Source organism: Salvelinus fontinalis, chromosome 2 (assembly GCF_029448725.1).
Source record: "Salvelinus fontinalis isolate EN_2023a chromosome 2, ASM2944872v1, whole genome shotgun sequence".
NCBI classification, from domain to species: Eukaryota; Metazoa; Chordata; class Actinopteri; order Salmoniformes; family Salmonidae; genus Salvelinus; species Salvelinus fontinalis.
In genome coordinates this window covers 70,345,416-70,417,504 of record NC_074666.1, presented here as the reverse complement: position 1 = coordinate 70,417,504, position 72,089 = coordinate 70,345,416, and the positions used below count along the sequence as shown (strand labels likewise).

General features: G+C 39.4%; 14 non-coding genes and 7 pseudogenes across 14 annotated transcripts; all 21 read right to left on the bottom strand.

Annotated features, from left to right (window-relative positions):
• Positions 1 to 4,532: 4,532 nt before the first annotated feature.
• On the bottom strand, positions 4,533 to 4,696 carry LOC129833979 (U1 spliceosomal RNA). The gene has a single exon (XR_008756158.1). It is a non-coding gene; the product is annotated as a U1 spliceosomal RNA (small nuclear RNA).
• Positions 4,697 to 11,746: 7,050 nt separating this feature from the next.
• Positions 11,747 to 11,896, bottom strand: LOC129834028 (U1 spliceosomal RNA; annotated as a pseudogene).
• A 12,170-nt stretch (positions 11,897 to 24,066) lies between these two features.
• On the bottom strand, positions 24,067 to 24,185 carry LOC129834122 (5S ribosomal RNA). Its single transcript, XR_008756212.1, has one exon. It is a non-coding gene; the product is annotated as a 5S ribosomal RNA (ribosomal RNA).
• A 672-nt stretch (positions 24,186 to 24,857) lies between these two features.
• Positions 24,858 to 25,007, bottom strand: LOC129834016 (U1 spliceosomal RNA; annotated as a pseudogene).
• A 693-nt stretch (positions 25,008 to 25,700) lies between these two features.
• LOC129834023 (5S ribosomal RNA) lies at positions 25,701 to 25,819 on the bottom strand. Its single transcript, XR_008756162.1, has one exon. It is a non-coding gene; the product is annotated as a 5S ribosomal RNA (ribosomal RNA).
• Positions 25,820 to 26,491: 672 nt separating this feature from the next.
• Positions 26,492 to 26,641, bottom strand: LOC129834010 (U1 spliceosomal RNA; annotated as a pseudogene).
• Positions 26,642 to 27,335: 694 nt separating this feature from the next.
• LOC129833965 (5S ribosomal RNA) lies at positions 27,336 to 27,454 on the bottom strand. The gene has a single exon (XR_008756148.1). It is a non-coding gene; the product is annotated as a 5S ribosomal RNA (ribosomal RNA).
• Positions 27,455 to 28,127: 673 nt separating this feature from the next.
• On the bottom strand, positions 28,128 to 28,277 carry LOC129834006 (U1 spliceosomal RNA; annotated as a pseudogene).
• Positions 28,278 to 28,972: 695 nt separating this feature from the next.
• Positions 28,973 to 29,091, bottom strand: LOC129833963 (5S ribosomal RNA). Its single transcript, XR_008756147.1, has one exon. It is a non-coding gene; the product is annotated as a 5S ribosomal RNA (ribosomal RNA).
• Positions 29,092 to 29,763: 672 nt separating this feature from the next.
• On the bottom strand, positions 29,764 to 29,913 carry LOC129833999 (U1 spliceosomal RNA; annotated as a pseudogene).
• Positions 29,914 to 30,608: 695 nt separating this feature from the next.
• Positions 30,609 to 30,727, bottom strand: LOC129833765 (5S ribosomal RNA). Its single transcript, XR_008756102.1, has one exon. It is a non-coding gene; the product is annotated as a 5S ribosomal RNA (ribosomal RNA).
• A 673-nt stretch (positions 30,728 to 31,400) lies between these two features.
• Positions 31,401 to 31,550, bottom strand: LOC129833992 (U1 spliceosomal RNA; annotated as a pseudogene).
• Positions 31,551 to 41,223: 9,673 nt separating this feature from the next.
• Positions 41,224 to 41,342, bottom strand: LOC129833923 (5S ribosomal RNA). Its single transcript, XR_008756142.1, has one exon. It is a non-coding gene; the product is annotated as a 5S ribosomal RNA (ribosomal RNA).
• Positions 41,343 to 42,853: 1,511 nt separating this feature from the next.
• LOC129833950 (5S ribosomal RNA) lies at positions 42,854 to 42,972 on the bottom strand. The gene has a single exon (XR_008756146.1). It is a non-coding gene; the product is annotated as a 5S ribosomal RNA (ribosomal RNA).
• A 1,511-nt stretch (positions 42,973 to 44,483) lies between these two features.
• LOC129833931 (5S ribosomal RNA) lies at positions 44,484 to 44,602 on the bottom strand. The gene has a single exon (XR_008756143.1). It is a non-coding gene; the product is annotated as a 5S ribosomal RNA (ribosomal RNA).
• A 1,511-nt stretch (positions 44,603 to 46,113) lies between these two features.
• LOC129833858 (5S ribosomal RNA) lies at positions 46,114 to 46,232 on the bottom strand. Its single transcript, XR_008756126.1, has one exon. It is a non-coding gene; the product is annotated as a 5S ribosomal RNA (ribosomal RNA).
• Positions 46,233 to 47,743: 1,511 nt separating this feature from the next.
• LOC129833802 (5S ribosomal RNA) lies at positions 47,744 to 47,862 on the bottom strand. The gene has a single exon (XR_008756109.1). It is a non-coding gene; the product is annotated as a 5S ribosomal RNA (ribosomal RNA).
• A 1,511-nt stretch (positions 47,863 to 49,373) lies between these two features.
• Positions 49,374 to 49,492, bottom strand: LOC129833944 (5S ribosomal RNA). The gene has a single exon (XR_008756145.1). It is a non-coding gene; the product is annotated as a 5S ribosomal RNA (ribosomal RNA).
• A 1,512-nt stretch (positions 49,493 to 51,004) lies between these two features.
• Positions 51,005 to 51,123, bottom strand: LOC129833938 (5S ribosomal RNA). Its single transcript, XR_008756144.1, has one exon. It is a non-coding gene; the product is annotated as a 5S ribosomal RNA (ribosomal RNA).
• A 7,819-nt stretch (positions 51,124 to 58,942) lies between these two features.
• On the bottom strand, positions 58,943 to 59,092 carry LOC129833985 (U1 spliceosomal RNA; annotated as a pseudogene).
• A 10,329-nt stretch (positions 59,093 to 69,421) lies between these two features.
• LOC129833973 (U1 spliceosomal RNA) lies at positions 69,422 to 69,585 on the bottom strand. The gene has a single exon (XR_008756156.1). It is a non-coding gene; the product is annotated as a U1 spliceosomal RNA (small nuclear RNA).
• Between the last annotated feature and the right edge of the window lie 2,504 nt (positions 69,586 to 72,089).

Below are 72,089 nucleotides of genomic sequence, written 5' to 3'. Positions count from 1 at the left end.
AGCTATCACCAATTCGGCTAAACTAAGATATTTATAGCCCCTAACCAACAAAAAAACTCATCAGATGACAGTCTGATAACATATTTATGGTATGGGATAGGTTTTGTTAGAAAAAAGTGCATATTTCAGGTAGATGGCATAGGTTACAATTGCACCCACCGTCTCAAATGGACTAGAATAATTACAATGAGCAACGTGTTTACCTAACTACTAATCATCAAACATTTCGTAAAAATACACAGCATACACTAATCGAAAGACACAGATCCTGTGAATACAGACAATATTTCAGATTTTCTAAGTGTCTTACAGCGAAAACACAATAAATCGTTATATTAGCATAGCACATAGCACATAGCAGCCCAGCATTGATTCTAGCCAAAGTGGGCGATAACGTCAACATCGCCAAAAATATATTAATTTTTTCACTAACCTTCTCAGAATTCTTCAGATGACACTCCTGTAACATCATATTACACAATCCATATAGAGTTTGATCGAAAATGTTTATATTTAGCCACCACTATCATGGTTAGACAATGTGAAATGTAGCTCAGCTGGTCAGAAAATGTCCTTGCGCCACTTAGACAGTGATCTACTCTTATACATAAATACTCATAAACGTGACTAAAAAATATAGGGTGGACAGGGATTGATAGACAATTTAATTCTTAATACAATTGCGGAATTACATTTTTTAATTTATCCTTACTTTTCAATACAGTTTGCGCCAAGCGAAGCTACGTCAAAAAACATGGCGTCCTAAGCCACTAACATTTTTCGACAGAAACACGATTTATCATAATAAAAATGTCCTACTTTGAGCTGTTCTTCCATCAGTATCTTGGGCAAAGGATCCTTTCTTGGGAGTAATTGTCTTTTGGTGGAAAGCTGTCCTCTTGCCATGTGGAAATGCCAACTGCGTTCGGGATGAACTGAAAAGCGTGCCCAGCTATTCACAGCGTTTCAAAAATAAATGTCCCAAAATCGCACTAAACGGATATAAATTGCTATAAAACGCTTTAAATTAACTACCTTATGATGTTTTTAACTCCTATAACGAGTAAAAAGATGACCGGAGAAATATAACAGGCTAAACTAACGCTTGGAACAGGAGCGGGTCGGTGTCCTCCACGCGCGTTACGCACCAAGAAAAGACTTGCTAGCTACAGGGTTTTTTAATTTATAGTGCCTGTGAACGCGCAATCGACCCCATTGAAATCGTCATCACGTAAAGGCATCCAGGGGAAGACGTAAGCAGTGTCCGTATAGTCATAGCAATAACAGTGCCCTTTTAACTGACTCCAGAAAAGTGGCCAAAATTTCTGAAATCTGACTCCATGTCAGGGAAATTGCTGTAGAATGGGCTCTGTTCCACTTAGAGACAAAATTTCAACTCCTATAGAAACTATAGACTGTTTTCTATCCAATAATAATAATAATATGCATATTGTACGATCAAGGATTTTGTGGGAAGCCGTTTCAAAAATTACACGATTAGCATAAATAGTCACAACAGCGCCCCCATCCTCAACAGGTTTTCCCCTTTATCATTAATTAACTCCGTAATATAAATCTTCTCTTGCCTTCTTTTTTCTAAATTCAAGAAAAATGAAGTACACCTTTCCCCCTCTATCGCATATTGCACTCTACTCCTTACAATCGCCGCATAACATTTCTTCTTCTCATATTCATCAAGTGCATCCTTAGCCAGTAAATAATCCTCCACCCCATGATCTTCATCCTTTTCTATACACTCAAGTTCATGTTGAACCTTCTTACGTAGCTCCCTCTCCTTCTTTTTCAAAAAAGAATTCCTCTTAACTGCATATTTTATAGTCAATTCCTTACATTTGATTTTCAGCTCCTCCCACCACAACCCCATATTCTCCTCCATTAACTGCTGTCTTTTGGCTTTCCCAATACATTCTGATATCATCTCAATATAATTTTCCTCCTCTAGCAAGCTATTATTTAAACACCACAACCCACCAGATTTAGTAGGTGTCCTTACTCCGCAAGAAAATACCAACGCAGCATGATCACTAAAAGTTGTAAAAACATACTTAATATCTTTTATAAAATCCCTTAACCCTTCATTTACTAAAACCAAATCTATTCGCGTCTGTTTCAATTCCCCTAAAACCACCTGCCTTCTAGAAATACCTCTCTTGTTCGGATTCTCATCCCTCCATATATCAATCAAACTGTTATCAAACATAATCTTCCTTAAGACCCCCCTAGAAACGTCATTTCTAAAGATAGCTCCTCTTTTCATATCTAGTCTATTCATTTTAACATTAAAATCCCCTACTAAAATACAGTTACCCTTGCACCATTTCCCTAATCCTAAAAATAAATTCTTTCGCTCTATCTCATTATTCGGCGCATAAATATTTATAATCCTAAAAACCCTATTCATATATTCAAAATCCAAAATTAAAATCCTCCCATTATTATCATTATATATCTTCTTCACATTTTCTACTACATCCTTCCTTAATAAAATTGCAACCCCACTTGAATTTCCCCTGCCATTGTTTACATAAATAAAATCCCTCCATATTTTTTTTACTTCTGAAACACATACATTATCCCAGTGCGTCTCTTGAATACATAAAATATCTGAATTCTTCATTTGTACTATTCTATTAAATTTTCCCATTGTTCTCAAACCATTTGCATTTATTGACATTATATTTACCATTCTAATAAATAAGAAAATAAGAAAATATAATTTCATTATCCTCTACCTGTTATCCAGTTTCCTTCCTCTTCCACCCTTTCTCTCCCCCTCTTCCCCCCGCTTTCCTCTTTCTGTATCCTTCCCTCGTTCTTTCAATCTTTTCCCCATCATCCGTGTCCGATATCTCCTCCAAGACCATGTTATCCAGCCAACTCAACTTCTTGACACCCACATCCGTTGTGCTCCCCGTGTTCATCTCCGTCTCTGGTATTGTCATCGTTGTGCTCCCCGTGTTCATCTCCGTCTCATGTGTAGCCGTCGTTGTCGTTTCTGTTATTGTCATCAAACTCGAACCCCTCTCCATTTCTTCACCCCCCGAGGTACTTGTTAGTGCTGTGCTTTCCCCCAAAACCTGTGAGTCCCCCGTGCTTCCCCCCAATCCACTCCCCCCCTCCTCCTGAAAACTCCCTCTTCTTATTTCCGAATCCATACTGCTCCCAATTTCATTCATCTTCTGGTCCTTCTTCTCCCTTCTTTCCTCCGTCTCTCCACTCTCCACCACATCCTCTCCTCCATCTTCTTCTCCTTCTTGCGACAATACAACTGCTTCCTCGAACAGTGCTTGACTCCCCTCTTCAGCCATAACCTCTCCACAGTTGCACTCCGCCAATCTCTTTCTGCATCCACCACAGAAATTCCTTTCCTTCTCTCCGACACATTCTCTCGCATAGTGGCCTTGATTGCCACACTTGAAACACTTAAATTCAGGGCAATCTTTAACTATGTGCCCGGGTTGAATACACAAACGACACACTCTGACCTGTTTGTCATGAATTACCCTGAAGTATTCTGCTCCCTCCAGCGTCTCAATTCTTGTGGAATATGGCAATGATGTTACTTTTTCTGTGAACTTGACCTTGCAAAATCGTGTCCCGTCAACCACCTCCGTTCCTGGCCAAACTCTCCTCCTTATCTCCGAGACGGCCGTTACGCCCCAGCTACTCAGCTTGCCCATTATCACACCATCTTCTACGTATACTGGGAGATTCATGAAAGACACCACCAATTCTTTCACATTCACATCTCTCGCCAGAATCCTGGTGTCCCTTATCCGTAGTCCATCCATTAGACGTTCTTTTCCTCTTTCGTTTCTCATCGTAATTTCATACTTCTTCTCACCTTTCATTCGGCATCCCACCACCTCTCCACACACCTCCTTAATTGCTCGTAGTAGTTCCATTGTCGTCACCTTGTCTTCTCCTTCCAACTCAATTGCCACCGTGTATTCTTTGCCATATTTCATTCCTTCTTTATCTTCATTTTTCTTCCGTTGCGCATTTTCGTTGTCCTTGTCCATTCCGTTTGTCGTTTCCATGTTGTCCGTCATAGCAATTCAAAAAATGAATCCGAAAAAAACTCTCCCCCAAGCAGCAAAACTGCAAGGGGGGAAGACTAACCAAACTTAAAAGTATTCAAATGCAAGAACAAAAAAATTATTTTTCGAAATCCAAATAATTAACAAAAATAGCTCTCGAGCAAACACTTACTCACAGCTCAAACACTCGCACCTGTCGTCACTTCTCCAATCAGGATGGGCGTATTCAGGCTGGTATGGCCGTAAGCGAAGGGCAAACTCTTGGTACACCACATAAAGTCATGCATTTCGCAACATGATGTTTCCACAAAATGTCAACAATGTTTTGCTACAAACAAATGTTTCTACCTTTCAATTGGTCCACAAAGTGTCTTTCTCAACTGACTTGAAAGATCTCCATAAGCACGGGCAATCGACTCAAGTCATCCTCAAGCCTGGCGCCAAGCAACGGTTTGTCATTAAACAAGCGATCAGGGGAGAGCGCGGACGCAGTCCCCCACTACCATAAATTATGCAATCGAGATTTCCACATTTGGGAAATTCGCAGGGGTCAGCACAGCCGGAGTGCAATGGCTGAGCCTCGCCCTGGGTGAACCGCCTTCTTGATCACAGTATCTCCCTTGCCAGGTAAGTATGAGTTACACACATCGGTGGAGGGCAAGTCTCTCCAGTGACAACATTTTCGGCTGAAGGTAACCACTTTGTGTTCTGATCATACCACATCACATCGACCTGCGTTAAATGCCGTTTAGGAATGCACTTGCAGACAGAGTGGTGAAAAAGTAGTTTATTTTGTTTCCTAGATTATATCAGTGAACCACTAGATTCCCATCATGCAACACTGTAAAAAAATCACCAATAGCTTTTGAATATCTTAACCTGTCTTATATCACAAATGTATGCGATATGACGAAATACAATCACATTCAGACACACACACACACACACACACACACAGACAAATGCATGAAACCAATTGATTTATTATCGATAACATCTCACATTCTCTTGTACTTTTGATTTACACCGTTAAAAGAAGGGTTGTAATTCCACCATGGAAAACACAGGGCCATCAGACACCAGTCCAGTTCCACTCCTCACCAGCAGTATTTCCTTTAATCATTTGAACAGGGTGAGGGAGCACAAAGCACACACAAGCTGCATTCAGTAACAATATTCTTATTTGTCTTATAAATAAAAGGCAGATGCTCCCTGGCAGCACAAGGAACTTTGATTGTATTAAAAGGGCATGGGAGACTAGCCCATAGAAGCTGCATTTAGTCAATTCGGCATCAAATGCTTACTACAAGGCAGCGATGCTGATGAAATAATGCAAGAGGACACGCTAGTGGACAAAATGCTTACAGCACCTGGTATTCCCAGGCGGTCTCCCATCCAAGTACTAACCAGGCCTGACCCTGCTTAGCTTCCGAGATCAGACGAGATAGGGCGTATTTTTTTTATTTTTTATCTTTTATTATGAAAAAACACATAATATTTACAACATTCAATCAATAATAAAAAAGGATGAACAATTCATCCTTTTACAAAATCAAAAAATCTAAAATAAATAAAATAAAACCTATTAAAAACACAATCATCCACTAAATCCACTTAATAATGAAATACAAGTTTCCCATTTGACAGAATTTCAATAAAAGTACTCCCCCACACAAACAATTTTTCAAAATTTCCTCCACCGTATCTATATACTATCTCTATATCTCTCTCTAATATGCTCCTAAAAAAACCTTCCACACTCACAATTTTCCCTTCATAATGACCTAAATTCCTTCTTAATCTTATCGCATATCTAGCATGACTTATTACAAAATTCATCAAATTAATATTTAAAACTTTACTTTTCCCATTTAAACCAAAAAGAAACAACCTCCTCCACTCCACCCCAGTAAAAATCTCTTCTCCCCAATGTTTTACTAAAAGCCCTTTTAAAAACTCGTGAAAATCTTTCAACCTACTACATTCAATAAAAAAGTGCATCAAATTTTCCACCCCCGTACCACAAATATCACATTCTCTTTTAATATCCCTATTTATTTGATGCAAAACCACATTTGTAAAAATCCTATTATGTTTCAATTTAAAATCATTGTCTTCACATTCTATAAAATTATATTTTACATTTACATTCTTCCATATTGATTTTACATCCATGTTTGGAAACACCCTAGACCACACTTTCTCCGCAGCAGGACTTTTTATCTCTTTTAAAATACATTTTCTATAAACCATTCTAACTTTTAGACCTGATAAAACATGTTTCTCCCCATTACTTTCATAATATAAAACTGGTAAAGCCCTAGATCTTTTAACCACCTCTTTGTTTATTAAAATCACCCACTCCCCGGGAATACATCCTAATATTTTCTTATACATATTCTCCACAGTAGTTTTACTTATTTCTTCATCTACTTCAACCACATTGTCATATATAGCCTGAAATGGAAGAAACCCAGGAATTACCTCATATGCTATGTCACCTATCTGCCTCATCCCAGCCCTCATAAAATATTTACAAAACAACATCATATTATTGCACTTTATCTTTGGATTTAAAAATATCGGCTGATTTAAAATATTTTCTAAACTGGTACATTCATAATAAATATTTGGTAAAAACCGCCCCCAAGCCTCAAACACTTCTCTGTAAAACAAAGGTATATTACCTAACATTTCCTTCTTCATACTCATCAATAAACCATTGTCCCCCATCCTCCCAACCTCCTGCAAATACTCTTTAAAAAACCTTTTCCACCCATAATCCAATTCACCAAATAAATATTTCCGTACCATTTTTACTCTAATTGCTGTTTTCCTTACACTTAAATCTACCAACTTCAACCCCCCCTCCTCATAACCTGCAATCAAAGTTTTAAAAGCTATTCTCACCCCCTTCCCTTCCCATAAAAAATCAACTACAATTTTATTCATTTCAGATAAAACCCATTCTGGCATATCCAAAACATTCATTACATAAATAAATATTGACATCAACAATGAATTTATGACAATTACTTTCCCTTTTAATTTCAAAGACCTCCCCCTCCACATATTTACCACCTTTCTAACTTTATTTATTACACCACTCCATGTCAAATCCCTAGCTTCCATTTCTTTCACCCCTAAAAACACTCCTAATACCTTAAAATAATCTTTAACCACTTTAAAAGGAAAATTCCCCTCATTAATCTTCCCAATATACATTACTACTGACTTCTCCATGTTAACCTTTGCACCCGATGCTTGTCCATATACTTTAAAACACTCCATCACCCTTTTTACACTACCCTCATCTCTAACTGTTATAGTGGTATCATCTGCGTATTGATGTATCAAACTAAAACCTCCTTGCGGAGTCTCTACACAATTTATAAAATTATCTCTTTTAAGAAATGCTGCTAAAGGTTCTACCGATAAAACGAATAATAAAGCTGATAAAGGACAGCCCTGTCTCACAGATCTCTCAAGAATAAAAGAATCGGTTAAAACCCCATTACATTTCACCCTACTTTTTGCCTTCTTATATAATAATTTTATCCATCCTATTATTCTATTACCAAAACCATATTTATCCATTACCCTAAACATAAAATCATGTTCCACCCTATCAAAAGCTTTATTTAAATCTATGCTTAAAACAATTCCCCCCATCTTATCATGATTCATTTTATTTATCACATCTCTAATTGTATTAATTGTATCCGCAATATCTCTACCAGGCACACTATAATTCTGTGTAGGTGCTATAATATCATTTAAAACTTGCTTCATTCTATTTGCCAGTACCTTAGCTAAAATCTTATAATCCGAATTTAATAAACTAATTGGCCTATAATTCTCCAGTTTTAATTTACTCCCCTTATTTTTATATAAAATCGTTATCAGCCCTGTCACCATAGATTCAGAAATACTATCATTATCCTCCATATATTGATAAACTTCCAATAAAATAGGTGCTAAAAAACTGGCATATATTTTATAAAACTCTGCAATTATTCCATCTACTCCAGGACTCTTATTTACTTGTAAACCCTTAATCGCATCTATAACTTCATTCAATGTTATCTTCCCATCACACATTTGTTTATCCTCTTCCTTAATTTGCACATCCACACTATCCAATATCTCCTTTACACACCCCTCATCCACCTCCCCTTTCTTAAATAAATCCTTATAAAAATTCTGCACTGTTTCTAAAACCTCTACATAATCATTGACAACTTCACCCTTTATATTTTCGATCTCTCTAATATATGTTCTCCTCTGTTTATTCTTCTCTAAACCAAGAAAAAATGAAGTACATTTCTCCCCCTCCAAAACATACTTTGCCTTACTTCTTATAATTGCACCCTTACACTTATCTATTTCATATTTAGTCAATTGTGCTTTTAATTCCAAAAACTTTCCTATATTATAATTAGGTTCACTGTCACACTTCCTCATTTCTTTATCCAATTTAGCCCTCAACTCATTTTCTTCTCTTTTCATCCTACCTCTCTTTTTCCTTGCATATCCTATACTAAAAACTTTTATTTTTTCCTTAACCTTATCCCACCATGAACACTTATCATTCTCTTTCTGCTTATCCTCCATTTCACATGCTATCAAAGATTTAAGTTGTTTCCCATATTCCTCATCTCCCAAATCCCCTGCATTCATACACCATATTCCACCCCCTGTTCTTTCCTTATCTAATCCCACTGAAAATGTTAAACCTGCATGATCACTAAAAGTTGTAAAAACATACTTAATATCTTTCATAAAATTTCTTAAACCTTCTTTTACTAAAACCAGATCTATCCTCGTTTGTTTTAAATCCCCTAAAACCACCTGCCTTCTAGAAAATTCTCTTTTTTCTGGATTTTCCTCTCTCCATATATCAATTATTCCTTTTTCTAACATCATCTTCTTTAAAACCCCCCTAGATACATCATTTCTAAAAATAGCTCCTCTTGTCATATCCAGTCTATCCATTTTAACATTAAAATCTCCAACTACAATACAGTTCCCCTCACACCATTTCCCTATTTCTAAAAATAAATTTTTGCGCTCTATTTCAGTATTAGGCGCATAAATATTTATAATTCTAAAAACCATACTCATATATTCAAAATCTACAATTAAAATCCTCCCATTATTATCATTATATATCTGTTTCACATTATCCACCACATCCTTCCTCAATAAAATAGCAACCCCACTTGAATTCCCTCTGCCATTATTTACATAAATAAAATCCCTCCATATTTTTTTTACTTCTAAAACACATACATTATCCCAGTGCGTCTCTTGAATACATAAAATATCTGAATTCTTCATTTTTACTATTCTATTAAATTTTTCCATTGTCCTCAAACCATTTGCATTTAATGACAATATATTAACCATTCTAATAAATAAAAATAAAAAATATATATATAATTTCATTATCCTCTACCTGTTATCCAGTTTCATTTCCTCTTCCACCCTTTCTCTCCCCCTCTTCCCGCCGCTTTCCTCTTCCTGTATCCTTCCCTTGTTCTTTCAATCTTTTCTCCATCATCCGTATCCGATATATCCTCCAAGTCCATGTTTTCCAGCCAACTCACCCCCTTGACATCCACATCCGTTGTGCTCCCCGTATTCATCTCCGTTTCTTGTATAGTCTTTGTGCTCCCCGTGCTCATCGCCGTCTCTGGTATTGTCATCAACTCCATAACCCCCTCCATTTCTTCACCCCCCGAGCTACTTGTTAGTGCTGTGCTTTCCCCCAAACCCTGTGAGTCCCCCGTGCTTCCCCCCAGTCCACTCCCCCCCTCCTCCTGAAAACTCCCTCTTCTTATTTCTGAGTCCATACTGCTCCCAATTTCATTTATCTTCTGGTCCTTCTTCCTTCTTCCTTCCTCCGTCTCTCCGCCTTCCACCACGTCCTCTCCTCCATCTTCTTCTCCTTCTTGCATCAATACCACTGCTTCCTCGAATAGTGCTTGACTCCCCTCTTCAGCCATAACCTCTCCACAGTTGCACTCCGCCAATCTCTTTCTGCATCTGCCACAAAAATTCCTTTCCTTCTCTCCATCACATTCTCTCGCATAGTGTCCTTGATTTCCACACTTAAAGCACTTAAATTCCGGGCAGTCTTTAACTATGTGCCCTGGTTGAATACACATACGACACACTCTGACCTGTTTGTCATGAATGACTCTGAAATATTCTGCTCCCTCCAACGTCTCAATTCTTGTAGAATAAGGTAATGATGTCACTTTTCCTGTGAACTTGACCTTGCAGAAACGTGTCCCGTCAACCACCTCCGTTCCTGGCCAAACTCTCCTCCTTATCTCCGAGACAGCCTCCACTCCCCAGCTACTCAGCTTGCCCAGTATCACACCATCTTCTACATATACTGGGAGATTCATGAACGACACCACCACTTCCTTCACATTAATATCTCTCGCCAGTATCTTGGTGTCCTTTATCCGTATTCCATCCATTAGCCGTTCTTTTCCTTTTTCATTCCTCATCGTAACTTCATACTTCTTTTCTCCTTTCATTCGGCATCCCACCACCTCTCCACACACCTCCTTAATTGCTCGCAGTAGTTCCATTGTCGTCACTTTGTCTTCTCCTTCCAACTCAATTGCCACCGTGTATTCTTTTCCATATTTCATTCCTTCTTTACCTTCATTTTTCTTCCGTTGCGCATTTTCGTTGTCCTTGTCCATTCCGTTTATCGTTTCCATGTTGTCCGTCATAGCAATTCAAAAAAAAAAAATAATGAATCCGAAAAACAAAAACTCTCCCCCAAGCAGCAAAACTGCAAGGGGGGAAGATTAACCAAACTTAAAAGTATTCAAATGCAAGAACAAAAAAATTATATTTCAAAAACCAATTAATTAACAAAAATAGCTCTCGAGCAAACACTCTCCAGCAAACACTTACTCACAGCTCAAACACTCGCACCTGTCGTCACTTCTCCAATCAGGAAATGCGCATTCAGGCTGGTATGGCCGTAAGCCAATGCACATCTCTTGGTACACCATATAAAGTCAAAGTGAGTCTGATAAACAGACATTGCATTCTCACCAATTAGATAAGCAGCTTGAACTTTGGCTCACTCAAAAAGTGGAAGAAATTACATATACTGTAGCCATCACTTTTTAGCACAGATAGTTGGATGAAATACAAACAAACCTTGCAAACATTTCTAAGCGAGGGCACATATTTCAGCCTTGTGGGAAAAAACGGACAAATACAATGACTTCTGACAAATACATCATCAGCAACAGTTTCCCATGCAGCTATCCTACTAGCCACGATAAATACACAAAAGCTCTGGATGTTGAAAACCTATTGCATTGTTCTGTGCTAAGGAGGAACGCATGTATGGACAATTTCATATTGGAAGCGCATGACACATCATGACCGGGGGGGGGGGTTAGAGTGGCTTCCCAACTATCTCCTGATTGAAGTACCAGCGTGGCATAAATACAATGCTGCATTTCGCAACATAATGTTTCGACAAAATGCCAACAATATTTTACAAACAAATGTTTCCACCTTTCGATTGGTCCACAAAGTCTCCTTCACAACTGACTTCAAAGATCTCCATAAGCACAGTCAGTTGACTCAAGTCATCTTTAAGCCTGCCGCCATGCAACGGTTTATCATTAACAAAGACATCAGGGTAAAGCGCAAACGAGCACTACCATAAATTTTGCAATCGAGATTCACACATTTGGAAAATTCGCAAGGGGTCAGCACAGCCAGAGTGCAATGGCTGAGCCCCACACCGGCTGAACCACCTTCTTGATTACAGTATCTCTTTTGCTTAGTGGAGGAAAAGTCTCTCCAGTGCCAACATTTTCCGCTAACGGTAACCACTTTGTGTTCTGATAATATCATATCACATCGACCTGCGTTAAATGCCGTTTAGGAATGCACTTGCACACAGAGTAGTGAAAAAGTAGTTTATTTTGTTTACTAGATTATATCAGTGAACCACTAGATTCCCATCATGCAACACTGTCGAAAAAATCACCAATTACTTTTTAATATCTTAACCTATCTGATATCACAAATGTTTGCGATATGACGAAATACAATCACATTCAGACACACACACACACACACACAGACAAATGCATGAAACCAATTGATTTATTATCGATAACATCTCAGATTCCCTTGTGCTTTTGATTTACTCCATAAAAGAAGGGTTGTAATTCCAACATGGAAAACACAGGGCCATCAGACACCAGTCCAGTTCCACTCCTCACCAGCATTATTTCCTTTGATCATTTGAACAGGGCGAGGGAGCACAGAGCACACACAAGCTGCATTCAGTAACAATATTCTTATTTGTCTTATAAATAAAAGGCAGTTGCTCCCTGACAACACAAGGAACTTTGATCGTATTAAAAGGGCAGGGGAGACTAGCCCATAGAGGCTGCATTTAGTCAATTCAGCAACAAATGCTTACTACAAGGCAGTGTTGCTGATGAAATAATGCCACACCCCCTAGTGGACAAAAGGCTTACAGCACCTGGTATTCCCAGGCGGTCTCCCATCCAAGTACTAACCAGGCCCGACCCTGCTTAGCTTCCGAGATCGGACGAGATCGGGCGTATTTTTTTTTTTTTTTATCTTTTATTATGAAAAACAATCATTATTTACAACATTCAGTCAATAATAAATAAGGATGAACAATTCACCCTTTTTTCAAAATCTGAAGAAAAAAAAAATTAAAAACAATTAAAATCACAATCCTTCACTAAAACCAATTAATAATTAAATACAAGTTTTCCATTTGACAGAATTTCAATAAAAGTACTCCCCCACACAAACAATTTTTCAAAATTTCCTCCACCGTATCTATATATTATCTCTATATCTTTCTCTAAAATCCTGCTAAAAAAACCTTCCACACTCACAATTTTCCCTTCATAATGACCTAGATTCCTTCTTAATCTTATCGCATATCTAGCATGACTCAGTATAAAATTCACCAAATTAAAATTTAAAACTTTACTTTTCCCACTTAAACCAAAAAGAAACAACCTCCTCCACTCCACCCCAGTAAAAATCTCTTCTCCCCAATGTTTTACTAAAAGCCCCTTTAAAAACTCGTGAAAATCTTTCAACCTACTACATTCAACAAAAAAGTGCATAAAATTTTCCACCCCCGTACCACAAATATCACATTCTCTTTTAACATCCCTATTTATTTGATGCAAAACCACATTTGTAAAAATCCTATTATGTTTCATTTTAAAATCATTGTCTTCACATTCTATAAAATTACATTTTACATTTACATTCTTCCATATTGATTTCACATCCATATTTGGAAACACCCTAGACCACACTTTTTCCGAAGCAGGAACTTTTATCTCTTTTAAAATACATTTTCGATAAACCATTTTAACTTTTAAACCTGATAAATCATGTTTCTCCCCATTACTTTCATAATATAAAACCGGTAAACCCCTAGATCTTTTGACCACCTCTTTATTTATTAAAATCACCCACTCCCCAGGAATACATCCTAATATTTTCTTATACATATTCTCCACAGTAGTTTTACTTATCTCTTCATCTACTTCAACCACATTATCATATATAGCCGGAAATGGAAGAAACCCAGGAATTACCTCATATGCTATGTCACCTATCTGCCTCATCCCAGCCCTCATAAAATATTTACAAAACAACATCATATTATTGTACTTTATCTTTGGATTTAAAAATATCGGCTGATTTAAAATATTTTCTAAAATGGTACATTCATAATAAACATTTGGTAAAAACTGCCCCCAAGCCTCAAACACTTCTCTATAAAACAAAGGTATATTACCTAACATTTCTTTCTTCATACTCATCAATAAACCATTGTCCCCCATCCTCCCAACCTCCTGCAAATACTCTTTAAAAAACCTTTTCCACCCATAATCCAATTCACCAAATAAATATTTCCGTACCATTTTTACTCTAATTGCTGTTTTCCTTACACTTAAATCTACCAACTTCAAACCCCCCTCCTCATAACCTGCAATCAAAGTTTTAAAAGCTATTTTCACCCCCTTCCCATCCCATAAAAAATCAACTACAATTTTATTCATTTCAGATAAAACCCATTCTGGCATATCTAAAACATTCATTACATAAATAAAAATTGACATCAACAATGAATTTATGACAATTACTTTCCCTTTTAATTTCAAAGACCTCCCCCTCCACATATTTACCACCATTCTAACTTTATTTATTACACCACTCCATGTCAAATCCCTAGCTTCCATTTCCTTCACCCCTAAAAACACTCCTAACACCTTAAAATAATCTTTAACCACTTTAAAAGGAAAATTCCCCTCATTAATCTTCCCAATATACATTACTATTGACTTCTCCATGTTAACCTTTGCACCCGATGCTTGTCCATATACTTTAAAACATTCCATCACCCTTTTTACACTACCCTCATCTCGAACTGTTATAGTGGTATCATCTGCGTATTGATGAATTAAACTAAAACCTCCTTGCGGAGTCTGTACACAATTTATAAGATTATCTTTTTTAAGAAATGCTGCTAAGGGTTCTACCGATAAAACAAACAATAATGCTGATAAAGGGCACCCCTGTCTCACAGATCTCTCAAGAATAAAAGAATCAGTTAAAACTCCATTACATTTCACCCTACTTTTTGCCTTCTTATATAATAATTTTATCCATCCTATTATTCTATTACCAAAACCATATTTACCCATTACCCTAAACATAAAATCATGTTCCACCCTATCAAAAGCTTTATTTAAATCTATGCTTAAAACAATTCCCCCCATCTTATCATGATTCATTTTATTTATCACATCTCTAATTGTATTAATTGTGTCAGCAATATCTCTCCCTGGCACACTATAATTCTGTGTAGGTGCTATAATATCATTTAAAACTTGCTTCATTCTATTTGCCAGTATTTTAGCTAAAATCTTATAATCCGAATTTAATAAACTAATTGGCCTATAATTCTCCAGTTTTAATTTGCTCCCCTTATTTTTATATAAAATCGTTATCAGCCCTGTCACCATAGATTCTGAAACACAATTATTCTCCTCCATATATTGATAAACTTCCAATAAAATAGGTGCTAACAAACTGGCATATATTTTATAAAACTCTGCAATTATTCCATCTACTCCAGGACTCTTATTTACTTGTAAACCCTTAATCGCATCTTTAATTTCAGTCAATGTTATCTTCCCATCACACATTTGTTTATCCTCTACATTAATTTGCACATCCACACTATCCAATATCTCCTTTACACACCCCTCATCCACCTCCCCTTTCTTAAATAAATCCTTATAAAAATTCTGCACTGTTTCTAAAACCTCTACATAATCATTGACAACTTCACCCTTTACATTTTCGATCTCTCTAATATATGTTCTCCTCTGTTTATTCTTCTCTAACCCAAGAAAAAATGAAGTACATTTCTCCCCCTCCAAAACATACTTTGCCTTACTTCTTATAATTGCACCCTTACACTTATCTATTTCATATTTACTCAATTGTGCTTTTAATTGCAAAAACTTTTCTATATTATAATTAGGTTCACTGTCACACTTCCTCATTTCTTCATCCAATTTAGCTCTCAACTCATTTTCTTCTCTTTTCATCCTACCTCTCTTTTTCCTTGCATATCTTATACTAAAAACTTTTATTTTTTCCTTAACCTTGTCCCACCACATACACTTATCATTCTCTTTCTGCTTATCCTCCATTTCACATACTATCAAAGATTTAAGTTGTTTCCCATATTCCTCATCTCCTAAATACCCTGCATTCATACACCATATTCCACCCCCTGTTCTCTCCTTATCTAATCCCACTGAAAATGTTAAACCTGCATGATCACTAAAAGTTGTAAAAACATACTTAATATCTTTCATAAAATTCCTTAAACCTTCTTTTACTAAAACCAGATCTATCCTCGTTTGTTTCAAATCCCCTAAAACCACCTGCCTTCTAGAAAATTCTCTTTTTTCTGGATTTTCCTCTCTCCATATATCAATCATTCCTTTTTCTAACATCATCTTCTTTAAAACCCCCCTAGATACATCACTTCTAAAAATAGCTCCTCTTGTCATGTCCAGTCTATCCATTTTAACATTAAAATCCCCAACTACAATACAGTTTCCCTCACACCATTTTCCTATTTCTAAAAATAAATCTTTGCGCTCTATTTCATTATTAGGCGCATAAATATTTATAATTCTAAAAACCCTACTCATATATTCAAAATCTAAAATTAAAATCCTCCCATTATTATCATTATATATATGTTTCACATTATCCACCACATCCTTCCTCAATAAAATAGCAACCCCACTAGAATTCCCCCTGCCATTGTTAACAAAAATAAAATCTCTCCATATTTTTTTTACTTCTAAAATACATACATTGTCCCAATGTGTTTCTTGAAGGCATAAAATATCCGAATTCTTCATTTTAACTATTCTTTGAAATTTTTCCATTGTTCTTAACCCATTCGCATTGATTGACATAATATTAACCATTCCAATAAATAATAAAAAGAAAAAATATTTTCTCTTTATCCTCTACCTTTTGTCATGTCTTCTTCCTTTTCCGTCCTTTTTCACCTCCAACGCCGCTTTCCTCTTCCTGTAGCCTCCCCTTGTTCTATCAATCTTTTCCATGTCTTCTGAATCTGAAATTGGCTCTAAATCCATCTCTTCCAACCAACTCGAACTCTCCTTTCCTGTGCCTGTTATGCTGCCTGTATCCACTTGCGTCTCCACCCCTGTCAGCATCCCACTCCCCTCCACTTCACCTCCTTCCGAGGCACCCACATAGCCCGAGGCCCCCCCCAATATCTGTGAGTCCCCAGTTCCTCCACCCAGCCCACTCCCCCCCTCCTCCTGAAAACTCCCTCTTCTTATTCCTGAATCCATACTGTCCCCAATTTCATCCGTCTTCTGTTCCATCTTCTCCCCTCTTCTTTTCTCCGTCTCTCCACCCTCCACCACGTCCTCTCCTCCATCGTCTTCTTCTGCTCGGGGTGATACATCAGCCTCCACAAAAAGATCCTGGCTCCCCTCCTCATTTCCACCCTCTCCACAGCTGCATTCGTCAGCTCTCATGCGACATCCTTCGCAAAATGCCCTTTCCTTTCCACCTACACATTCTCTTGCATAGTGTCCTTGATTGCCACACTTAAAGCACTTAAATTCCGGGCAGTCTTTCACTATGTGCCCGGGTTGAATGCACAACCGACACACTCTGACCTGTTTGTCATGAATGACTCTGAAATATTCCGCTCCTTCCAACGTCTCAATTCTTGTAGAATAAGGTAATGATGTCACTTTTTCTGTAAACTTGACTTTGCAGAAACGTGTCCCATCAACCACCTCCGTTCCTGGCCAAACTCTCCTTCTTATCTCCGAGACGGCCTCCACTCCCCAGCTACTCAGCTTGCCCAGTATCACACCATCTTCTACGTAAACTGGGAGATTCATAAAAGACACCACCAATTCCTTCACATTAATATCTCTCGCCAGAATCTTTGTGTCCTTTATTCTCAATCCATCCATTAACCGTTCTTTTCCTTTTTCATTTCTCATTGTAATTTCGTACTTCTTTTCTCCTTTCATTCGGCATCCCACCACCTCTCCACACACCTCCTTAATTGCTCTTAGTAGTTCCATTGTCGTCACTTTGTCTTCTCCTTCCAACTCAATTGCCACCGTATATTCTTTTCCATATTTCATTCCTTCTTTACCTTCATTTTTCTTCCGTTGCGCATTTTCGTTGTCCTTGTCCATTCCGTTTATCGTTTCCATGTTGTCCGTCATAGTAAAAAATGAATCCAAAAAAAAAACTCTCCCCCAAGCAGAAAAACTGCAAGGGGGAAGACTAACCAAACTTTAAACTATTCAACTGAAGAAAATAATAAATTATATTGCAAAAACCACTTAATTAACAAAAATAGCTCTCGAGCAAACACTCTCCAGCAAACACTCACTCACAGCTCAGACACTCGCACCTGTCGTCACTTCTCCAATCAGGAAATGCGCATTCAGGCTGGTATGGCCGTAAGCGAAGGGCAAACTCTTGGTACACTATATAAAGGCAATGTGTGTCTGATAAACAGACATTGCATTCTCACCAATTAGATAAGCAGCTTGAACTTTGGCTCACTCAAAAAGTGGAAGAAATTACATATACTGTAGCCATCACTTTTTAGCACAGATAGTTGGATGAAATACAAACAAACCTTGCAAACATTTCTAAGCGAGGGCACAAATTTCAGCCTTGTGGGAAAAAACGGACAAATACAATGACTTCTGACAAATACATCATCAGCAAAAGTTTCCCATGCAGCTATCCTACTAGCCACAATAAATACACAAAAGCTCTGGATGTTGAAAACCTATTGCATTGTTCTGTGCTAAGGAGGAATGCATGTATGGACAATTTCATATTGGAAGCGCATGACACATCATGACCGGGGGGGGGGGTTAGAGTGGCTTCCCAACTATCTCCTGATTGAAGTACCAGCGTGGCATAAATACAATGCTGCATTTCGCAACATAATGTTTCGACAAAATGCCAACAATATTTTACAAACAAATGTTTCCACCTTTCGATTGGTCCACAAAGTCTCCTTCACAACTGACTTCAAAGATCTCCATAAGCACAGTCAGTTGACTCAAGTCATCTTTAAGCCTGCCGCCATGCAACGGTTTATCATTAACAAAGACATCAGGGTAAAGCGCAAACGAGCACTACCATAAATTTTGCAATCGAGATTCACACATTTGGAAAATTCGCAAGGGGTCAGCACAGCCAGAGTGCAATGGCTGAGCCCCACACCGGCTGAACCACCTTCTTGATTACGGTATGTCTTCTGCTTAGTGGAGGAAAAGTCTCTCCAGTGCCAACATTTTCCGCTAACGGTAACATTTACATTTACATTTAAGTCATTTAGCAGACGCTCTTATCCAGAGCGACTTACAAATTGGTGCATTCACCTTATGACATCCAGTGGAACAGCCACTTTACGATAGTGCATCTAAATCTTTTAAGGGGGGGGGGGGGGGGGGGGGGGCAGAAGGATTGCTTTATCCTAGGTATTCCTTGAAGAGGTGGGGTTTCAGGTGTCTACGGAAGGTGGTGATTGACTCCGCTGTCCTGGCGTCGTGAGGGAGTTTGTTCCACCATTGGGGTGCCAGAGCAGCGAACAGTTTTGACTGGGCTGAGCGGGAACTGTACTTCCTCAGTGGTAGGGAGGCGAGCAGGCCAGAGGTGGATGAACGCAGTGCCCTTGTTTGGGTGTAGGGCCTGATCAGAGCCTGAAGGTACTGAGGTGCCGTTCCCCTCACAGCTCCGTAGGCAAGCACCATGGTCTTGTAGCGGATGCGAGCTTCAACTGGAAGCCAGTGGAGAGAGCGGAGGAGCGGGGTGACGTGAGAGAACTTGGGAAGGTTGAACACCAGACGGGCTGCGGCGTTCTGGATGAGTTGTAGGGGTTTGATGGCACAGGCAGGGAGCCCAGCCAACAGCGAGTTGCAGTAATCCAGACGGGAGATGACAAGTGCCTGGATTAGGACCTGCGCCGCTTCCTGTGTGAGGCAGGGTCGTACTCTGCGGATGTTGTAGAGCATGAACCTACAGGAACGGGCCACCGCCTTGATGTTAGTTGAGAACGACAGGGTGTTGTCCAGGATCACGCCAAGGTTCTTAGCGCTCTGGGAGGAGGACACAATGGAGTTGTCAACCGTGATGGCGAGATCATGGAACGGGCAGTCCTTCCCCGGGAGGAAGAGCAGCTCCGTCTTGCCGAGGTTCAGCTTGAGGTGGTGATCCGTCATCCACACTGATATGTCTGCCAGACACGCAGAGATGCGATTCGCCACCTGGTCATCAGAAGGGGGAAAGGAGAAGATTAATTGTGTGTCATCTGCATAGCAATGATAGGAGAGACCATGTGAGGTTATGACAGAGCCAAGTGACTTGGTGTATAGCGAGAATAGGAGAGGGCCTAGAACAGAGCCCTGGGGGACACCAGTGGTGAGAGCGCGTGGTGAGGAGACAGATTCTCGCCACGCCACCTGGTAGGAGCGACCTGTCAGGTAGGACGCAATCCAAGCGTGGGCCGCGCCGGAGATGCCCAACTCGGAGAGGGTGGAGAGGAGGATCTGATGGTTCACAGTATCGAAGGCAGCCGATAGGTCTAGAAGGATGAGAGCAGAGGAGAGAGAGTTAGCTTTAGCAGTGCGGAGCGCCTCCGTGATACAGAGAAGAGCAGTCTCAGTTGAGTGACTAGTCTTGAAACCTGACTGATTTGGATCAAGAAGGTCATTCTGAGAGAGATAGCAGGAGAGCTGGCCAAGGACGGCACGTTCAAGAGTTTTGGAGAGAAAAGAAAGAAGGGATACTGGTCTGTAGTTGTTGACATCGGAGGGATCGAGTGTAGGTTTTTTCAGAAGGGGTACAACTCTCGCTCTCTTGAAGACGGAAGGGACGTAGCCAGCGGTCAAGGATGAGTTGATGAGCGAGGTGAGGTAAGGGAGAAGGTCTCCGGAAATGGTCTGGAGAAGAGAGGAGGGGATAGGGTCAAGCGGGCAGGTTGTTGGGCGGCCGGCCGTCACAAGACGCGAGATTTCATCTGGAGAGAGAGGGGAGAAAGAGGTCAAAGCACAGGGTAGGGCAGTGTGAGCAGAACCAGCGGTGTCGTTTGACTTAGCAAACGAGGATCGGATGTCGTCGACCTTCTTTTCAAAATGGTTGACGAAGTCGTCTGCAGAGAGGGAGGAGGGGGGGGGAGGGGGAGGAGGATTCAGGAGGGAGGAGAAGGTGGCAAAGAGCTTCCTAGGGTTAGAGGCAGATGCTTGGAATTTAGAGTGGTAGAAAGTGGCTTTAGCAGCAGAGACAGAAGAGGAAAATGTAGAGAGGAAGGAGTGAAAGGATGCCAGGTCCGCAGGGAGGCGAGTTTTCCTCCATTTCCGCTCGGCTGCCCGGAGCCCTGTTCTGTGAGCTCGCAATGAGTCGTCGAGGCACGGAGCGGGAGGGGAGGACCGAGCCGGCCTGGAGGATAGGGGACATAGAGAGTCAAAGGATGCAGAAAGGGAGGAGAGAAGGGTTGAGGAGGCAGAATCAGGAGATAGGTTGGAGAAGGTTTGGGCAGAGGGAAGAGATGATAGGATGGAAGAGGAGAGAGTAGCGGGGGAGAGAGAGCGAAGGTTGGGACGGCGCGATACCATCCGAGTAGGGGCAGTGTGGGAAGTGTTGGATGAGAGCGAGAGGGAAAAGGATACAAGGTAGTGGTCGGAGACTTGGAGGGGAGTTGCAATGAGGTTAGTGGAAGAACAGCATCTAGTAAAGATGAGGTCAAGCGTATTGCCTGCCTTGTGAGTAGGGGGGGAAGGTGAGAGGGTGAGGTCAAAAGAGGAGAGGAGTGGAAAGAAGGAGGCAGAGAGGAATGAGTCAAAGGTAGACATGGGGAGGTTAAAGTCACCCAGAACTGTGAGAGGTGAGCCGTCCTCAGGAAAGGAGCTTATCAAGGCATCAAGCTCATTGATGAACTCTCCAAGGGAACCTGGAGGGCGATAAATGATAAGGATGTTAAGCTTGAAAGGGCTGGTAACTGTGACAGCATGGAATTCAAAGGAGGCGATAGACAGATGGGTAAGGGGAGAAAGAGAGAATGACCACTTGGGAGAGATGAGGATCCCGGTGCCACCACCCCGCTGACCAGAAGCTCTCGGGGTGTGCGAGAACACGTGGGCAGACGAAGAGAGAGCAGTAGGAGTAGCAGTGTTATCTGTGGTGAGCCATGTTTCCGTCAGTGCCAAGAAGTCGAGGGACTGGAGGGACGCATAGGCTGAGATGAGCTCTGCCTTGTTGGCCGCGGATCGGCAGTTCCAGAGGCTACCGGAGACCTGGAACTCCACGTGGGTCGTGCGGGCTGGGACCACCAGGTTAGGGTGGGCGCGGCCACGCGGTGTGAAGCGTTTGTATGGTCTGTGCAGAGAGGAAAGAACAGGGATAGACAGACACATAGTTGACAGGCTACAGAAGAGGCTACGCTAAAGCAAAGGAGATTAGAATGACAAGTGGGCTACACGTCTCGAATGTTCAGAGAGTTAAGCTTACGTTGCAAAAATAAAATAAAATAAAAGATCTGATTGACTAAAATGATATAGTACTGCTGGCTGGTGAAGTAGCCTGGCTAGCAGTGGCTGCGTTGTTGAAAGTGAAGCTGGCTAGGTGACCTCGACAATTTCTCTAAATTTCTCTAAACTACACAATTATCATGGATACAAGGACAGCAAAGACAACTAGCTAACACTACGCTAATCAAGTCGTTCCGTTGTAATGTAAGTTTCTACAGTGCTGCTATTCGGTAGAAGTTGGCTAGCTAGCAGTGTTAGCTAGCAGTGTTGGCTAGGTAGGAGGACGGCAGCGCGGCAGGCGAAAATAGCTGGCTAGCTAACCGATAATTACTCAAAGCTACACAATTATCTTAGATACAAAGATAGCAAAGAAAACTATGTAGCTAGCTAACACTACACAAATCAAGTCGTTCCGTTGTAATGTAATCGTTTCTACAGTGCTGCTAATCGGTGGCTAGCTGGCTAGCTAGCAGGGTTGACTACGTTACGTTAGGACGAGAATACCTGGCTAGCGAACCTCAGCGAACCTCGATAACTACACAATTATCTTTGATACAAAGACGGCTATGTAGCCAGCTAAGTAGCTAGCTAAGATCAAACAAATCAAAGATAGCAAAGACAACTGTGTAGCCAGCTAACACTACACTAATCAAGTCGTTCCGTTGTAATGCACTCGTTTCTACAATGCTGCTATCGGTGGCAAGCTGGCTAGCTAGCAGTGTTGGCTACGTTGCGTTACGTTAGGACGAAAATAGCTGGCTAGCGAACCTCAATAACTACACAATTATGTTTGATACAAAGACGGCTATGTAGCTAGCTAAGATCAAACAAATCAAACCGTTGTACTGTAATGAAAATGAAAATCAGACCGTTGTACTATAATGAAATGTAATGAAAAGTTATACTACTATTCGGTAGACGGTGGACGTTTGCCAGCTGGCTAGCTGCTGGGCAGATAGCAGTGTGGACTACGATAGACGACGAAATACGATAATTACGCAATTATCTTTGATACACAGACGGCTATGTAGCTAGCTAAGAAGAAATTGCTAAGGTTGGACAAATTAAACCATTGTACTATAATGAAATGAAATGTAATGAAAAGTTATACAACCTGCAGAGCGAATGCAAATGCGACCGCTCGCTCCAAACCGGATGTCACACTTTCTGTTCTGATAATATCATATCACATCGACCTGCGTTAAATGCCGTTTAGGAATGCACTTGCACACAGAGTAGTGAAAAAGTAGTTTATTTTGTTTACTAGATTATATCAGTGAACCACTAGATTCCCATCATGCAACACTGTCGAAAAAATCACCAATTACTTTTTAATATCTTAACCTATCTGATATCACAAATGTTTGCGATATGACGAAATACAATCACATTCAGACACACACACACACACACAGACAAATGCATGAAACCAATTGATTTATTATCGATAACATCTCAGATTCCCTTGTGCTTTTGATTTACTCCATAAAAGAAGGGTTGTAATTCCAACATGGAAAACACAGGGCCATCAGACACCAGTCCAGTTCCACTCCTCACCAGCATTATTTCCTTTGATCATTTGAACAGGGCGAGGGAGCACAGAGCACACACAAGCTGCATTCAGTAACAATATTCTTATTTGTCTTATAAATAAAAGGCAGTTGCTCCCTGACAACACAAGGAACTTTGATCGTATTAAAAGGGCAGGGGAGACTAGCCCATAGAGGCTGCATTTAGTCAATTCAGCAACAAATGCTTACTACGAGGCAGTGTTGCTGATGAAATAATGCAACACCCCCTAGTGGACAAAAGGCTTACAGCACCTGGTATTCCCAGGCGGTCTCCCATCCAAGTACTAACCAGGCCCGACCCTGCTTAGCTTCCGAGATCAGACGAGATCGGGCGTATTCAGGCTGGTATGGCCGTAAGCGAAGGTGCATCTCTTTGCACACCATATAAAGTCAAAGTGAGTCTGATAAACAGACGTTGCATTCTCACCAATTAGATAAGCAGCTTGAACTTTGGCTCACTCAAAAAGTGGAAGAAATTACATATACTGTAGCCATCACTTTTTAGCACAGATAGTTGGATGAAATACAAACAAACCTTGCAAACATTTCTAAGCGAGGGCACAAATTTCAGCCTTGTGGGAAAAAACGGACAAATACAATGACTTCTGACAAATACATCATCAGCAAAAGTTTCCCATGCAGCTATCCTACTAGCCACAATAAATACACAAAAGCTCTGGATGTTGAAAACCTATTGCATTGTTCTGTGCTAAGGAGGAATGCATGTATGGACAATTTCATATTGGAAGCGCATGACACATCATGACCGGGGGGGGGGGGGTTAGAGTGGCTTCCCAACTATCTCCTGATTGAAGTACCAGCGTGGCATAAATACAATGCTGCATTTCGCAACATAATGTTTCGACAAAATGCCAACAATATTTTACAAACAAATGTTTCCACCTTTCGATTGGTCCACAAAGTCTCCTTCACAACTGACTTCAAAGATCTCCATAAGCACAGTCAGTTGACTCAAGTCATCTTTAAGCCTGCCGCCATGCAACGGTTTATCATTAACAAAGACATCAGGGTAAAGCGCAAACGAGCACTACCATAAATTTTGCAATCGAGATTCACACATTTGGAAAATTCGCAAGGGGTCAGCACAGCCAGAGTGCAATGGCTGAGCCCCACACCGGCTGAACCACCTTCTTGATTACAGTATCTCTTTTGCTTAGTGGAGGAAAAGTCTCTCCAGTGCCAACATTTTCCGCTAACGGTAACCACTTTGTGTTCTGATAATATCATATCACATCGACCTGCGTTAAATGCCGTTTAGGAATGCACTTGCACACAGAGTAGTGAAAAAGTAGTTTATTTTGTTTACTAGATTATATCAGTGAACCACTAGATTCCCATCATGCAACACTGTCGAAAAAATCACCAATTACTTTTTAATATCTTAACCTATCTGATATCACAAATGTTTGCGATATGACGAAATACAATCACATTCAGCACCACACACACACACACAGACAAATGCATGAAACCAATTGATTTATTATCGATAACATCTCAGATTCCCTTGTGCTTTTGATTTACTCCATAAAAGAAGGGTTGTAATTCCAACATGGAAAACACAGGGCCATCAGACACCAGTCCAGTTCCACTCCTCACCAGCATTATTTCCTTTGATCATTTGAACAGGGCGAGGGAGCACAGAGCACACACAAGCTGCATTCAGTAACAATATTCTTATTTGTCTTATAAATAAAAGGCAGTTGCTCCCTGACAACACAAGGAACTTTGATCGTATTAAAAGGGCAGGGGAGACTAGCCCATAGAGGCTGCATTTAGTCAATTCAGCAACAAATGCTTACTACGAGGCAGTGTTGCTGATGAAATAATGCAACACCCCCTAGTGGACAAAAGGCTTACAGCACCTGGTATTCCCAGGCGGTCTCCCATCCAAGTACTAACCAGGCCCGACCCTGCTTAGCTTCCGAGATCAGACGAGATCGGGCGTATTCAGGCTGGTATGGCCGTAAGCGAAGGTGCATCTCTTTGCACACCATATAAAGTCAAAGTGAGTCTGATAAACAGACGTTGCATTCTCACCAATTAGATAAGCAGCTTGAACTTTGGCTCACTCAAAAAGTGGAAGAAATTACATATACTGTAGCCATCACTTTTTAGCACAGATAGTTGGATGAAATACAAACAAACCTTGCAAACATTTCTAAGCGAGGGCACAAATTTCAGCCTTGTGGGAAAAAACGGACAAATACAATGACTTCTGACAAATACATCATCAGCAAAAGTTTCCCATGCAGCTATCCTACTAGCCACAATAAATACACAAAAGCTCTGGATGTTGAAAACCTATTGCATTGTTCTGTGCTAAGGAGGAATGCATGTATGGACAATTTCATATTGGAAGCGCATGACACATCATGACCGGGGGGGGGGGGGTTAGAGTGGCTTCCCAACTATCTCCTGATTGAAGTACCAGCGTGGCATAAATACAATGCTGCATTTCGCAACATAATGTTTCGACAAAATGCCAACAATATTTTACAAACAAATGTTTCCACCTTTCGATTGGTCCACAAAGTCTCCTTCACAACTGACTTCAAAGATCTCCATAAGCACAGTCAGTTGACTCAAGTCATCTTTAAGCCTGCCGCCATGCAACGGTTTATCATTAACAAAGACATCAGGGTAAAGCGCAAACGAGCACTACCATAAATTTTGCAATCGAGATTCACACATTTGGAAAATTCGCAAGGGGTCAGCACAGCCAGAGTGCAATGGCTGAGCCCCACACCGGCTGAACCACCTTCTTGATTACAGTATCTCTTTTGCTTAGTGGAGGAAAAGTCTCTCCAGTGCCAACATTTTCCGCTAACGGTAACCACTTTGTGTTCTGATAATATCATATCACATCGACCTGCGTTAAATGCCGTTTAGGAATGCACTTGCACACAGAGTAGTGAAAAAGTAGTTTATTTTGTTTACTAGATTATATCAGTGAACCACTAGATTCCCATCATGCAACACTGTCGAAAAAATCACCAATTACTTTTTAATATCTTAACCTATCTGATATCACAAATGTTTGCGATATGACGAAATACAATCACATTCAGACACACACACACACCACACAGACAAATGCATGAAACCAATTGATTTATTATCGATAACATCTCAGATTCCCTTGTGCTTTTGATTTACTCCATAAAAGAAGGGTTGTAATTCCAACATGGAAAACACAGGGCCATCAGACACCAGTCCAGTTCCACTCCTCACCAGCATTATTTCCTTTGATCATTTGAACAGGGCGAGGGAGCACAGAGCACACACAAGCTGCATTCAGTAACAATATTCTTATTTGTCTTATAAATAAAAGGCAGTTGCTCCCTGACAACACAAGGAACTTTGATCGTATTAAAAGGGCAGGGGAGACTAGCCCATAGAGGCTGCATTTAGTCAATTCAGCAACAAATGCTTACTACGAGGCAGTGTTGCTGATGAAATAATGCAACACCCCCTAGTGGACAAAAGGCTTACAGCACCTGGTATTCCCAGGCGGTCTCCCATCCAAGTACTAACCAGGCCCGACCCTGCTTAGCTTCCGAGATCAGACGAGATCGGGCGTATTCAGGCTGGTATGGCCGTAAGCGAAGGTGCATCTCTTTGCACACCATATAAAGTCAAAGTGAGTCTGATAAACAGACGTTGCATTCTCACCAATTAGATAAGCAGCTTGAACTTTGGCTCACTCAAAAAGTGGAAGAAATTACATATACTGTAGCCATCACTTTTTAGCACAGATAGTTGGATGAAATACAAACAAACCTTGCAAACATTTCTAAGCGAGGGCACAAATTTCAGCCTTGTGGGAAAAAACGGACAAATACAATGACTTCTGACAAATACATCATCAGCAAAAGTTTCCCATGCAGCTATCCTACTAGCCACAATAAATACACAAAAGCTCTGGATGTTGAAAACCTATTGCATTGTTCTGTGCTAAGGAGGAATGCATGTATGGACAATTTCATATTGGAAGCGCATGACACATCATGACCGGGGGGGGGGGGGGTTAGAGTGGCTTCCCAACTATCTCCTGATTGAAGTACCAGCGTGGCATAAATACAATGCTGCATTTCGCAACATAATGTTTCGACAAAATGCCAACAATATTTTACAAACAAATGTTTCCACCTTTCGATTGGTCCACAAAGTCTCCTTCACAACTGACTTCAAAGATCTCCATAAGCACAGTCAGTTGACTCAAGTCATCTTTAAGCCTGCCGCCATGCAACGGTTTATCATTAACAAAGACATCAGGGTAAAGCGCAAACGAGCACTACCATAAATTTTGCAATCGAGATTCACACATTTGGAAAATTCGCAAGGGGTCAGCACAGCCAGAGTGCAATGGCTGAGCCCCACACCGGCTGAACCACCTTCTTGATTACAGTATCTCTTTTGCTTAGTGGAGGAAAAGTCTCTCCAGTGCCAACATTTTCCGCTAACGGTAACCACTTTGTGTTCTGATAATATCATATCACATCGACCTGCGTTAAATGCCGTTTAGGAATGCACTTGCACACAGAGTAGTGAAAAAGTAGTTTATTTTGTTTACTAGATTATATCAGTGAACCACTAGATTCCCATCATGCAACACTGTCGAAAAAATCACCAATTACTTTTTAATATCTTAACCTATCTGATATCACAAATGTTTGCGATATGACGAAATACAATCACATTCAGACACACACACACACACACACAGACAAATGCATGAAACCAATTGATTTATTATCGATAACATCTCAGATTCCCTTGTGCTTTTGATTTACTCCATAAAAGAAGGGTTGTAATTCCAACATGGAAAACACAGGGCCATCAGACACCAGTCCAGTTCCACTCCTCACCAGCATTATTTCCTTTGATCATTTGAACAGGGCGAGGGAGCACAGAGCACACACAAGCTGCATTCAGTAACAATATTCTTATTTGTCTTATAAATAAAAGGCAGTTGCTCCCTGACAACACAAGGAACTTTGATCGTATTAAAAGGGCAGGGGAGACTAGCCCATAGAGGCTGCATTTAGTCAATTCAGCAACAAATGCTTACTACGAGGCAGTGTTGCTGATGAAATAATGCAACACCCCCTAGTGGACAAAAGGCTTACAGCACCTGGTATTCCCAGGCGGTCTCCCATCCAAGTACTAACCAGGCCCGACCCTGCTTAGCTTCCGAGATCAGACGAGATCGGGCGTATTCAGGCTGGTATGGCCGTAAGCGAAGGTGCATCTCTTTGCACACCATATAAAGTCAAAGTGAGTCTGATAAACAGACGTTGCATTCTCACCAATTAGATAAGCAGCTTGAACTTTGGCTCACTCAAAAAGTGGAAGAAATTACATATACTGTAGCCATCACTTTTTAGCACAGATAGTTGGATGAAATACAAACAAACCTTGCAAACATTTCTAAGCGAGGGCACAAATTTCAGCCTTGTGGGAAAAAACGGACAAATACAATGACTTCTGACAAATACATCATCAGCAAAAGTTTCCCATGCAGCTATCCTACTAGCCACAATAAATACACAAAAGCTCTGGATGTTGAAAACCTATTGCATTGTTCTGTGCTAAGGAGGAATGCATGTATGGACAATTTCATATTGGAAGCGCATGACACATCATGACCGGGGGGGGGGGGGTTAGAGTGGCTTCCCAACTATCTCCTGATTGAAGTACCAGCGTGGCATAAATACAATGCTGCATTTCGCAACATAATGTTTCGACAAAATGCCAACAATATTTTACAAACAAATGTTTCCACCTTTCGATTGGTCCACAAAGTCTCCTTCACAACTGACTTCAAAGATCTCCATAAGCACAGTCAGTTGACTCAAGTCATCTTTAAGCCTGCCGCCATGCAACGGTTTATCATTAACAAAGACATCAGGGTAAAGCGCAAACGAGCACTACCATAAATTTTGCAATCGAGATTCACACATTTGGAAAATTCGCAAGGGGTCAGCACAGCCAGAGTGCAATGGCTGAGCCCCACACCGGCTGAACCACCTTCTTGATTACAGTATCTCTTTTGCTTAGTGGAGGAAAAGTCTCTCCAGTGCCAACATTTTCCGCTAACGGTAACCACTTTGTGTTCTGATAATATCATATCACATCGACCTGCGTTAAATGCCGTTTAGGAATGCACTTGCACACAGAGTAGTGAAAAAGTAGTTTATTTTGTTTACTAGATTATATCAGTGAACCACTAGATTCCCATCATGCAACACTGTCGAAAAAATCACCAATTACTTTTTAATATCTTAACCTATCTGATATCACAAATGTTTGCGATATGACGAAATACAATCACATTCAGACACACACACACACACACACAGACAAATGCATGAAACCAATTGATTTATTATCGATAACATCTCAGATTCCCTTGTGCTTTTGATTTACTCCATAAAAGAAGGGTTGTAATTCCAACATGGAAAACACAGGGCCATCAGACACCAGTCCAGTTCCACTCCTCACCAGCATTATTTCCTTTGATCATTTGAACAGGGCGAGGGAGCACAGAGCACACACAAGCTGCATTCAGTAACAATATTCTTATTTGTCTTATAAATAAAAGGCAGTTGCTCCCTGACAACACAAGGAACTTTGATCGTATTAAAAGGGCAGGGGAGACTAGCCCATAGAGGCTGCATTTAGTCAATTCAGCAACAAATGCTTACTACGAGGCAGTGTTGCTGATGAAATAATGCAACACCCCCTAGTGGACAAAAGGCTTACAGCACCTGGTATTCCCAGGCGGTCTCCCATCCAAGTACTAACCAGGCCCGACCCTGCTTAGCTTCCGAGATCAGACGAGATCGGGCGTATTCAGGCTGGTATGGCCGTAAGCGAAGGTGCATCTCTTTGCACACCATATAAAGTCAAAGTGAGTCTGATAAACAGACGTTGCATTCTCACCAATTAGATAAGCAGCTTGAACTTTGGCTCACTCAAAAAGTGGAAGAAATTACATATACTGTAGCCATCACTTTTTAGCACAGATAGTTGGATGAAATACAAACAAACCTTGCAAACATTTCTAAGCGAGGGCACAAATTTCAGCCTTGTGGGAAAAAACGGACAAATACAATGACTTCTGACAAATACATCATCAGCAAAAGTTTCCCATGCAGCTATCCTACTAGCCACAATAAATACACAAAAGCTCTGGATGTTGAAAACCTATTGCATTGTTCTGTGCTAAGGAGGAATGCATGTATGGACAATTTCATATTGGAAGCGCATGACACATCATGACCGGGGGGGGGGGGGGTTAGAGTGGCTTCCCAACTATCTCCTGATTGAAGTACCAGCGTGGCATAAATACAATGCTGCATTTCGCAACATAATGTTTCGACAAAATGCCAACAATATTTTACAAACAAATGTTTCCACCTTTCGATTGGTCCACAAAGTCTCCTTCACAACTGACTTCAAAGATCTCCATAAGCACAGTCAGTTGACTCAAGTCATCTTTAAGCCTGCCGCCATGCAACGGTTTATCATTAACAAAGACATCAGGGTAAAGCGCAAACGAGCACTACCATAAATTTTGCAATCGAGATTCACACATTTGGAAAATTCGCAAGGGGTCAGCACAGCCAGAGTGCAATGGCTGAGCCCCACACCGGCTGAACCACCTTCTTGATTACAGTATCTCTTTTGCTTAGTGGAGGAAAAGTCTCTCCAGTGCCAACATTTTCCGCTAACGGTAACCACTTTGTGTTCTGATAATATCATATCACATCGACCTGCGTTAAATGCCGTTTAGGAATGCACTTGCACACAGAGTAGTGAAAAAGTAGTTTATTTTGTTTACTAGATTATATCAGTGAACCACTAGATTCCCATCATGCAACACTGTCGAAAAAATCACCAATTACTTTTTAATATCTTAACCTATCTGATATCACAAATGTTTGCGATATGACGAAATACAATCACATTCAGACACACACACACACACACACAGACAAATGCATGAAACCAATTGATTTATTATCGATAACATCTCAGATTCCCTTGTGCTTTTGATTTACTCCATAAAAGAAGGGTTGTAATTCCAACATGGAAAACACAGGGCCATCAGACACCAGTCCAGTTCCACTCCTCACCAGCATTATTTCCTTTGATCATTTGAACAGGGCGAGGGAGCACAGAGCACACACAAGCTGCATTCAGTAACAATATTCTTATTTGTCTTATAAATAAAAGGCAGTTGCTCCCTGACAACACAAGGAACTTTGATCGTATTAAAAGGGCAGGGGAGACTAGCCCATAGAGGCTGCATTTAGTCAATTCAGCAACAAATGCTTACTACGAGGCAGTGTTGCTGATGAAATAATGCAACACCCCCTAGTGGACAAAAGGCTTACAGCACCTGGTATTCCCAGGCGGTCTCCCATCCAAGTACTAACCAGGCCCGACCCTGCTTAGCTTCCGAGATCAGACGAGATCGGGCGTATTTTTTTTTTATTATTTTTTTTTTTTTTTACAACATTCAATCAATAATAAAAAAGGATGAACAATTCATCCTTTTACTAAATCAAAAAATCAAAAATAAATAAAATAAAACCTATTTAAAACACAATCATCCACTAAATCAACTTAATAATGAAATACAAGTTTCCCATTTGACAGAATTTCAATAAAAGTACTCCCCCACACAAACAATTTTTCAAAATTTCCTCCACCGTATCTATATATTATCTCTATATCTCTCTCTAATATGCTCCTAAAAAAACCTTCCACACTCACAATTTTCTCTTCATAATGACCTAAATTCCTTCTTAATCTCATCGCATATCTAGCATGACTTATTACAAAATTCATCAAATGAATATTTAAAACTTTACTTTTCCCATTCAAACCAAAAAGAAACAACCTCCTCCACTCCACCCCAGTAAAAATCTCTTCTCCCCAATGTTTTACTAAAAGCCCTTTTAAAAACTCATGAAAATCTTTCAACCTACTACATTCAATAAAAAAGTGCATCAAATTTTCCACCCCCGTACCACAAATATCACATTCTCTTTTAATATCCCTATTTATTTGATGCAAAACCACATTTGTAAAAATCCTATTATGTTTCAATTTAAAATCATTGTCTTCACATTCTATAAAATTATATTTTACATTTACATTCTTCCATATTGATTTTACATCCATGTTTGGAAACACCCTAGACCACACTTTCTCCGCAGCAGGACTTTTTATCTCTTTTAAAATACATTTTCTATAAACCATTTTAACTTTTAGACCTGATAAATCATGTTTCTCCCCATTACTTTCATAATATAAAACTGGTAAAGCCCTAGATCTTTTAACCACCTCTTTGTTTATTAAAATCACCCACTCCCCGGGAATACATCCTAATATTTTCTTATACATATTCTCCACAGTAGTTTTACTTATTTCTTCATCTACTTCAACCACATTGTCATATATAGCCTGAAATGGAAGAAACCCAGGAATTACCTCATATGCTATGTCACCTATCTGCCTCATCCCAGCCCTCATAAAATATTTACAAAACAACATCATATTATTGCACTTTATCTTTGGATTTAAAAATATCGGCTGATTTAAAATATTTTCTAAACTGGTACATTCATAATAAATATTTGGTAAAAACCGCCCCCAAGCCTCAAACACTTCTCTGTAAAACAAAGGTATATTACCAAACATTTCCTTCTTCATACTCATCAATAAACCATTGTCCCCCATCCTCCCAACCTCCTGCAAATACTCTTTAAAAAACCTTTTCCACCCATAATCCAATTCACCAAATAAATATTTCCGTACCATTTTTACTCTAATTGCTGTTTTCCTTACACTTAAATCTACCAACTTCAAACCCCCCTCCTCATAACCAGCAATCAAAGTTTTAAAAGCTATTCTCACCCCCTTCCCTTCCCATAAAAAATCAACTACAATTTTATTCATTTCAGATAAAACCCATTCTGGCATATCCAAAACATTCATTACATAAATAAATTTTGACATCAACAATGAATTTATGACAATTACTTTCCCTTTTAATTTCAAAGACCTCCCCCTCCACATATTTACCACCTTTCTAACTTTATTTATTACACCACTCCATGTCAAATCCCTAGCTTCCATTTCTTTCACCCCTAAAAACACTCCTAATACCTTAAAACCTGTCTAGGATCAGCGTGGCGCTAGCGGCACCCCCCCCCCCCCCCCCACTGAAAAACCAGTGCCGCGAAATTCAAAAAAAATATTTTTTGTAAAATATTTAACTTTCACACATTAAAGTCCAATACAGCTAATGAAAGACACAGATCTTATGAATCCAGTCAACATTTCCGATTTTTAAAATGTTTTACAGGGAAGACACAATATGTAAAGATGTACATCTATTACCTAAAAACACATTAGCATAATCCACCATCTTTTATTTGTCCACCAACACCAGTAGCCATCACCAATTCGGCTAAACTAAGATATTTATAGCCCCTAACCAACAAAAAAACTCATTAGATGACAGTCTGATAACATATTTATGGTATGGGATAGGTTTTGTTAGAAAAAAGTGCATATTTCAGGTATATGGCATAGTTTACAATTGCACCCACCATCACAAATGGACTAGAATAATTACAATGAGCAACGTGTTTACCTAACTACTAATCATCAAACATTTCGTAAAAATACACAGCATACACGAATCGAAAGACACAGATCCTGTGAATACAGACAATATTTCAGATTTTCTAAGTGTCTTACAGCGAAAACACAATAAATCGTTATATTAGCTTAGCACATAGCAATTAGCAGCCCAGCATTGATTCTAGCCAAAGTGAGCGATAAAAGTCAACATCGCCAAAAGATATTAATTTTTTCACTAACCTTCTCAGAATTCTTCCGATGACACTCCTGTAACATCACATTACAACATGCATATACAGTTTGATCGAAAATGTTTATATTTAGCCACCAAAATCATGGTTAGACAATGTGAAATGTAGACAAGCTGGTAAAGAAAACGTCCTTGCGCCACTTAGACAGTGATCTACTCTTATACATAAATACTCATAAACGTGACTAAAAAATATAGGGTGGACAGGGATTGATAGACAATTTAATTCTTAATACAATTGCGTTATTACATTTTTTAATTTATCCTTACTTTTCAATACAGTTTGCGCCAAGCGAAGCTACGTCAAAAAACATGGCGTCCTAAGCCACTAAAATGTTTCGACAGAAACACGATTTATCATAATAAAAATGTCCTACCTTGAGCTGTTCTTCCATCAGTATCTTGGGCAAAGGATCCTTTCTTGGGAGAAATCGTCTTTTGGTGGAAAGCTGTCCTCTTGCCATGTGGAAATGTCAACTACGTTCGGGATGAACTGAAAAGCGTGCCCAACTTTTCACATCGTTGCAAAAATAAATGTCCCAAAATCGCACTAAACGGATATAAATTGCTATAAAACGCTTTAAATTAACTACTTTGTGATGTTTGTAACTCCTATAACGAGTGAAAAGATGACCGGAGAAATATAACAGGCTAAACTAACGCTTGGAACAGGAGAGGGTCGGTGTCTTCCACGCGCGTTACGCAGCAAGAAAAGACTTGCTAGCTAAAGGTTTTTTTCATTTGTAGGGCCTGTGAACGAGCAATCGAGCCCGTTGGAATCGTCATCACGTAAAGGCATCCAGGGGAAGACGTAAGAAGTGTCCGTATAGTCATAGCAACGACAGAGCCCTTTTAAATGACTTCAGAAAAGTGGCCAACGTTTCTCAAATCTGACTCCATGTCAGGGAAATTGCTGTAGAATGGGCTCTGTTCCACTTAGAGACAAAATTTCAACTCCTATAGAAACTATAGACTGTTTTCTATCCAATAATAATAATAATATGCATATTGTACGATCAAGGATTTTGTGGGAAGCCGTTTAAAAAATTAGCCACATTAGCATAAATAGTCTAAACAGCGCCCCCATCCCCAACAGGTTAAAATAATCTTTAACCACTTTAAAAGGAAAATTCCCCTCATTAATCTTCCCAATATACATTACTACTGACTTCTCCATGTTAACCTTTGCACCCGATGCTTGTCCATATACTTTAAAACACTCCATCACCCTTTTTACACTACCCTCATCTCTAACTGTTATAGTGGTATCATCTGCGTATTGATGTATCAAACTAAAACCTCCTTGCGGAGTCTCTACACAATTTATAAAATTATCTCTTTTAAGAAATGCTGCTAAAGGTTCTACCGATAAAACGAATAATAAAGCTGATAAAGGACAGCCCTGTCTCACAGATCTCTCAAGAATAAAAGAATCGGTTAAAACCCCATTACATTTCACCCTACTTTTTGCCTTCTTATATAATAATTTTATCCATCCTATTATTCTATTACCAAAACCATATTTATCCATTACCCTAAACATAAAATCATGTTCCACCCTATCAAAAGCTTTATTTAAATCTATGCTTAAAACAATGCCCCCCATCTTATCATGATTCATTTTATTTATCACATCTCTAATTGTATTAATTGTATCCGCAATATCTCTACCAGGCACACTATAATTCTGTGTAGGTGCTATAATATCATTTAAAACTTGCTTCATTCTATTTGCCAGTACCTTAGCTAAAATCTTATAATCCGAATTTAATAAACTAATTGGCCTATAATTCTCCAGTTTTAATTTACTCCCCTTATTTTTATATAAAATCGTTATCAGCCCTGTCACCATAGATTCAGAAATACTATCATTATCCTCCATATATTGATAAACTTCCAATAAAATAGGTGCTAAAAAACTGGCATATATTTTATAAAACTCTGCAATTATTCCATCTACTCCAGGACTCTTATTTACTTGTAAACCCTTAATCGCATCTTTAACTTCATTCAATGTTATCTTCCCATCACACATTTGTTTATCCTCTTCCTTAATTTGCACATCCACACTATCCAATATCTCCTTTACACACCCCTCATCCACCTCCCCTTTCTTAAATAAATCCTTATAAAAATTCTGCACTGTTTCTAAAACCTCTACATAATCATTGACAACTTCACCCTTTATATTTTCGATCTCTCTAATATATGTTCTCCTCTGTTTATTCTTCTCTAAACCAAGAAAAAATGAAGTACATTTCTCCCCCTCCAAAACATACTTTGCCTTACTTCTTATAATTGCACCCTTACACTTATCTATTTCATATTTAGTCAATTGTGCTTTTAATTCCAAAAACTTTCCTATATTATAATTAGGTTCACTGTCACACTTCCTCATTTCTTTATCCAATTTAGCCCTCAACTCATTTTCTTCTCTTTTCATCCTACCTCTCTTTTTCTTTGCATATCCTATACTAAAAACTTTATTTTTTCCTTAACCTTATCCCACCATGAACACTTATCATTCTCTTTCTGCTTATCCTCCATTTCACATGCTATCAAAGATTTAAGTTGTTTCCCATATTCCTCATCTCCCAAATCCCCTGCATTCATACACCATATTCCACCCCCTGTTCTTTCCTTATCTAATCCCACTGAAAATGTTAAACCTGCATGATCACTAAAAGTTGTAAAAACATACTTGATATCTTTCATAAAATTTCTTAAACCTTCTTTTACTAAAACCAGATCTATCCTCGTTTGTTTTAAATCCCCTAAAACCACCTGCCTTCTAGAAAATTCTCTTTTTTCTGGATTTTCCTCTCTCCATATATCAATTATTCCTTTTTCTAACATCATCTTCTTTAAAACCCCCCTAGATACATCATTTCTAAAAATAGCTCCTCTTGTCATATCCAGTCTATCCATTTTAACATTAAAATCTCCAACAACAATACAGTTCCCCTCACACCATTTCCCTATTTCTAAAAATAATTTTTTGCGCTCTATTTCAGTATTAGGCGCATAAATATTTATAATTCTAAAAACCATACTCATATATTCAAAATCTACAATTAAAATCCTCCCATTATTATCATTATATATCTGTTTCACATTATCCACCACATCCTTCCTCAATAAAATAGCAACCCCACTTGAATTCCCTCTGCCATTATTTACATAAATAAAATCCCTCCATATTTTTTTTACTTCTAAAACACATACATTATCCCAGTGCGTCTCTTGAATACATAAAATATCTGAATTCTTCATTTTTACTATTCTATTAAATTTTTCCATTGTCCTCAAACCATTTGCATTTAATGACAATATATTAACCATTCTAATAAATAAAAATAAAAAAAAAATATATAATTTCATTATCCTCTACCTGTTATCCAGTTTCATTTCCTCTTCCACCCTTTCTCTCCCCCTCTTCCCGCCGCTTTCCTCTTCCTGTATCCTTCCCTTGTTCTTTCAATCTTTTCTCCATCATCCGTATCCGATATATCCTCCAAGTCCATGTTTTCCAGCCAACTCACCGCCTTGACATCCACATCCGTTGTGCTCCCCGTATTCATCTCCGTTTCTTGTATAGTCGTTGTGCTCCCCGTGCTCATCGCCGTCTCTGGTATTGTCATCAACTCCATAACCCCCTCCATTTCTTCACACCCCGAGCTACTTGTTAGTGCTGTGCTTTCCCCCAAACCCTGTGAGTCCCCCGTCCTTCCCCCCAGTCCACTCCCCCCCTCCTCCTGAAAACTCCCTCTTCTTATTTCTGAGTCCATACTGTTCCCAATTTCATTTATCTTCTGGTCCTTCTTCCTTCTTCCTTCCTCCGTCTCTCCACCTTCCACCACGTCCTCTCCTCCATCTTCTTCTCCTTCTTGCGATAAAACACCTGCTTCCTCGTATAATGTTTGACTCCCCTCTTCAGCCCTAACCTCTCCACAGTTGCACTCCGTCAATCTCTTTCTGCATTCACCACAAAAATTCTTTTCCTTCTCTCCATCACATTCTCTCGCATAGTGTCCTTGATTGCCACACTTAAAGCACTTAAATTCCGGGCAGTCTTTAACTATGTGCCCTGGTTGAATACACATACGACACACTCTGACCTGTTTGTCATGAATGACTCTGAAATATTCTGCTCCCTCCAACGTCTCAATTCTTGTAGAATAAGGTAATGATGTCACTTTTCCTGTGAACTTGACCTTGCAGAAACGTGTCCCGTCAACCACCTCCGTTCCTGGCCAAACTCTCCTCCTTATCTCCGAGACAGCCTCCACTCCCCAGCTACTCAGCTTGCCCAGTATCACACCATCTTCTACATATACTGGGAGATTCATGAACGACACCACCACTTCCTTCACATTAATATCTCTCGCCAGTATCTTGGTGTCCTTAATCCGTATTCCATCCATTAGCCGTTCTTTTCCTTTTTCATTCCTCATCGTAACTTCATACTTCTTTTCTCCTTTCATTCGGCATCCCACCACCTCTCCACACACCTCCTTAATTGCTCGCAGTAGTTCCATTGTCGTCACTTTGTCTTCTCCTTCCAACTCAATTGCCACCGTGTATTCTTTTCCATATTTCATTCCTTCTTTACCTTCATTTTTCTTCCGTTGCGCATTTTCGTTGTCCTTGTCCATTCCGTTTATCGTTTCCATGTTGTCCGTCATAGCAATTAAAAAAAAAATGAATCCGAAAAAATAAAAAAACAAACTCTCCCCCAAGCAGCAAAACTGCAAGGGGGGAAGACTAAGCAAACTTAAAAGTATTCAAATGCAAGAACCAAAAAATTATATTGCAAAAACCAATTAATTAACAAAAATAGCTCTCGAGCAAACACTCTCCAGCAAACACTTACTCACAGCTCAAACACTCGCACCTGTCGTCACTTCTCCAATCAGGAAATGCGTATTCAGGCTGGTATGGCCGTAAGCCAAGGTGCATCTCTTGGCACACCATATAAAGTCAAAGTGAGTCTGATAAACAGACATTGCATTCTCACCAATTAGATAAGCAGCTTGAACTTTGGCTCACTCAAAAAGTGGAAGAAATTACATATACTGTAGCCATCACTTTTTAGCACAGATAGTTGGATGAAATACAAACAAACCTTGCAAACATTTCTAAGCGAGGGCACAAATTTCAGCCTTGTGGGAAAAAACGGACAAATACAATGACTTCTGACAAATACATCATCAGCAAAAGTTTCCCATGCAGCTATCCTACTAGCCACAATAAATACACAAAAGCTCTGGATGTTGAAAACCTATTGCATTGTTCTGTGCTAAGGAGGAATGCATGTATGGACAATTTCATATTGGAAGCGCATGACACATCATGACCGGGGGGGGGGTTAGAGTGGCTTCCCAACTATCTCCTGATTGAAGTACCAGCGTGGCATAAATACAATGCTGCATTTCGCAACATAATGTTTCGACAAAATGCCAACAATATTTTACAAACAAATGTTTCCACCTTTCGATTGGTCCACAAAGTCTCCTTCACAACTGACTTCAAAGATCTCCATAAGCACAGTCAGTTGACTCAAGTCATCTTTAAGCCTGCCGCCATGCAACGGTTTATCATTAACAAAGACATCAGGGTAAAGCGCAAACGAGCACTACCATAAATTTTGCAATTGAGAATCACACATTTGGAAAATTCGCAAGGGGTCAGCACAGCCAGAGTGCAATGGCTGAGCCCCACACCAGCTGAACCACCTTCTTGATTACAGTATCTCTTTTGCTTAGTGGAGGAAAAGTCTCTCCAGTGCCAACATTTTCCGCTAACGGTAACCACTTTGTGTTCTGATAATATCATATCACATCGACCTGCGTTAAATGCCGTTTAGGAATGCACTTGCACACAGAGTAGTGAAAAAGTAGTTTATTTTGTTTACTAGATTATATCAGTGAACCACTAGATTCCCATCATGCAACACTGTCGAAAAAATCAGCAATGACTTTTTAATATCTTAACCTATCTGATATCACAAATGTTTGCGATATGACGAAATACAATCACATTCAGACACACACACACACACACAGACAAATGCATGAAACCAATTGATTTATTATCGATAACATCTCAGATTCCCTTGTGCTTTTGATTTACTCCATAAAAGAAGGGTTGTAATTCCAACATGGAAAACACAGGGCCATCAGACACCAGTCCAGTTCCACTCCTCACCAGCATTATTTCCTTTGATCATTTGAACAGGGCGAGGGAGCACAGAGCACACACAAGCTGCATTCAGTAACAATATTCTTATTTGTCTTATAAATAAAAGGCAGTTGCTCCCTGACAACACAAGGAACTTTGATCGTATTAAAAGGGCAGGGGAGACTAGCCCATAGAGGCTGCATTTAGTCAATTCAGCAACAAATGCTTACTACAAGGCAGTGTTGCTGATGAAATAATGCAACACCCCCTAGTGGACAAAAGGCTTACAGCACCTGGTATTCCCAGGCGGTCTCCCATCCAAGTACTAAACAGGCCCGACCCTGCTTTGCTTCCGAGATCAGACGAGATCGGGCGTATTCAGGCTGGTATGGCCGTAAGCCAAGGTGCATCTCTTGGCACACCATATAAAGTCAAAGTGAGTCTGATAAACAGACATTGCATTCTCACCAATTAGATAAGCAGCTTGAACTTTGGCTCACTCAAAAAGTGGAAGAAATTACATATACTGTAGCCATCACTTTTTAGCACAGATAGTTGGATGAAATACAAACAAACCTTGCAAACATTTCTAAGCGAGGGCACAAATTTCAGCCTTGTGGGAAAAAACGGACAAATACAATGACTTCTGACAAATACATCATCAGCAAAAGTTTCCCATGCAGCTATCCTACTAGCCACAATAAATACACAAAAGCTCTGGATGTTGAAAACCTATTGCATTGTTCTGTGCTAAGGAGGAACGCATGTATGGACAATTTCATATTGGAAGCGCATGACACATCATGACCGGGGGGGGGTTAGAGTGGCTTCCCAACTATCTCCTGATTGAAGTACCAGCGTGGCATAAATACAATGCTGCATTTCGCAACATAATGTTTCGACAAAATGCCAACAATATTTTACAAACAAATGTTTCCACCTTTCGATTGGTCCACAAAGTCTCCTTCACAACTGACTTCAAAGATCTCCATAAGCACAGTCAGTTGACTCAAGTCATCTTTAAGCCTGCCGCCATGCAACGGTTTATCATTAACAAAGACATCAGGGTAAAGCGCAAACGAGCACTACCATAAATTTTGCAATTGAGAATCACACATTTGGAAAATTCGCAAGGGGTCAGCACAGCCAGAGTGCAATGGCTGAGCCCCACACCGGCTGAACCACCTTCTTGATTACAGTATCTCTTTTGCTTAGTGGAGGAAAAGTCTCTCCAGTGCCAACATTTTCCGCTAACGGTAACCACTTTGTGTTCTGATAATATCATATCACATCGACCTGCGTTAAATGCCGTTTAGGAATGCACTTGCACACAGAGTAGTGAAAAAGTAGTTTATTTTGTTTACTAGATTATATCAGTGAACCACTAGATTCCCATCATGCAACACTGTCGAAAAAATCAGCAATGACTTTTTAATATCTTAACCTATCTGATATCACAAATGTTTGCGATATGACGAAATACAATCACATTCAGACACACACACACACACACAGACAAATGCATGAAACCAATTGATTTATTATCGATAACATCTCAGATTCCCTTGTGCTTTTGATTTACTCCATAAAAGAAGGGTTGTAATTCCAACATGGAAAACACAGGGCCATCAGACACCAGTCCAGTTCCACTCCTCACCAGCATTATTTCCTTTGATCATTTGAACAGGGCGAGGGAGCACAGAGCACACACAAGCTGCATTCAGTAACAATATTCTTATTTGTCTTATAAATAAAAGGCAGTTGCTCCCTGACAACACAAGGAACTTTGATCGTATTAAAAGGGCAGGGGAGACTAGCCCATAGAGGCTGCATTTAGTCAATTCAGCAACAAATGCTTACTACAAGGCAGTGTTGCTGATGAAATAATGCAACACCCCCTAGTGGACAAAAGGCTTGCAGCACCTGGTATTCCCAGGCGGTCTCCCATCCAAGTACTAACCAGGCCCGACCCTGCTTTGCTTCCGAGATCAGACGAGATCGGGCGTATTCAGGCTGGTATGGCCGTAAGCCAAGGTGCATCTCTTGGCACACCATATAAAGTCAAAGTGAGTCTGATAAACAGACATTGCATTCTCACCAATTAGATAAGCAGCTTGAACTTTGGCTCACTCAAAAAGTGGAAGAAATTACATATACTGTAGCCATCACTTTTTAGCACAGATAGTTGGATGAAATACAAACAAACCTTGCAAACATTTCTAAGCGAGGGCACAAATTTCAGCCTTGTGGGAAAAAACGGACAAATACAATGACTTCTGACAAATACATCATCAGCAAAAGTTTCCCATGCAGCTATCCTACTAGCCACAATAAATACACAAAAGCTCTGGATGTTGAAAACCTATTGCATTGTTCTGTGCTAAGGAGGAACGCATGTATGGACAATTTCATATTGGAAGCGCATGACACATCATGACCGGGGGGGGGTTAGAGTGGCTTCCCAACTATCTCCTGATTGAAGTACCAGCGTGGCATAAATACAATGCTGCATTTCGCAACATAATGTTTCGACAAAATGCCAACAATATTTTACAAACAAATGTTTCCACCTTTCGATTGGTCCACAAAGTCTCCTTCACAACTGACTTCAAAGATCTCCATAAGCACAGTCAGTTGACTCAAGTCATCTTTAAGCCTGCCGCCATGCAACGGTTTATCATTAACAAAGACATCAGGGTAAAGCGCAAACGAGCACTACCATAAATTTTGCAATTGAGAATCACACATTTGGAAAATTCGCAAGGGGTCAGCACAGCCAGAGTGCAATGGCTGAGCCCCACACCGGCTGAACCACCTTCTTGATTACAGTATCTCTTTTGCTTAGTGGAGGAAAAGTCTCTCCAGTGCCAACATTTTCCGCTAACGGTAACCACTTTGTGTTCTGATAATATCATATCACATCGACCTGCGTTAAATGCCGTTTAGGAATGCACTTGCACACAGAGTAGTGAAAAAGTAGTTTATTTTGTTTACTAGATTATATCAGTGAACCACTAGATTCCCATCATGCAACACTGTCGAAAAAATCAGCAATGACTTTTTAATATCTTAACCTATCTGATATCACAAATGTTTGCGATATGACGAAATACAATCACATTCAGACACACACACACACACACAGACAAATGCATGAAACCAATTGATTTATTATCGATAACATCTCAGATTCCCTTGTGCTTTTGATTTACTCCATAAAAGAAGGGTTGTAATTCCAACATGGAAAACACAGGGCCATCAGACACCAGTCCAGTTCCACTCCTCACCAGCATTATTTCCTTTGATCATTTGAACAGGGCGAGGGAGCACAGAGCACACACAAGCTGCATTCAGTAACAATATTCTTATTTGTCTTATAAATAAAAGGCAGTTGCTCCCTGACAACACAAGGAACTTTGATCGTATTAAAAGGGCAGGGGAGACTAGCCCATAGAGGCTGCATTTAGTCAATTCAGCAACAAATGCTTACTACAAGGCAGTGTTGCTGATGAAATAATGCAACACCCCCTAGTGGACAAAAGGCTTGCAGCACCTGGTATTCCCAGGCGGTCTCCCATCCAAGTACTAACCAGGCCCGACCCTGCTTTGCTTCCGAGATCAGATGAGATCGGGCGTATTCAGGCTGGTATGGCCGTAAGCCAAGGTGCATCTCTTGGCACACCATATAAAGTCAAAGTGAGTCTGATAAACAGACATTGCATTCTCACCAATTAGATAAGCAGCTTGAACTTTGGCTCACTCAAAAAGTGGAAGAAATTACATATACTGTAGCCATCACTTTTTAGCACAGATAGTTGGATGAAATACAAACAAACCTTGCAAACATTTCTAAGCGAGGGCACAAATTTCAGCCTTGTGGGAAAAAACGGACAAATACAATGACTTCTGACAAATACATCATCAGCAAAAGTTTCCCATGCAGCTATCCTACTAGCCACAATAAATACACAAAAGCTCTGGATGTTGAAAACCTATTGCATTGTTCTGTGCTAAGGAGGAACGCATGTATGGACAATTTCATATTGGAAGCGCATGACACATCATGACCGGGGGGGGGTTAGAGTGGCTTCCCAACTATCTCCTGATTGAAGTACCAGCGTGGCATAAATACAATGCTGCATTTCGCAACATAATGTTTCGACAAAATGCCAACAATATTTTACAAACAAATGTTTCCACCTTTCGATTGGTCCACAAAGTCTCCTTCACAACTGACTTCAAAGATCTCCATAAGCACAGTCAGTTGACTCAAGTCATCTTTAAGCCTGCCGCCATGCAACGGTTTATCATTAACAAAGACATCAGGGTAAAGCGCAAACGAGCACTACCATAAATTTTGCAATTGAGAATCACACATTTGGAAAATTCGCAAGGGGTCAGCACAGCCAGAGTGCAATGGCTGAGCCCCACACCGGCTGAACCACCTTCTTGATTACAGTATCTCTTTTGCTTAGTGGAGGAAAAGTCTCTCCAGTGCCAACATTTTCCGCTAACGGTAACCACTTTGTGTTCTGATAATATCATATCACATCGACCTGCGTTAAATGCCGTTTAGGAATGCACTTGCACACAGAGTAGTGAAAAAGTAGTTTATTTTGTTTACTAGATTATATCAGTGAACCACTAGATTCCCATCATGCAACACTGTCGAAAAAATCAGCAATGACTTTTTAATATCTTAACCTATCTGATATCACAAATGTTTGCGATATGACGAAATACAATCACATTCAGACACACACACACACACACAGACAAATGCATGAAACCAATTGATTTATTATCGATAACATCTCAGATTCCCTTGTGCTTTTGATTTACTCCATAAAAGAAGGGTTGTAATTCCAACATGGAAAACACAGGGCCATCAGACACCAGTCCAGTTCCACTCCTCACCAGCATTATTTCCTTTGATCATTTGAACAGGGCGAGGGAGCACAGAGCACACACAAGCTGCATTCAGTAACAATATTCTTATTTGTCTTATAAATAAAAGGCAGTTGCTCCCTGACAACACAAGGAACTTTGATCGTATTAAAAGGGCAGGGGAGACTAGCCCATAGAGGCTGCATTTAGTCAATTCAGCAACAAATGCTTACTACAAGGCAGTGTTGCTGATGAAATAATGCAACACCCCCTAGTGGACAAAAGGCTTACAGCACCTGGTATTCCCAGGCGGTCTCCCATCCAAGTACTAAACAGGCCCGACCCTGCTTTGCTTCCGAGATCAGACGAGATCGGGCGTATTCAGGCTGGTATGGCCGTAAGCCAAGGTGCATCTCTTGGCACACCATATAAAGTCAAAGTGAGTCTGATAAACAGACATTGCATTCTCACCAATTAGATAAGCAGCTTGAACTTTGGCTCACTCAAAAAGTGGAAGAAATTACATATACTGTAGCCATCACTTTTTAGCACAGATAGTTGGATGAAATACAAACAAACCTTGCAAACATTTCTAAGCGAGGGCACAAATTTCAGCCTTGTGGGAAAAAACGGACAAATACAATGACTTCTGACAAATACATCATCAGCAAAAGTTTCCCATGCAGCTATCCTACTAGCCACAATAAATACACAAAAGCTCTGGATGTTGAAAACCTATTGCATTGTTCTGTGCTAAGGAGGAACGCATGTATGGACAATTTCATATTGGAAGCGCATGACACATCATGACCGGGGGGGGGTTAGAGTGGCTTCCCAACTATCTCCTGATTGAAGTACCAGCGTGGCATAAATACAATGCTGCATTTCGCAACATAATGTTTCGACAAAATGCCAACAATATTTTACAAACAAATGTTTCCACCTTTCGATTGGTCCACAAAGTCTCCTTCACAACTGACTTCAAAGATCTCCATAAGCACAGTCAGTTGACTCAAGTCATCTTTAAGCCTGCCGCCATGCAACGGTTTATCATTAACAAAGACATCAGGGTAAAGCGCAAACGAGCACTACCATAAATTTTGCAATTGAGAATCACACATTTGGAAAATTCGCAAGGGGTCAGCACAGCCAGAGTGCAATGGCTGAGCCCCACACCGGCTGAACCACCTTCTTGATTACAGTATCTCTTTTGCTTAGTGGAGGAAAAGTCTCTCCAGTGCCAACATTTTCCGCTAACGGTAACCACTTTGTGTTCTGATAATATCATATCACATCGACCTGCGTTAAATGCCGTTTAGGAATGCACTTGCACACAGAGTAGTGAAAAAGTAGTTTATTTTGTTTACTAGATTATATCAGTGAACCACTAGATTCCCATCATGCAACACTGTCGAAAAAATCAGCAATGACTTTTTAATATCTTAACCTATCTGATATCACAAATGTTTGCGATATGACGAAATACAATCACATTCAGACACACACACACACACACAGACAAATGCATGAAACCAATTGATTTATTATCGATAACATCTCAGATTCCCTTGTGCTTTTGATTTACTCCATAAAAGAAGGGTTGTAATTCCAACATGGAAAACACAGGGCCATCAGACACCAGTCCAGTTCCACTCCTCACCAGCATTATTTCCTTTGATCATTTGAACAGGGCGAGGGAGCACAGAGCACACACAAGCTGCATTCAGTAACAATATTCTTATTTGTCTTATAAATAAAAGGCAGTTGCTCCCTGACAACACAAGGAACTTTGATCGTATTAAAAGGGCAGGGGAGACTAGCCCATAGAGGCTGCATTTAGTCAATTCAGCAACAAATGCTTACTACAAGGCAGTGTTGCTGATGAAATAATGCAACACCCCCTAGTGGACAAAAGGCTTACAGCACCTGGTATTCCCAGGCGGTCTCCCATCCAAGTACTAAACAGGCCCGACCCTGCTTTGCTTCCGAGATCAGACGAGATCGGGCGTATTCAGGCTGGTATGGCCGTAAGCCAAGGTGCATCTCTTGGCACACCATATAAAGTCAAAGTGAGTCTGATAAACAGACATTGCATTCTCACCAATTAGATAAGCAGCTTGAACTTTGGCTCACTCAAAAAGTGGAAGAAATTACATATACTGTAGCCATCACTTTTTAGCACAGATAGTTGGATGAAATACAAACAAACCTTGCAAACATTTCTAAGCGAGGGCACAAATTTCAGCCTTGTGGGAAAAAACGGACAAATACAATGACTTCTGACAAATACATCATCAGCAAAAGTTTCCCATGCAGCTATCCTACTAGCCACAATAAATACACAAAAGCTCTGGATGTTGAAAACCTATTGCATTGTTCTGTGCTAAGGAGGAACGCATGTATGGACAATTTCATATTGGAAGCGCATGACACATCATGACCGGGGGGGGGTTAGAGTGGCTTCCCAACTATCTCCTGATTGAAGTACCAGCGTGGCATAAATACAATGCTGCATTTCGCAACATAATGTTTCGACAAAATGCCAACAATATTTTACAAACAAATGTTTCCACCTTTCGATTGGTCCACAAAGTCTCCTTCACAACTGACTTCAAAGATCTCCATAAGCACAGTCAGTTGACTCAAGTCATCTTTAAGCCTGCCGCCATGCAACGGTTTATCATTAACAAAGACATCAGGGTAAAGCGCAAACGAGCACTACCATAAATTTTGCAATTGAGAATCACACATTTGGAAAATTCGCAAGGGGTCAGCACAGCCAGAGTGCAATGGCTGAGCCCCACACCGGCTGAACCACCTTCTTGATTACAGTATCTCTTTTGCTTAGTGGAGGAAAAGTCTCTCCAGTGCCAACATTTTCCGCTAACGGTAACCACTTTGTGTTCTGATAATATCATATCACATCGACCTGCGTTAAATGCCGTTTAGGAATGCACTTGCACACAGAGTAGTGAAAAAGTAGTTTATTTTGTTTACTAGATTATATCAGTGAACCACTAGATTCCCATCATGCAACACTGTCGAAAAAATCAGCAATGACTTTTTAATATCTTAACCTATCTGATATCACAAATGTTTGCGATATGACGAAATACAATCACATTCAGACACACACACACACACACAGACAAATGCATGAAACCAATTGATTTATTATCGATAACATCTCAGATTCCCTTGTGCTTTTGATTTACTCCATAAAAGAAGGGTTGTAATTCCAACATGGAAAACACAGGGCCATCAGACACCAGTCCAGTTCCACTCCTCACCAGCATTATTTCCTTTGATCATTTGAACAGGGCGAGGGAGCACAGAGCACACACAAGCTGCATTCAGTAACAATATTCTTATTTGTCTTATAAATAAAAGGCAGTTGCTCCCTGACAACACAAGGAACTTTGATCGTATTAAAAGGGCAGGGGAGACTAGCCCATAGAGGCTGCATTTAGTCAATTCAGCAACAAATGCTTACTACAAGGCAGTGTTGCTGATGAAATAATGCAACACCCCCTAGTGGACAAAAGGCTTGCAGCACCTGGTATTCCCAGGCGGTCTCCCATCCAAGTACTAACCAGGCCCGACCCTGCTTTGCTTCCGAGATCAGACGAGATCGGGCGTATTCAGGCTGGTATGGCCGTAAGCCAAGGTGCAACTCTTGGCACACCATATAAAGTCAAAGTGAGTCTGATAAACAGACATTGCATTCTCACCAATTAGATAAGCAGCTTGAACTTTGGCTCACTCAAAAAGTGGAAGAAATTACATATACTGTAGCCATCACTTTTTAGCACAGATAGTTGGATGAAATACAAACAAACCTTGCAAACATTTCTAAGCGAGGGCACAAATTTCAGCCTTGTGGGAAAAAACGGACAAATACAATGACTTCTGACAAATACATCATCAGCAAAAGTTTCCCATGCAGCTATCCTACTAGCCACAATAAATACACAAAAGCTCTGGATGTTGAAAACCTATTGCATTGTTCTGTGCTAAGGAGGAATGCATGTATGGACAATTTCATATTGGAAGCGCATGACACATCATGACCGGGGGGGGGGTTAGAGTGGCTTCCCAACTATCTCCTGATTGAAGTACCAGCGTGGCATAAATACAATGCTGCATTTCGCAACATAATGTTTCGACAAAATGCCAACAATATTTTACAAACAAATGTTTCCACCTTTCGATTGGTCCACAAAGTCTCCTTCACAACTGACTTCAAAGATCTCCATAAGCACAGTCAGTTGACTCAAGTCATCTTTAAGCCTGCCGCCATGCAACGGTTTATCATTAACAAAGACATCAGGGTAAAGCGCAAACGAGCACTACCATAAATTTTGCAATTGAGAATCACACATTTGGAAAATTCGCAAGGGGTCAGCACAGCCAGAGTGCAATGGCTGAGCCCCACACCGGCTGAACCACCTTCTTGATTACAGTATCTCTTTTGCTTAGTGGAGGAAAAGTCTCTCCAGTGCCAACATTTTCCGCTAACGGTAACCACTTTGTGTTCTGATAATATCATATCACATCGACCTGCGTTAAATGCCGTTTAGGAATGCACTTGCACACAGAGTAGTGAAAAAGTAGTTTATTTTGTTTACTAGATTATATCAGTGAACCACTAGATTCCCATCATGCAACACTGTCGAAAAAATCAGCAATGACTTTTTAATATCTTAACCTATCTGATATCACAAATGTTTGCGATATGACGAAATACAATCACATTCAGACACACACACACACACACAGACAAATGCATGAAACCAATTGATTTATTATCGATAACATCTCAGATTCCCTTGTGCTTTTGATTTACTCCATAAAAGAAGGGTTGTAATTCCAACATGGAAAACACAGGGCCATCAGACACCAGTCCAGTTCCACTCCTCACCAGCATTATTTCCTTTGATCATTTGAACAGGGCGAGGGAGCACAGAGCACACACAAGCTGCATTCAGTAACAATATTCTTATTTGTCTTATAAATAAAAGGCAGTTGCTCCCTGACAACACAAGGAACTTTGATCGTATTAAAAGGGCAGGGGAGACTAGCCCATAGAGGCTGCATTTAGTCAATTCAGCAACAAATGCTTACAACAAGGCAGTGTTGCTGATGAAATAATGCAACACCCCCTAGTGGACAAAAGGCTTGCAGCACCTGGTATTCCCAGGCGGTCTCCCATCCAAGTACTAACCAGGCCCAACCCTGCTTTGCTTCCGAGATCAGACGAGATCGGGCGTATTCAGGCTGGTATGGCCGTAAGCCAAGGTGCAACTCTTGGCACACCATATAAAGTCAAAGTGAGTCTGATAAACAGACATTGCATTCTCACCAATTAGATAAGCAGCTTGAACTTTGGCTCACTCAAAAAGTGGAAGAAATTACATATACTGTAGCCATCACTTTTTAGCACAGATAGTTGGATGAAATACAAACAAACCTTGCAAACATTTCTAAGCGAGGGCACAAATTTCAGCCTTGTGGGAAAAAACGGACAAATACAATGACTTCTGACAAATACATCATCAGCAAAAGTTTCCCATGCAGCTATCCTACTAGCCACAATAAATACACAAAAGCTCTGGATGTTGAAAACCTATTGCATTGTTCTGTGCTAAGGAGGAATGCATGTATGGACAATTTCATATTGGAAGCGCATGACACATCATGACCGGGGGGGGGGTTAGAGTGGCTTCCCAACTATCTCCTGATTGAAGTACCAGCGTGGCATAAATACAATGCTGCATTTCGCAACATAATGTTTCGACAAAATGCCAACAATATTTTACAAACAAATGTTTCCACCTTTCGATTGGTCCACAAAGTCTCCTTCACAACTGACTTCAAAGATCTCCATAAGCACAGTCAGTTGACTCAAGTCATCTTTAAGCCTGCCGCCATGCAACGGTTTATCATTAACAAAGACATCAGGGTAAAGCGCAAACGAGCACTACCATAAATTTTGCAATTGAGAATCACACATTTGGAAAATTCGCAAGGGGTCAGCACAGCCAGAGTGCAATGGCTGAGCCCCACACCGGCTGAACCACCTTCTTGATTACAGTATCTCTTTTGCTTAGTGGAGGAAAAGTCTCTCCAGTGCCAACATTTTCCGCTAACGGTAACCACTTTGTGTTCTGATAATATCATATCACATCGACCTGCGTTAAATGCCGTTTAGGAATGCACTTGCACACAGAGTAGTGAAAAAGTAGTTTATTTTGTTTACTAGATTATATCAGTGAACCACTAGATTCCCATCATGCAACACTGTCGAAAAAATCACCAATGACTTTTTAATATCTTAACCTATCTGATATCACAAATGTTTGCGATATGACGAAATACAATCACATTCAGACACACACACACACACACAGACAAATGCATGAAACCAATTGATTTATTATCGATAACATCTCAGATTCCCTTGTGCTTTTGATTTACTCCATAAAAGAAGGGTTGTAATTCCAACATGGAAAACACAGGGCCATCAGACACCAGTCCAGTTCCACTCCTCACCAGCATTATTTCCTTTGATCATTTGAACAGGGCGAGGGAGCACAGAGCACACACAAGCTGCATTCAGTAACAATATTCTTATTTGTCTTATAAATAAAAGGCAGTTGCTCCCTGACAACACAAGGAACTTTGATCGTATTAAAAGGGCAGGGGAGACTAGCCCATAGAGGCTGCATTTAGTCAATTCAGCAACAAATGCTTACTACAAGGCAGTGTTGCTGATGAAATAATGCAACACCCCCTAGTGGACAAAAGGCTTGCAGCACCTGGTATTCCCAGGCGGTCTCCCATCCAAGTACTAACCAGGCCCGACCCTGCTTTGCTTCCGAGATCAGACGAGATCGGGCGTATTTTTTTTTTTTATCTTTTATTATGAAAAAACACATAATATTTTACAACATTCAATCAATAATAAAAAAGGATGAACAATTCATCCTTTTACAAAATCAAAAAAGAAAGAAAGAAAAATGAAACCTATTAAAAAAACACAATCATCCACCAAAACCAATTAATAATTAAAAACAAGTTTTCCATTCGACTCAATTTCAATAAAAGTGCTCCCCCACACAAACAATTTTTCAAAATTACATCCACCATATTTATATATTACTTCTATATCTTTCTCTAAAATACTTCTAAATAAAACCTCCACACTCACAATTTTCCCTTCATAATGTCCCAAATTCCGTCTTTGTCTTACAGCGTATCTGGCATGACTAAGAACAAAATTCATCAAATTAAAATTAAAAACTTTGCTTTTCCCAGTTAACCCAAAAAGAAACAACCTCCTCCACTCAACCCCATCAACAATCTCTTCTCCCCAATGTTGTACTAAAATCCCCTTTAAAAACTTATGAAACTCTTCTAATCTACTACATTCAACAAAAAAGTGCATAAAATTCTCCACCCCCTTATCACAAATATCACATTCTCTTTTAATATCTCTATTTATTTGATGTAAAACCACGTTCGTAAAAATCCTATTATGTTTCAATTTAAAATCATTGTCTTCACATTCTATAGAATTATATTTTACATTTACATTCTTCCATATTGATTTCACATCTATATTTGCAAACACCCTAGACCACACTTTTTCCGAAGCAGGAGTTTTTATCTCTCTTAAAATACATTTTTCATATACCTTTTTAACTTTCAAACCTGACAAATCATACTTCTTCCCATTACTTTCATAATATAAAACCGGTAAACCCCTAGCTCTTGTAGCCACCTCTTTATTTATTAAAACACCCCATTCCACAGGAAGACATCCTAATATTCTCTTATACATGTTCTCCACAGTAGTTCTACTTATTTCATCATTTTCTTCAACCACATTATCAAATATTGCCTGACATGGAAGGAACCCCGGAATGACCTCATATAAGATGTCCCCAATCTGTCTCATCCCAGCCCTCATAAAATATTTACAAAACAACATCTTATTATTATACTGTATCTTGGGATTTAAAAAAATTGGCTGATTTAAAATATTGTCTAAAATGGTACACTCATAATAAATCTTTGGTAAAAACTCCCCCCAAGCCTCAAACACTTCTCTATAAAACAAAGGTATATTACCTAACATTTCCTTTTTCATACACATCAATAAACCATTGTCCCCCATCCTCCCAACCTCCTGCAAATACTCCTTAAAAAATCTTTTCCATCCATAATCTAATTCCCCATATAAATATTTACGTACCATTTTGACTCTAATTGCTGTTTTCCTCACATTTAAATCCACCAACTTCAAGCCCCCCTCCTCATAACCTGCAATCAAAGTTTTAAAAGCTATTTTCACCCCCTTCCCTTCCCATAAAAAATCAACTACAATTTTATTCATTTCAGATAAAACCCATTCTGGCATATCCAAAACATTCATTACATAAATAAAAATTGACATCAACAATGAATTTATGACAATTACTTTCCCTTTTAATTTCAAAGACCTCCCCCTCCACATATTTACCACCTTCCTAACTTTGTTTATAACCCCACTCCATGTCATATCCCTAGCTTCCTGTTCCTTCACCCCTAAAAACACACCTAACACCTTAAAATAATCATTTACCATTTTAAAAGGAAAAATCTCCTCATTATTCTTCCCAACATACATTATTACTGACTTCTCCATATTCACTTTTGCTCCTGAGGCTTTCTCATATACTTTAAAACACTCCATCACCCTTTTAACACTTTCCTCATCTCTAACTGTTATTGTGGTATCGTCTGCATATTGATGAATTAAACTAAAACCTCCTTGCGGAGTCTCTACACAATTTATAAAATGATCTTTTTTAAGGTATGCCGCTAAGGGTTCTACCGATAAAACATACAATAATGCTGATAAAGGGCACCCCTGTCTCACTGATCTCTCAAGAATAAAAGAATCTGTTAAAACCCCATTACATTTTACCCTACTTTTTGCCTTTCTATATAATAATTTTATCCATCCTATTATTCTATTTCCAAACCCATATTTTTCCAGTACCCTAAACATAAAATCATGTTCCACCCTGTCAAAAGCTTTATTAAAATCTATACTTAAAACAATTCCCCCTCTCTTATCGCTATTCATTTTATTTATCACATCTCTAAGTGTAATGATGGTATCAGCTATGTCTCTTCCAGGCACACTATAATTTTGTGTAGGTGCTATAATATCATTTAAAACCATCTTCATCCTATTCGCCAATATCTTAGCTAAAATCTTGTAATCTGAGTTTAATAAACTAATTGGCCTATAATTTTCTAATTTCATTTTGCTCCCCTTATTTTTATATAAAACCGATATCAGTCCTGTCACCATGGAGTCTGAAACAGTATTATTATCTTCCATGTATTGATACACTTCTATTAAAATTGGTGCTAAAAAACTTTCATACATTTTGTAAAACTCTGCAATTAGTCCATCTACTCCAGGACTTTTATTTATTTGTAATCCCTTAATTGCATCTTTCACTTCATCCACTGTTATCTTCCTATCACATATTTGCTTATCCTCAACACCAATTTGCACATCCACACTACCTAAAATCTCCTTTACACACTCTTCATCCACCTCCCCTTTCTTAAATAAATCCTTATAAAAATTCTGTACAGTTTCTAATATCTCAACATAATCATTTACCACTTCACCCTTTACATTTTCTATCTCACTAATATATGATTTCGTCTGTTTAGTTTTCTCTAAACCAAGAAAAAAAGACGTACATTTTTCCCCTTCTAAAACATACTTTGCCCTACTTCTAATAGATGCCCCCTTACATTTATCTATTTCACATTTGCTCAATTGTGCCTTTAAATCTAAAAACCTTTCAATATTATAAATAGGATCAATATCACATTTCCTCATTTCTTCATTCAATTTTGCTCTTAAATTATTTTCTTCTCTTGTCATCCTACTCCTCTTCTTCCTTGCATATCTAATACTAAAATCTTTTATTTTTTTCTTAACATTTTCCCACCACTGGCACTTATCATTCCCTTTTTGCTTATCCTCCATTTCATGTTCTATCAAAGATTTAAGTTGTAATCCATATTCCTCATCACCTAGATACCTTGCATTCATACACCACACTCCCCCCCCTTTCCCCTCCCTATCTAACCCCACCGAAAATGTTAACCCAGCATGATCACTAAAAGTTGTAAAAATATACTTAATATCCTTCATAAAATTCCTTAACCCTTCATTTACTAAAACCAGATCTATCCGTGTCTGTTTCAACTCCCCTAAAACCACCTGCCTTCTAGAAAATTCTCTCTTGTTCGGATTCTCATCCCTCCATATATCAATCAAATTGTTTTCCAACATTATCTTCCTTAAAACCCCCCTAGATACGTCACTTCTAAAAATAGCTCCCCTTGCCATATCTAATCTATTCATTTTAACATTAAAATCCCCAACTAAAATACAATTACCCCTGCACCATTTCCCTAATTCTAAAAATAAATCCCTCCGCTCTATCTCATTATTCGGCGCATAAATATTTATAATCCTAAAAACCCTATTCATATATTCAAAATCCAATATTAAAATCCTCCCATTATTATCATTATATATCTTCTTCACATTTTCTACTACATCCTTCCTTAATAAAATTGCAACCCCACTTGAATTCCCTCTGCCATTGTTTACATAAATAAAATCCCTCCATATTTTTTTTACTTCTAAAACACATACATTATCCCAGTGTGTTTCTTGAATACATAAAATATCTGAATTCTTCACTTGTACTATTCTATTAAATTTTCCCATTGTTCTCAAACCATTAGCATTTATCGACATTATATTAACCATTCTAATAAATAATAAAATAATAAAATATAATTCCATTATCCTTTACCTCTTATCCAGTTTCTTTCCTCTTCCACCCTTTCTCTCCCCCTCTTCCCACCGCTTTCCTCTTCCTGTATCCTTCCCTCGTTCTTTCCATCTTTTCCCCATCATCTGTGTCCGATATCTCCTCCAAGTCCATGCTATCCAGCCAACTCCCACTCTTGGCATCCACCTCCGTTGTGCTCCCCATATTCATCTCTGTTTCTGCCACCGTCATCGCTGTGCTCCCCGTGCTCATCTCCGCCTCCGTTATTGTCCTCAAACCCAAAACCCTCTCCATTTCTTCACCCCCCGAGGTACTTGATAGTGCTGTGCTTTCCCCCAAAACCTGTGAGTCCCCCGTGCTTCCCCCCAGTCCACTCCCCCCCTCCTCCTGAAACCTCCCTCTTCTTATTTCCGAGTCCATACTGCTCCCAATTTCATTTATCTTCTGGTCCTTCTTCCTTCTTCCTTCCTCCGTCTCTCCACCTTCCACCACGTCTTCTCCTCCATCTTCTTCTCCTTCTTGCGACAATACTACTGCTTCCTCTAGTATTGTTTGACTCCCCTCTTCAGCCCGATCCTCTCCACAGTTGCACTCCTCCATTCTCTTTCTACATCCACCACAAAAATTCCTTTCCTTCTCTCCATCACATTCTCTCGCATAGTGTCCTTGATTGCCACACTTAAAACACTTAAATTCCGGGCAGTCTTTCACTATGTGCCCGGGTTGAATGCACAACCGACACACTCTGACCTGTTTGTCATGAATGACTCTGAAATATTCCGCTCCTTCCAACGTCTCAATTCTTGTAGAATAAGGTAATGATGTCACTTTTTCTGTAAACTTGACTTTGCAGAAACGTGTCCCATCAACCACCTCCGTTCCTGGCCAAACTCTCCTTCTTATCTCCGAGACGGCCTCCACTCCCCAGCTACTCAGCTTGCCCAGTATCACACCATCTTCTACGTAAACTGGGAGATTCATAAAAGACACCACCAATTCCTTCACATTAATATCTCTCGCCAGAATCTTTGTGTCCTTTATTCTCAATCCATCCATTAACCGTTCTTTTCCTTTTTCATTTCTCATTGTAATTTCGTACTTCTTTTCTCCTTTCATTCGGCATCCCACCACCTCTCCACACACCTCCTTAATTGCTCTTAGTAGTTCCATTGTCGTCACTTTGTCTTCTCCTTCCAACTCAATTGCCACCGTATATTCTTTTCCATATTTCATCCCTTCTTTATCTTCCTTTTTCTTCCGTTGCGCTTTTTCGTTGTCTTTGTCCATTCCGTTTGTCTTTTCCATGTTGTCCGTCATAGTAAAAAATGAATCCAAAAAAAAATTCTCCCCCAAGCAGAAAAACTGCAAGGGGGAAGACTAACCAAACTTAAAAGTATTCAAATGCAAGAACAAAAAAATTATATTGCAAAAACCAATTAATTAACAAAAATAGCTCTCGAGCAAACACTCTCCAGCAAACACTTACTCACAGCTCAAACACTCGCACCTGTCGTCACTTCTCCAATCAGGAAATGCGCATTCAGGCTGGTATGGCCGTAAGCGAAGGTGCATCTCTTGGCACACCATATAAAGTCAAAGTGAGTCTGATAAACAGACATTGCATTCTCACCAATTAGATAAGCAGCTTGAACTTTGGCTCACTCAAAAAGTGGAAGAAATTACATATACTGTAGCCATCACTTTTTAGCACAGATAGTTGGATGAAATACAAACAAACCTTGCAAACATTTCTAAGCGAGGGCACAAATTTCAGCCTTGTGGGAAAAAACGGACAAATACAATGACTTCTGACAAATACATCATCAGCAAAAGTTTCCCATGCAGCTATCCTACTAGCCACAATAAATACACAAAAGCTCTGGATGTTGAAAACCTATTGCATTGTTCTGTGCTAAGGAGGAATGCATGTATGGACAATTTCATATTGGAAGCGCATGACACATCATGACCGGGGGGGGGGGGTTAGAGTGGCTTCCCAACTATCTCCTGATTGAAGTACCAGCGTGGCATAAATACAATGCTGCATTTCGCAACATAATGTTTCGACAAAATGCCAACAATATTTTACAAACAAATGTTTCCACCTTTCGATTGGTCCACAAAGTCTCCTTCACAACTGACTTCAAAGATCTCCATAAGCACAGTCAGTTGACTCAAGTCATCTTTAAGCCTGCCGCCATGCAACGGTTTATCATTAACAAAGACATCAGGGTAAAGCGCAAACGAGCACTACCATAAATTTTGCAATCGAGATTCACACATTTGGAAAATTCGCAAGGGGTCAGCACAGCCAGAGTGCAATGGCTGAGCCCCACACCGGCTGAACCACCTTCTTGATTACAGTATCTCTTTTGCTTAGTGGAGGAAAAGTCTCTCCAGTGCCAACATTTTCCGCTAACGGTAACCACTTTGTGTTCTGATAATATCATATCACATCGACCTGCGTTAAATGCCGTTTAGGAATGCACTTGCACACAGAGTAGTGAAAAAGTAGTTTATTTTGTTTACTAGATTATATCAGTGAACCACTAGATTCCCATCATGCAACACTGTCGAAAAAATCACCAATTACTTTTTAATATCTTAACCTATCTGATATCACAAATGTTTGCGATATGACGAAATACAATCACATTCAGACACACACACACACACACACAGACAAATGCATGAAACCAATTGATTTATTATCGATAACATCTCAGATTCCCTTGTGCTTTTGATTTACTCCATAAAAGAAGGGTTGTAATTCCAACATGGAAAACACAGGGCCATCAGACACCAGTCCAGTTCCACTCCTCACCAGCATTATTTCCTTTGATCATTTGAACAGGGCGAGGGAGCACAGAGCACACACAAGCTGCATTCAGTAACAATATTCTTATTTGTCTTATAAATAAAAGGCAGTTGCTCCCTGACAACACAAGGAACTTTGATCGTATTAAAAGGGCAGGGGAGACTAGCCCATAGAGGCTGCATTTAGTCAATTCAGCAACAAATGCTTACTACGAGGCAGTGTTGCTGATGAAATAATGCAACACCCCCTAGTGGACAAAAGGCTTACAGCACCTGGTATTCCCAGGCGGTCTCCCATCCAAGTACTAACCAGGCCCGACCCTGCTTAGCTTCCGAGATCAGACGAGATCGGGCGTATTTTTTTATTTTATTTTTTATTTTATTTATTTTTTATTATAAAAAAATGTCAAAGTAATTTACAACCAAATCACATAACCACTAACAATCCTTCAACCAATTTCACTCCCTGTACATCAGAAACAAAACCAATTTTCCAAAACACCAACAACCCATATTACAAAAAAACAAAATCAACAATACATTACAACAAATAAAACATAATTACACCATCCTTATTCACTAATCAACTTAAAATACATAATCTAATAAACATTATACATACACCATTTCAGAAGTTAACCCTAAATCCCCCTCCTCCCTCCTCCATAGACACCAAAGTACTCCCCTTTATAAACATACTTTCAAATTTCTCTAGTTTTGCATTATACATTAATTCCACCTGCTTTCTTAACCTGTTGGGGATGGGGGCGCTGTTTAGACTATTTATGCTAATTTGGCTAATTTTTTAAACGGCTTCCCACAAAATCCTTGATCGTACAATATGCATATTATTATTATTATTGGATAGAAAACAGTCTATAGTTTCTATAGGAGTTGAAATTTTGTCTCTAAGTGGAACAGAGCCCATTCTACAGCAATTTCCCTGACATGGAGTCAGATTTGAGAAATGTTGGCCACTCTTCTGAAGGCAGTTAAAAGGGCACTGTCGTTGCTATGACTATACGGACACTTCTTACGTCTTCCCCTGGATGCCTTTACGTGATGACGATTCCAACGGGGTCGATTGCGCGTTCACAGGCCCTACAAATCAAAAAACCCTGAAGCTAGTCATTCTTTGGGAGCTGCGTCATGAGCCTAGAGGACACCGGCGCGCACCTGTTCCAAGCCTTAGTTTAGCCTGTTATATTTCTCCGGTCATCTTTTCACTCGTTATAGGAGTTAAAAACATCATAAGGTAGTTAATTTAACCTGTTGGGGATGGGGGCGCTGTTTAGACTATTTATGCTAATGTGGCTAATTTTTTAAACGGCTTCCCACAAAATCCTTGATCGTACAATATGCATATTATTATTATTATTGGATAGAAAACAGTCTATAGTTTCTATAGGAGTTGAAATTTTGTCTCTAAGTGGAACAGAGCCCATTCTACAGCAATTTCCCTGACATGGAGTCAGATTTGAGAAATGTTGGCCACTTTTCTGAAGTCATTTAAAAGGGCACTGTCGTTGCTATGACTATACGGACACTTCTTACGTCTTCCCCTGGATGCCTTTACGTGATGACGATTCCAACGGGGTCGATTGCTCGTTCACAGGCCCTACAAATGAAAAAAACCTTTAGCTAGCAAGTCTTTTCTTGCTGCGTAACGCGCGTGGAAGACACCGACCCTCTCCTGTTCCAAGCGTTAGTTTAGCCTGTTATATTTCTCCGGTCATCTTTTCACTCGTTATAGGAGTTACAAACATCATAAAGTAGTTAATTTAAAGCGTTTTATAGCAATTTATATCCGTTTAGTGCGATTTTGGGACATTTATTTTTGGCAACGATGTGAAAAGTTGGGCACGCTTTTCAGTTCATCCCGAACGCAGTTGACATTTCCACATGGCAAGAGGACAGCTTTCCACCAAAAGACGATTTCTCCCAAGAAAGGATCCTTTGCCCAAGATACTGATGGAAGAACAGCTCAAGGTAGGACATTTTTATTATGATAAATCGTGTTTCTGTCGAAACATTTTAGTGGCTTAGGACGCCATGTTTTTTGACGTAGCTTCGCTTGGCGCAAACTGTATTGAAAAGTAAGGATAAATTAAAAAATGTAATAACGCAATTGTATTAAGAATTAAATTGTCTATCAATCCCTGTCCACCCTATATTTTTTAGTCACGTTTATGAGTATTTATGTATAAGAGTAGATCACTGTCTAAGTGGCGCAAGGACAAATTCTGACCAGCTGAGTTACATTTCACATTGTCTAACCATGATTTTGGTGGCTAAATATAAACATTTTCGATCAAACTGTATATGCATGTTGTAATGTGATGTTACAGGAGTGTCATCGGAAGAATTCTGAGAAGGTTAGTGAAAAAATTAATATCTTTTGGCGATGTTGACTTTTATCGCTCACTTTGGCTAGAATCAATGCTGGGCTGCTAATTGCTATGTGCTAAGCTAATATAACGATTTATTGTGTTTTCGCTGTAAGACACTTAGAAAATCTGAAATATTGTCTGTATTCACAGGATCTGTGTCTTTCGATTCGTGTATGCTGTGTATTTTTACGAAATGTTTGATGATTAGTAGTTAGGTAAACACGTTGCTCATTGTAATTATTCTAGTCCATTTGTGATGGTGGGTGCAATTGTAAACTATGCAGTCTACCTGAAATATGCACTTTTTTCTAACAAAACCTATCCCATACCATAAATATGTTATCAGACTGTCATCTAATGAGTTTTTTTGTTGGTTAGGGGCTATAAATATCTTAGTTTAGCCGAATTGGTGATGGCTACTGGTGTTGGTGGACAAATAAAAGATGGTGGATTATGCTAATGTGTTTTTAGGTAATAGATGTACATCTTTACATATTGTGTCTTCCCTGTAAAACATTTTAAAAATCGGAAATGTTGACTGGATTCACAAGATCTGTGTCTTTCATTAGCTGTATTGGACTTTAATGTGTGAAAGTTAAATATTTTAAAAATATATTTTTTTTGAATTTCGCGGCACTGGTTTTTCAGTGGGGGGGGGGGGGGTGTGCCGCTAGCGCCACGCTGATCCTAGACAGGTTAAAGCGTTTTATAGCAATTTATATCCGTTTAGTGCGATTTTGGGACATTTATTTTTGCAACGATGTGAAAAGTTGGGCACGCTTTTCAGTTCATCCCGAACGCAGTTGACATTTCCACATGGCAAGAGGACAGCTTTCCACCAAAAGACGATTTCTCCCAAGAAAGGATCCTTTGCCCAAGATACTGATGGAAGAACAGCTCAAGGTAGGACATTTTTATTATGATAAATCGTGTTTCTGTCGAAACATTTTAGTGGCTTAGGACGCCATGTTTTTTGACGTAGCTTCGCTTGGCGCAAACTGTATTGAAAAGTAAGGATAAATTAAAAAATGTAATAACGCAATTGTATTAAGAATTAAATTGTCTATCAATCCCTGTCCACCCTATATTTTTTAGTCACGTTTATGAGTATTTATGTATAAGAGTAGATCACTGTCTAAGTGGCGCAAGGACATTTTCTGACCAGCTGAGCTACATTTCACATTGTCTAACCATGATTTTGGTGGCTAAATATAAACATTTTCGATCAAACTCTATATGGATTGTGTAATATGATGTTACAGGAGTGTCATCGGAAGAATTCTGAGAAGGTTAGTGAAAAAATTAATATATTTTGGCGATGTTGACTTTTATCGCTCACTTTGGCTAGAATCAATGCTGGGCTGCTATGTGCTATATGCTATGCTAATATAACGATTTATTGTGTTTTCGCTGTAAGACACTTAGAAAATCTGAAATATTGTCTGTATTCACAGGATCTGTGTCTTTCGATTCGTGTATGCTGTGTATTTTTACGAAATGTTTGATGATTAGTAGTTAGGTAAACACGTTGCTCATTGTAATTATTCTAGTCCATTTGTGATGGTGGGTGCAATTGTAAACTATGCCATCTACCTGAAATATGCACTTTTTTCTAACAAAACCTATCCCATACCATAAATATGTTATCAGACTGTCATCTAATGAGTTTTTTTGTTGGTTAGGGGCTATAAATATCTTAGTTTAGCCGAATTGGTGATGGCTACTGGTGTTGGTGGACAAATAAAAGATGGTGGATTATGCTAATGTGTTTTTAGGTAATAGATGTACATCTTTACATATTGTGTCTTCCCTGTAAAACATTTTAAAAATCGGAAATGTTGACTGGATTCACAAGATCTGTGTCTTTCATTAGCTGTATTGGACTTTAATGTGTGAAAGTAAAATATTTTAAAAAAAAATATTTTTTTTGAATTTCGCGGCACTGGTTTTTCAGTGGGGGGGGGGGGGGTGTGCCGCTAGCGCCACGCTGATCCTAGACAGGTTAAACCCGCTTTAAAGATTACCCAAACATTTACCTTTTTCCCTTCAAAATGTTTCATATTCCTTCTACAGTAAATTGCATACCTCACAAAACTCAAAACAAGATTCAACAGGTACACATTCACACCCAAACATTTCCCCACTACTCCAAATAATATTAATCTATCCCATTCAAAACTTTCTATAAACTCTTTTCTCCAGTGCCTCCACAACAAAAGTTTTACTTTATTGAAAAAATCTGTCAGACATGGACATTCAACAAATAAATGCATCAAAGACTCTGGCTTCATCATACACACATCACATTCCCGCCGTACATCGCGGTTTATCTGATGTAAAATAATATTTGTGTATATACGATTATGCCGTAACATAAAATCCATGTTCTCACAATTTCGTTTATTCCCAAACAAAACCAAATTCTCCCACATCAAAGAAACATCCAAATCAATAAACATTTTTCTCCACATCCTCTCAGCCGCAGGCCTCACACACACAGACTTCAACATACACTTGTACATTCTTTTCTGTGTTACTTTTGATAATAATTGTTTCCCCAATCCTTTACCCACATAGAGACTTGGCATCACATACAAGTCCTCATATTCCCCCTCCCCATTTATCACTTTTATCCACTCACCCGGAATGCATAATTTAATTCTTTCGTATATCTTTAATATTACATTTCTCTCCACTGTATCATCAAACTCCCACACAGTATCTAGAATTGCCTGCCCCCTTAAAAAACCAGGTATTACCTCATAAAGAAAATCTTTTACTAATATTAACCCCGCCTTCATAAACAATTTGTTGTACAACACCTTCCCACCACTCTCTATTTTTGGATTCAAAAACACAGGTTGATTAAATATGTTGTCCTTATTTGTACATGTGTACTCAACCTGAGGAAGAAATTCCCCCCATGCCAAGAACACCTCCTTATAGAACTCAGGCAAACCCTCCAACATATCCTTCTTCCATGACATCAATAATCCACTTTCTTCACAACCCCCACTTCTGTACAAAAAATATTTAAAGAACCTTTTCCATCCATAATCTACCTCCCCATATAAGTATTTTTGCACAGTTTTTATTCTCATTGCTTTTCTCTTCACATCCAAATCCACCAATTTCAACCCCCCATCCTTTAAATCCGAGATAAGAGTTGCCCTTGCAATCCTAGTCCCCTTTCCCTCCCATAGGAATTCTGTAACCAAACCATTGAATTCTTTTAACACCCATTGTGGCATATCCAACGAACCTAAAACATAGATACATTTGGATGCCACCAATGAATTAATCACCACCACTTTCCCCCTCAAAAACAGTTTTCTTGCCTTCCAATAGGATAGAGTATGTTTTATTTTATTCAAAACCCCAGTCCATGTCTCATCTCTCGTCCCTTCTTTATCCACCCCCAAAACCACCCCTAAAGTCTTTATATAACCTTCAGCCTTTTTGAAAGGGAATCCACAGTCCACTTTTTCATCTATCCCCACATACATTATTTCAGATTTTTCAACATTAAGTTTTGCCCCTGATGCCTTGCCATATACCTCAAAACACTCCATTACATTCTTCACACTTTCAACATCTATCACAGTACATGTAGTATCATCCGCATATTGCTGTATAACACTCTCCCCCCCATCCGGTATCCGTATACCTCGAATTAATTTGTTTGCTTTAATCATTGCTGCAAACGGCTCCACCGATAAACTATAAAGAGCAGCTGATAACGGACATCCCTGCCTAACAGATCTCTCCAGAGGAAAAGAATCTGTTAAAATCCCATTACATTTTACTCTGCTCCTTGCAGATCCATTCAGTAATCTAATCCAACCTATCATTCTTTCACCAAAACCAAATTTCCCAAGTGTACGCAATAAAAAGGAATGATCAACTCTATCAAAAGCCTTATTTAGATCCAAACTCATCACAAACCCCCCTTCCTCCCCCATATGCTTTATCACATCCCTTATTGTTCCCACTGTGTCAGAAATATCCCTCCCTGGTACACTATATCCTTGTGTCTCTGCTATTACTCCTCCCATAACTTTCTTAACTCTATTAGCTAAGACCTTGGCTAAGATCTTATAATCACAATTTAAAAGTGTCAACGGTCGATAATTATCCAAATTTACACGACTCCCTTTATTTTTATACAGTATGGTTAAAACTCCTGTGGCCAGCGAATCTGGCACCACTTGAGTCTTTTCAATATATTCATACAGTTTTCTTAAAAGTGGAGCCAACAAATCTGCAAAAGCTTTATAAAATTCCGCAGTTAGGCCATCAGACCCCGGACTCCTATTGCTATTAGCAGCTAATATGGCCTCCTTAATATCAGTTAGACTCATATCTTCATCACACATGTTTTTTTCCCCTTCTGTTAACTTAGTATCCACATGATCAAGCACCTTATCCATACATGAATCATTAACCTCTTCTTTTTTAAATAAACATTCATAATATCTCTCGACCGTATCCAGAATACCCACCAAATCATTAACCTTTTCCCCTTTATCATTAATTAACTCCGTAATATAAATCTTCTCTTGCCTTCTTTTTTCTAAATTCAAGAAAAATGAAGTACACCTTTCCCCCTCTATCGCATATTGCACTCTACTCCTTACAATCGCCGCATAACATTTCTTCTTCTCATATTCATCAAGTGCATCCTTAGCCAGTAAATAATCCTCCACCCCATGATCTTCATCCTTTTCTATACACTCAAGTTCATGTTGAACCTTCTTACGTAGCTCCCTCTCCTTCTTTTTCAAAAAAGAATTCCTCTTAACTGCATATTTTATAGTCAATTCCTTACATTTGATTTTCAGCTCCTCCCACCACAACCCCATATTCTCCTCCATTAACTGCTGTCTTTTGGCTTTCCCAATACATTCTGATATCATCTCAATATAATTTTCCTCCTCTAGCAAGCTATTATTTAAACACCACAACCCACCAGATTTAGTAGGTGTCCTTACTCCGCAAGAAAATACCAACGCAGCATGATCACTAAAAGTTGTAAAAACATACTTAATATCTTTTATAAAATCCCTTAACCCTTCATTTACTAAAACCAAATCTATTCGCGTCTGTTTCAATTCCCCTAAAACCACCTGCCTTCTAGAAATACCTCTCTTGTTCGGATTCTCATCCCTCCATATATCAATCAAACTGTTATCAAACATAATCTTCCTTAAGACCCCCCTAGAAACGTCATTTCTAAAGATAGCTCCTCTTTTCATATCTAGTCTATTCATTTTAACATTAAAATCCCCTACTAAAATACAGTTACCCTTGCACCATTTCCCTAATCCTAAAAATAAATTCTTTCGCTCTATCTCATTATTCGGCGCATAAATATTTATAATCCTAAAAACCCTATTCATATATTCAAAATCCAAAATTAAAATCCTCCCATTATTATCATTATATATCTTCTTCACATTTTCTACTACATCCTTCCTTAATAAAATTGCAACCCCACTTGAATTTCCCCTGCCATTGTTTACATAAATAAAATCCCTCCATATTTTTTTTACTTCTGAAACACATACATTATCCCAGTGCGTCTCTTGAATACATAAAATATCTGAATTCTTCATTTGTACTATTCTATTAAATTTTCCCATTGTTCTCAAACCATTTGCATTTATTGACATTATATTTACCATTCTAATAAATAAGAAAATAAGAAAATATAATTTCATTATCCTCTACCTGTTATCCAGTTTCTTTCCTCTTCCACCCTTTCTCTCCCCCTTTTCCTCCCGCTTTCCTCTTCCTGTATCCTTCCCTCGTTCTTTCAATCTTTTCCCCATCATCCGTGTCCGATATCTCCTCCAAGACCATGTTATCCAGCCAACTCAACTTCTTGACACCCACATCCGTTGTGCTCCCCGTGTTCATCTCCGTCTCTGGTATTGTCATCGTTGTGCTCCCCGTGTTCATCTCCGTCTCATGTGTAGCCGTCGTTGTCGTTTCTGTTATTGTCATCAAACTCGAACCCCTCTCCATTTCTTCACCCCCCGAGGTACTTGTTAGTTCTGTGCTTTCCCCCAAAACCTGTGAGTCCCCCGTGCTTCCCCCCAATCCACTCCCCCCCTCCTCCTGAAAACTCCCTCTTCTTATTTCCGAATCCATACTGCTCCCAATTTCATTCATCTTCTGGTCCTTCTTCTCCCTTCTTTCCTCCGTCTCTCCACTCTCCACCACATCCTCTCCTTCTTGCGACAATACAACTGCTTCCTCGAACAGTGCTTGACTCCCCTCTTCAGCCATAACCTCTCCACAGTTGCACTCCGCCAATCTCTTTCTGCATCCACCACAGAAATTCCTTTCCTTCTCTCCGACACATTCTCTCGCATAGTGGCCTTGATTGCCACACTTGAAACACTTAAATTCAGGGCAATCTTTAACTATGTGCCCGGGTTGAATACACAAACGACACACTCTGACCTGTTTGTCATGAATTACCCTGAAGTATTCTGCTCCCTCCAGCGTCTCAATTCTTGTGGAATATGGCAATGATGTTACTTTTTCTGTGAACTTGACCTTGCAAAATCGTGTCCCGTCAACCACCTCCGTTCCTGGCCAAACTCTCCTCCTTATCTCCGAGACGGCCGTTACGCCCCAGCTACTCAGCTTGCCCATTATCACACCATCTTCTACGTATACTGGGAGATTCATGAAAGACACCACCAATTCTTTCACATTCACATCTCTCGCCAGAATCCTGGTGTCCCTTATCCGTAGTCCATCCATTAGACGTTCTTTTCCTCTTTCGTTTCTCATCGTAATTTCATACTTCTTCTCACCTTTCATTCGGCATCCCACCACCTCTCCACACACCTCCTTAATTGCTCGTAGTAGTTCCATTGTCGTCACCTTGTCTTCTCCTTCCAACTCAATTGCCACCGTGTATTCTTTTCCATATTTCATTCCTTCTTTATCTTCATTTTTCTTCCGTTGCGCATTTTCGTTGTCCTTGTCCATTCCGTTTGTCGTTTCCATGTTGTCCGTCATAGCAATTCAAAAAATCCGAAAAAAACTCTCCCCCAAGCAGCAAAACTGCAAGGGGGGGAAGACTAACCAAACTTAAAAGTATTCAAATGCAAGAACAAAAATATTATTTTTCGAAATCCAAATAATTAACAAAAATAGCTCTCGAGCAAACACTCTCCAGCAAACACTTACTCACAGCTCAAACACTCGCACCTGTCGTCACTTCTCCAATCAGGATGGGCGTATTCAGGCTGGTATGGCCGTAAGCGAAGGAACAACTCTTGGTACAGCACATAAAGTCATGCATTTGGCAACATGATGTTTCCACAAAATGTCAACAATGTTTTGCTACAAACAAATGTTTCTACCTTTCAATTGGTCCACAAAGTGTCTTTCTCAACTGACTTGAAAGATCTCCATAAGCACGGGCAATCGACTCAAGTCATCCTCAAGCCTGGCGCCAAGCAACGGTTTGTCATTAAACAAGCGGTCAGGGGAGAGCGCGGACGCAGTCCCCCACTACCATAAATTATGCAATCGAGATTTCCACATTTGGGAAATTCGCAGGGGTCAGCACAGCCGGAGTGCAATGGCTGAGCCTCGCCCTGGGTGAACCGCCTTCTTGATCACGGTATCTCCCTTGCCAGGTAAGTATGAGTTCCACACATCGGTGGAGGGCAAGTCTCTCCAGTGACAACATTTTCGGCTGAAGGTAACCACTTTGTGTTCTGATCATACCACATCACATCGACCTGCGTTAAATGCCGTTTAGGAATGCACTTGCAGACAGAGTGGTGAAAAAGTAGTTTATTTTGTTTCCTAGATTATATCAGTGAACCACTAGATTCCCATCATGCAACACTGTAAAAAAATCACCAATAGCTTTTGAATATCTTAACCTGTCTTATATCACAAATGTATGCGATATGACGAAATACAATCACATTCAGACACACACACACACACACACACACACACACACAGACAAATGCATGAAACCAATTGATTTATTATCGATAACATCTCACATTCTCTTGTACTTTTGATTTACACCGTTAAAAGAAGGGTTGTAATTCCACCATGGAAAACACAGGGCCATCAGACACCAGTCCAGTTCCACTCCTCACCAGCAGTATTTCCTTTAATCATTTGAACAGGGTGAGGGAGCACAAGCTGCATTCAGTAACAATATTCTTATTTGTCTTATAAATAAAAGGCAGATGCTCCCTGGCAGGCACAAGGAACTTTGATTGTATTAAAAGGGCATGGGAGACTAGCCCATAGAAGCTGCATTTAGTCAATTCGGCATCAAATGCTTACTACAAGGTAGCGATGCTGATGAAATAATGCAAGATGACACCCTAGTGGACAAAATGCTTACAGCACCTGGTATTCCCAGGCGGTCTCCCATCCAAGTACTAACCAGGCCCGACCCTGCTTAGCTTCCGAGATCAGACGAGATCGGGCGTATTTTTTTTTTTTTTATCTTTTATTATGAAAAACAATCATTATTTACAACATTCAGTCAATAATAAATAAGGATGAACAATTCACCCTTTTTTCAAAATCTGAAGAAAAAAAAAATTAAAAACAATTAAAATCACAATCCTTCACTAAAACCAATTAATAATTAAATACAAGTTTTCCATTTGACAGAATTTCAATAAAAGTACTCCCCCACACAAACAATTTTTCAAAATTTCCTCCACCGTATCTATATATTATCTCTATATCTTTCTCTAAAATCCTGCTAAAAAAACCTTCCACACTCACAATTTTCCCTTCATAATGTCCCAAATTCCGTCTTTGTCTTACAGCGTATCTGGCATGACTAAGAACAAAATTCATCAAATTAAAATTAAAAACTTTGCTTTTCCCAATTAACCCAAAAAGAAACAACCTCCTCCACTCAACCCCATCAACAATCTCTTCTCCCCAATGTTGTACTAAAATCCCCTTTAAAAACTTATGAAACTCTTCTAATCTACAACATTCAACAAAAAAGTGCATAAAGTTTTCCACCCCCGTATCACAAATATCACATTCTCTTTTAATATCTCTATTTATTTGATGTAAAACCACGTTCGTAAAAATCCTATTATGTTTCAATTTAAAATCATTGTCTTCACATTCTATAGAATTATATTTTACATTTACATTCTTCCATATTGATTTCACATCTATATTTGCAAACACCCTAGACCACACTTTTTCCGAAGCAGGAGTTTTTATCTCTCTTAAAATACATTTTTCATATACCTTTTTAACTTTCAAACCTGACAAATCATACTTCTCCCCATTACTTTCATAATATAAAACTGGTAAACCCCTAGCTCTTGTAGCCACCTCTTTATTTATTAAAACACCCCATTCCCCAGGAAGACATCCTAATATTCTCTTATACATGTTCGCCACAGTAGTTCTACTTATTTCATCATTTTCTTCAACCACATTATCAAATATTGCCTGACATGGAAGGATCCCCGGAATGACCTCATATAAGATGTCCCCAATCTGTCTCATCCCAGCCCTCATAAAATATTTACAAAACAACATCTTATTATTATACTGTATCTTGGGATTTAAAAAAATTGGCTGATTTAAAATATTGTCTAAAATGGTACACTCATAATAAATCTTTGGTAAAAACTCCCCCCAAGCCTCAAACACTTCTCTATAAAACAAAGGTATATTTCCTAACATTTCCTTTTTCATACACATCAATAAACCATTGTCCCCCATCCTCCCAACCTCCTGCAAATACTCCTTAAAAAATCTTTTCCATCCATAATCTAATTCCCCATATAAATATTTACGTACCATTTTGACTCTAATTGCTGTTTTCCTCACATTTAAATCCACCAACTTCAAACCCCCCTCCTCATAACCTGCAATCAAAGTTTTAAAAGCTATTTTCACCCCCTTCCCTTCCCATAAAAATCAACTACAATTTTATTCATTTCAGATAAAACCCATTCTGGCATATCCAAAACATTCATTACATAAATAAAAATTGACATCAACAATGAATTTATGACAATTACTTTCCCTTTTAATTTCATAGACCTCCCCCTCCACATATTTACCACCTTCCAAACTTTGTTTATAACTCCACTCCATGTCATATCCCTAGCTTCCTGTTCCTTCACCCCTAAAAAC